The sequence below is a fragment of the Metopolophium dirhodum genome, chromosome 1 (genome assembly GCF_019925205.1).
Source record: "Metopolophium dirhodum isolate CAU chromosome 1, ASM1992520v1, whole genome shotgun sequence".
In the NCBI taxonomy this organism is placed as follows: domain Eukaryota; kingdom Metazoa; phylum Arthropoda; class Insecta; order Hemiptera; family Aphididae; genus Metopolophium; species Metopolophium dirhodum.
Genome location: NC_083560.1, coordinates 21304074 through 21376162, shown reverse-complemented (window position 1 = coordinate 21376162; position 72089 = coordinate 21304074). Strand labels below are relative to the sequence as shown.

The window sequence follows — 72089 nt, the reverse complement described above, 5'->3', positions numbered from 1 at the left end:
TATTTAACTCTCGACGAAGTGGATTATGGCGTCGGCTATCATAGATATTCAATGCATACTAGGTCCGAACTTTAAATATCTAATAAAAGAAATGTCAATTCTCGATGTAAACAACCGTGGTAGCCAACATTATATTTTCAAACACAATCAAACACCGTGTACGGCTAAAAGTAAAGCGGTGAATATGTGGTTGTATCGTAACTACTATCATCAGCTTTCATTGTGTTGCGGTGACGTGGAATATTCGCAAATCGAGATAATTTTAAAATCACTACATTTCAAGTGTATCTACGTCAAGGGTGCGGAAAAACGTAAGATTATACAAGATTTCATTCCAGAAGTCGATGTCATCGATTTGGGCGTGGATCACGACTGCCCTCGATTAAATCAGCTGGATCGACTTTATATGTCATCTACTGACGATAATTACGATGGTAATACTAATAATAATAGAGTTTTTGCATTACGCAGATGGCTTATAAATAATTCGTAGAATAATATATATTTTTTTTATATAATATTATATTGTTTAATTTTTCTAAATAATATTATATTTCAATGAATAAACACATACATATTATATTATACAGTCGTAGAGTTTTTTATTTGAACGAAAATGTTCACATCTACATACACATATAATATAGTGCCATACATATCTATCCGAAAATGTATTTTTTCTTGTATTAATCTTTACTGTCGTGAGGAAGATTTTGGTCGACTTTTTGAAATGCCGTATAAGGTTTTATATTTCTATCTTGGCAAAGAATATTTGGATTGTTTGAATTTAATAAAATGTGTTTTACTTCGCGAACTTCGGTCAATGGACAATTAGCGCGTTACAAGTCGTTTTCATTGTTTATTACCTCGGTTTCGGGTAACTTGATTGCTTCTAACATTTTCCTTTCCCTTAGTAAAGCACGAGAAGTATGAGGAGAACGAAAATCATGCGTAAAAGTAACTTGTGTCATTTCTAGGTCAGGATTATCATATTTTTTGTCATAACATCCTGGTGTCCAATGATCATTTTCAAAAAAAACTACTATAAATTTCCTATCTGGTTTATAAAACCCTAAACCTGCAGTTTTTTTAGAATTTTCGTAATTTGGGCATATGATTACTAAATTGAAATTATAAAAATCAGCTACTGCTGCTACGTCCTCACCGTCTAACCAAATTCGTTTTTCGTGTAAATTTAAATCAAGTAAATGGGAAATGGTTTCTGCTGTTACATAAATATTTTCGTGCGCCAGCATTACTGTCAACTCATATATTGCACAAAATCCGTCTCCCGGGACCTCAATCAACTTACTACTACATCCAAAAATTTCATGTAACGTTGGCTGAATTAATATTAAATTTCTCATTTTTTCAATTTTGTTGTCATTATCCGTATCCTTATTTAATGTAGTTTCATCAACTATTTTTTCAATTTTCAATTTAATATTATCTGACGTTCTACGTTTTTGATCGAATTCCAAAACAACTAAACCTTTATCACCTGTTAAAACTATCTGTTTATTAACAAAATTTATTTTGGCTTGATATAATTCTAAAAAGTCTGTACCTATTAAACTAGGTCCAACTAAGTTCCTAACTACCATGCATTTAATAGGGAATTTAATATTTTCGAACACAACAACTGTATTAATAATACCAAGTAGTTCCAAATCGGAACCGTTTGTCGTAATTAGCTTTACGCAATCGATTGCCTTTGGAGTGATTCCGACTGGTAAATTGTCAGCATTAATTATAGACGCAGTGGCCCCTGTGTCTATTACAAAATTATGTTCTATGTTTTCAATTTTGCCTACTACTTCAAGTCTTTGACCTGGTTCGAATGTTGCCGGAAGCGAGGTCGGATTACACGTCGTTATACATTTTTGTATCGTATTGTCATTATTTTTTTGCTGTTCAACAGTTACTGAATTTTTACTTGCGAATTTGTGATGAATGTTATGGTCACTCATGACTGCTACTTTTTTTTCATTGAATAAACTATCTATATTATAATCGTCTATGTCAGTGTTTTTATTAATATCAATTTCATTATGCATATCGTTAATTTTTAAGTTTTTTAATTGTTTTGGAATTGGAAATAAGGTTTCGTCATTTTATATTTTTTCGCTATTATTGTTTCCAACAATGTTGTACTAGAAATGGTATCGTTTGGATTATTTTGAAGATTGTAATATGGGCTAGGACTATTCACATGCATATTATTATTAAATTTCTTTTTCTGGTTAAAATTTCTATTACCATTGTTAATATTATTTAATTTAGATTTTAATAATTCATTTTCTTTCCTAAGAGTATCAATATCTACAGAACTTATATTTTGAAAATCTGTGTGCATCAATTTCGAATTTTCTATTTTCTTTAAATTAATTTCCAAGTTGTCTAAAGTGTCATTATTCATAATAGTTACGGTGTTATAATATTCTGGTGTTAGTGCCTCTAATATTATATCAATTTTCTCGGTTTCAGGAATGGTGCAATTTGTTTGACTGATTAAGTATAAAATATCTGCTAAGAACTCCGATATTGTTTCTGTCGATTTTAATTTTTTATTTCGTAATTTGTTTCTTAACATACGATTCCTAGCCGGCGATGCAAATTTTTCCTTAAATATAGGCCGATAAAGGTATCTTTCCAAATTTCGAATTTTCAAAAAAATCTCCTAAATTATTCTCATCGATTTGTCGTAATATGCCGATCAATTCTGTTGCATTTATTTCTGAATCGAAGTGTTCATTTAAAAATAAAATATTTAATTTTGTTACTTTAGCAATCTGATTATTAGTATTTCGTTTAATATAAAATTTGATATCCATTAAGAATTATTAGGCCAATAACTTCACATAAGATTCACATGACACCCAACAATAATATCACAACACAAGGGGTGTACCTTAGAATCGAAATTTTTCTCGAGAAAAAACAAAATATAATTTCCAAAAAAAAATCGGGACTCCAGGGACGGGCGCCTCCACCAACTGTAACGTCTCCTCTTCACCTGGGCTCTTACCCGTTTCGGTGTCGTTCTGTTTATATTAACGAGGTCTCGGAGACTTGGCCTCGGTGTGTGATATTATTACTAGGGATCTGCAGGGTTACCTTATGTGAAGCAAGTACTCAACGTAATGTATATATATATATATCTGTTATTGATGTATTATTATTATTTACTATAAGTTACAATATTGAAAGTATACTTATAAATTATAACTCCGGGCTACCGATCGGGCCATGGTGTGTCGTGGGTGCCGATGTCCAAATGTGGGTTGAGCTGGTCGTCCGCAGGTCCTCTTCAGGTCGTTGTCAGTCCTTGAGTTCCTCTATCGACCACCGACTATGACTCCTCATTCTTGACCATCCAACTATCAACCGCCGACCATAATATTCTATCGACTACCTCACTGTAGACTCTATCATAACTGACTCCCGCCAGGCGTCCAGGTCAGTTATTTACACGATGTGAGCTAAACATCACGTCAGCATAATATATATTTCATACATATATACACATTTGTCATTACTAACACTCAGCATATTAGCCGTGCTCAACGTAGGGAGTAATGACGATGACGATGACGATGACGATGACGATAATCGTTACAATACCAAAACAATTTGAAGGATTCAGATGTTTTTGTACAAAGTCAACAGATACACATTTTACATAATTGCAACCTATTAATGATTAAAAATTGATTAAAATTTAACAAATTACATTTTTGTACTGCATATTATCTCAATATCTGTACTATAATGTATATATTATACATTTTACTTTTTGCTAATAAGAATTTTAATAAAGTTAATAAATAATTAACGCTGCAAAATTGAAATTTAATCTTGTATGTTTTGTATTTTTTTCTTGCATTTTTGCATGCATATTTTACAATTCAAAATACATATAAATCCGGTCTTTATATATTATAATATGTTTTAAACATTTAAAACTGTTTTTAAGTTAATTTATCATTGGTCAATGTAACTAGAAATAGTATAATACATTCATATTAAGTAATGATTTTATATTAATAATTAATATAATGAGGTATGCTTTGTATTTCTACTATAATATCAGCAAAAAATAATAACATTGATCAAATTATATTTGTATATTCACATCACGATCATAATATTGTTAGAGATAGTATTTACTATCAAGTATACTATAAATGTAAATATTATTTATAAAAGTGCTCGTGCAGTATGGTATCTACCGCCACTATGTTGGTTTAATCCTGTATATAATATAATAATTGTTAACCACCAAAAAATATAGAAGAAATATAAGAAAAAAATATAAGAAGATAAAATTATATTAATAATATAATATGAAATCTGAATTCAATAATACAAATACAAATATTCCAATAGCATAATAATAAGAATACTTGACTTGAGTCGTTATGACAAACAATATTGACATATTTTATGTATTTAATGGTTATAAAAAACTATACCTAAATAGTAGATACCAACCTATTCGATAACGGTTTAACCTACAGTCTTGTGGAATGTAGCATACTATACACGAGTACCTTATTAAAATAGGATAAAATATTCGATTGACTACAATACGCACATTGTGTTATGTACGTAGGTACTTACTTATTTTGTTTTGTAGTTAACTTCAGTTAGTAGGTATTATACGAATCTGTAGATGCGGTATATTATATTCGGTGGTCTATAGAAATATGGAATCCAGTGTACCATAGCACGAATGCGGATTAAAGATACTTGAAATTAGTTATACTTATTAGTTCATGTAAAATATATTAAATGGCAGGACGCGAGAAGCAACAATTTGTGCGTTGTGTAGGCTGCTAACGTCTGACCGACCGGCGATCGTTGTTATCAATTATTTTTCTTATCAATCATCATAAACCGGGATCACAAACTATTTATTAGAGGTATTCAGTTATTCAAATTTTATTCTTCAGAACACAGAGACAACATTTAATAGATAAAATATTAACATAATAAATAGGTACGCTTTTTTTTTTCATTATTAAAAATATTAAATTACTATCTATACAACATGTGTACAATAAGTAATTTTGATTTAAGATATTATTTACATAGCCTAATTTCAATTTTGATACGTCTACTAAAACATACTGTTTAACACTGAATACTAAATTTTGTCACCCATTGCATACTGCATGTTTCCCTGACCTGACTAAAAAATCACGATACTAGATACTTGGATTTGGATTATCGAGATACTATAGATATTTGATACTTACATTTTAAGTATTTAGACACTCGATACATTTAAATAAAATTAGTCATAGGTTTTTAAAAATTTTATTTATACACAATTAGGTTACCTACCTAATAATAATTAGGTAATTATTAGTTAATATAGACCACAAAATGTAATGACTTGATAATAATAACAATCCACAAGACAGTTAATTATTATTCACGTACATTTAGTTATTTAGATAGACATAAACTACAGAAGCAATTAGTAATAACTTAATTATTAAACTAGTCTTATATAATATATTACATTGATAAAATCCGCAAATACTGATTATTATAATACTGTAATCAACAATTTTACTCATTACTATTATACTAATTAGTAATTACTTAGTAATTAATTATATTTATAAAATTCTACTAATAATAGGTACATGCTATAAATGTTTAATTATATAAATGTGTATTGTATAATAATACATAACGTCAAAACTTCGATACAAACGTCTAAGATACGTATATCTTAGATACAGTTGTATCATGTTGTATCTTGTTTCTCGATACAATTATAATATGAAGTATCGAGTATCTTGTATCGCAATACACAGTGTCAGCCTGGTACTTACCTAAAGGGCCCCGGATGCATTTATACAGAAGATCAATTAAAAATGTTATTTAAAAAAATAATAAAAAAGTGCTGATAAAGAAGTAGTTACAAAATCGGGAAAGTCGTTACTTCGACGTCTCCTCGACCGAATATTCGTGTTATCAATATGAAAAATGAAACGTTCACTAAACTGCAGAATAAACATTAGTACGAAATTCGATTAACTCTAAACGCTCCGTTAATTTCTACAGCAACACGGCTAAACATTGAAAAACAACAACTAAAAAATTATCGGTTCTTGCTATCATGTAAATATTTTAAAAATAGTCATTTTAATTGTTATATCCGTTTTAAATATAGTTAGGTTTTATAAATCATAGGTATTATTTAAAAAAAATTAATTGATCATTTAAATATATTGGTTCTACTACTTAAAATGACTTTGCCATTTAAGGGGTGAAAGTCTTGATGGCTCGTATATATGTATTACATTGACCAAATTGAAAAAAAAATCCATTTTTGTTGGCACTTTTTTAAGATAAAAAAAAGAACACAGAACATAAAGGCATAGTATGTAGTTTTCAAGAAGTAAGAAACATTGTTGAAAATTTACTTCCATTTTTGCTTCTTTGTTTTAGATTCTGAGCGAAGCGATGAATGTATTGATTTTACAATGATGTGTGTTTTTTTTTATTTTTTTATGTTTGTGTCTGTCATCACCTTTACGACAGTAAAAATGCTTGTATTTCCTTCAACAGTAACTTTTCTAATAGGAAAGTGAATCTAGTTGGTACTTTGAGGTTGTCAAAAGTAAAAATAGTTAACAAAAGTGTCATGAAATACAAAAGAAAAATTAAGAAAAAACGGGAATTTTTACGCAACATCTGTTTACGAGATTTATTTTACCTATAAATATTAAAAAATAAACAAGTGGATAATATTTTTATCAAAAGTCAAGACAGTTATATTTTATCAATAAATATTTGTGTGCATAAAAATGTACATAAAAAAACGCACTTCAACTATTGACTAAATTATATTATTATTTCAATTCTATGCAAGTACGTGTGTGAGATAAAACAATACAAACTATAAAATGTATTTCCGTGAACCATAATAGTCGAATCAACAAAATATTCGAAGTGTCTAGAAAATATTCGATTCTACTCGTTTATTTTCGAATAAATATCGCTGATAAAAAACACAGGCACAAATAAAACCAAACAATTGTGTATTGTTTGGTTTTATTCATTGTAAAATAAATACATTCATAGCACCGCTCAGAATCTAATGAAAAATGATGAAGCTAGAAATCAATTTTATTTTTGTCCCGTGTATTTAAAGAAGATTATACTAATTTTTATTAATCTTTAGTCCACAAATAAAAGTTTTTCAGTCTCTATACTTACTTTGAACAGCTCTGGATGATTGAATAACGAGTGGGGGGGGCATAGTGATAGAAAACATTACACAACAGCTGATTTATGTTGTATAATAGTTAATGAAGAATGAACTTTTACCTACTTTTTTTCAGGGACTAATACATTACTGAACTAGATAGTTTTTTTTAATTTATATAAAGATTGTCAGTTCAATATTTGTTTTTAAAAAATGCTTATTCTTTTTAATAATATAACAGTTTAAATTAAAAATATAAAAACCAAACAAATTTAATTAAATCCCAAATTATTAATAAAAAAATAATTTGAAATTTTTTTTTATAAACTTCAGCAATGTTGTTTTATAAACAATATAATTAGTATTCAATTATTTGTTGTACAGTATAAGTTTTTACAAGTCCAAATAATTAGTATTGATCATATCCTGTCGTATTTTACCTAAATCATTTAAAAGTGTTCTTAGTTTTTGTTCGTCTTGTTGCCGTTCTTCTAATTGGTTAGTTAATATGTTTTGAATACTGAAAAATATTGAAAAATACAATATAATATGGGAAAAATTTTTATTTTGTTATATAGCCTAACCTAACCTACGAGAAGCTCTGTAGAAACCTGCTGGCGTCATAGTGCTCCAAAATGTATGTGATTGCCTATTCAGCCCCTTTCTACTTATCACTTTTATGTACTCGTTAACTAATACAAATAATTTGGCGCCATATTTTACCTATATTGTATAATATTATACACCTAATTATTAATTTAACATATTATATCATAAATATAAAAATATTGTTCATACATATTTTAAAGGTTCTCATACCTAATTCTATTTCTTTTATTATTTTGTATTTGTACATTGTACATAATATTATGACTTGTAATGATGGTGTACACTATTGTAAATATTTAGTAGGTACCTACATTTTTTTATATTGTTTTAATAATATTTTGTATTAATCTTTATGTCACACATTTCTCACTGTACATATTTTTTAGTTAGGATAATCAATATTTTGTGAGAATTATATAATTATTTTTTCACAACTATCGATATCATTAAAATGTCTACAACTTAAGACCCGTATAACCGTGTAGAACTATATCAAATTATAGTAAAAACATTAAGCTAACCATCAAGTTTTACTCTATGAGATAAACCTTGTTTTAGTAATATAGTGTCCATAATCCATACAGCCATACACTTGATACAGGTAAATGGTAATGATGTATTGCACGTTTTATTATAAACTATGTATATATTTTTATATTTTAAATCTAATAACACTATAATATTAAGTACCTTAAGGCTAATAGACTATTGGACATAATTTAAAAACTAGAAAAAAGCTAAGTATTTGTTCTTTTGTACTAATAACTTATCAGTTAATAGTTATCAGTGTCTAAAAAAGAAAAATTAAGGGGCTTATATAGGCAACCTACTATAATATTTAGCGCTATAGTGTCCCCTAGCAAATCTAAGATCTTCCTGTATTCTAATCTATAGTATTTGTTATTATCAAGTCATTACATTTTGTGGTCTATATTAACTAATAATTACCTAATTATTATTAGGTAGGTAACCTAATTGTGTATAAATAAAATTTTTAAAAAACCTATGACTTATTTTATTTAAATGTATCGAGTGTCTAAATACTTAGGTATATCTAAATTATATAGGTATATCTATCTAAATTAAATTTGAATCAACAAGCTTAGAGTCATTACGGAAAAAAATACTAACATAACTCAGCTTAAGAAAAGTTCATATACTTTTTTGAATATTCAAATAGTGCAGAGGTTTTTGACAGGAGTATTCAAGAATGGCGATTAATATCTAATATGTCTACTGAGAGAGGGGACCCTGGTTTGAATGCTATTTTCCCAGCCTTGACACGTGGACACCAGTCACACAAATGTCTACAAAACGCCGAGCCCCTGTTATAGGAGTCTTAGACGGTGTAATGTATGCTATTGGTGGTGCCTGTCAGGAACTCGGAAGTTCAGTGTATCTTAAAAGTTTTGAGACCTATTCACCAATTACTAAAGTTTTGTGTCCTATCAAAGATATGCAATTATCCAGATTCAATTCAAGTAACTATAAATATAAATTTTTTAAGAACATCTTTCTAATGAACTTATTGAATTAAAATTGAATTTTCAATATAGGTGTTGTCACATTTAAGGGTTTGTTCTATGTTATTGGCGGATCTGATGAATTTTTGGATTCTGTAGAAATCTATGACCCTAAAAACCAATACCTGGATCTTGGAACCATGGCCGAAAAGTTTAGTGAATGTTTATGGGACAGTAATATTTGATAATATGTTATCACATTTGAGAACATATTAGCTTATACATGGTCTCCTTGTTGGTTGTTGTATAATAATATATTATATTCATATTAATTTATAATTCATGAACACGTGTTAAGTATTTTATACATTTTTGATTTTGTGAATTTCGCCACTGGACGTCGAAGTTTTAATATAAGTTTTAGCTTATTATAATTAATTTGTTCGTTTATTTGTGTACGACTGTGTTCGGTGTATACGACAGAATGTTTGAATAAAATGGTTTTAAATTATTTAAATTTTCTATTTTATTATCTCTAAATAAACTTCTAACTAAACGATCTACATATTTTCTTTAAATATTCTATTGAAAATACGGTTTCTTTATATGCAGAGTATCTAATAGTATAATACTATAGAATTGACAACAGTATTTTTTCCCTAAATAATTTACAGTAAAAGAGCGAAGGTTCTTATTGGAAAAACAGATAATTGTATCGACACAAGACTTAAGTAATACATAAAAATGTATGAATTTGAAATAATTTGGCTTAACCCAGTAGAAGCTTTAGTATATACAAATTACCATAATGTATCAGAGAATAATAAGCAAGTGTTGTCTACATAATATGTTATTAACGACCCATATATTTGCAAATTAATAAATTATGTTAATTTGTATTATATTATACTCTGTTATATTATAAAAACTGATACTTAATAGTGAGTATTGTGCGTTAATTATTATTAAAATTTGAAAATACTTGCGTGCGATCACCATTTGTTTTAAATAGTTTTAATGACTATTGATAATAATATTATGTCCGATAAAATAATTTTTAATTTTTTGTAATTTTTTTAATCAATAAATACAAAATACATCTCGCTAGTAATATAAACACGAAACGTGTTATTTACGACCATTTTGTATGTAGGACCAAGCTTGGAGTAGGTATATTATGTACAAATGTGCACGTAAATGTCATCAGTTTAATGCTATGCATAATTATAAATTATCATACTTAGTTATATGATTAAATATAATACATAAATATATACATATGTATAGTAAATATTTGTAGAGCTATCTTATGTATAGGTACTAAGTTGTTTTTAATAATTGATATGTAGGTAGGTACTAAACAAATATTATAAATAGTAAATACATATGATATAGGTTGTAATATAAAAAAAGGTGGTTAAGCGGGTGTCGCTCTGGTGTACAGTAGGTTACAAGTTGGTAACTTTAATGGATAGTATTTAATTTGAACTCAATGATATAAATATATATCATTGTATAAGAAAAACGATTCTGAGCGAAATCGGTCAGTCAGCCTATGATAGGTTAGGTTATATTCTTAATCGTTCTTGTCATTATTTTCTTAGCATATGATATGTGTCGTATACGCCAGGCAAAGGCTTAACGTATACAACAGGTATATTTCAGTCTCCGATTCCCAAACTGTCAAACGAGTTAGTAGTTATCGACACCAGCTGTATGAGCTTGTTTAAATTCTCCTTTTGGTAACCACGATAACGAGCACTGGATGTTCAAGGGTGAGATCCCTACCTAACCCAGACAATGGCTTACTCTTTCAAGACTGACCACGATAACGAGTACTTGGCGAGAAAGTATTTACTAAGTCTGCTTTGAATGAGGTCATTTAATTTGTGGGCAGTATGATATTATTACATTTATAATAAGGGTTTTTATTATGTATATACTATATACATAACATATTACTAAGAATATTTGATGATATTATTGTGAGACGTAGTAAGCCGCTAAATGAGAAATGAAATAAAAGTGTTGTAAAAATATGAACTTCAAACACTCATAAATATTTAATTTGCTTGTAAATATTTTTATTTTTAGTAAAGATAGACAAACCTATGGGTAAGCGTGTATTAAATTTTCAAATATTAGATTTAAAAAGAAATTTTTTTATGAATTCTTAACTCATAATAATTTGCTAAATTTTGTGATTTTTCAAGATATGAACTTTAAAATGGTCATAAAAAAAAAAATGTGGATAAGTGGAAGTCGCTCTGCTGTACAGTAGGTTACAAGTGGGTCACTGTTATGGATGGTGTTAAATTTGAATTCAACGATAAAATATCATTGTATAAGAAAAACGATTCTGAGCGAAAACGGTCAGTCAGCCTATGATTTTACTAAGTATATTTGATGATATTATTGTGAATAAAGTAATTTATATATAACCTCTTTACTCGGAGCCTTGTTTTAAATTTTCAATCTTTAGCCAAAAAAGTTAAACATTTTATACATTTTTAACCACAAAATAATTAATAAATTATAAATTTGATAAATGTTGTCAAAATTTAAATAAAAATAAAAACACACATCATTGTAGAATCAATACAAGAAACAATATCTTCGCTCAGAATCTAAAACTGTGACTAAGGATTTTTAATATTTTTTAAATTCTTTTATAACAATAAAGTAGGTGCCTTGTATTACATTTTCAAACTTTTTTACCCGACAAATAAATTAATTTTTATTGACGTTCATAGAAAAAAAAACTAATATAATTGGAAACTGAAAATGTTCAAAACAAGTTCAAAACAAATCTAAATATTTTGAAAATGTTATCGTGTATAGAAAATGCATATGCAAACAACCAATTTCATTTATATACGTTCGTTTGTTTTAGAGTTATACCAAAAACGAAAATCGATTTTGTCAAAACCCGATTTTGCTTAAAACTTCCCGTTATTCTTTAATTTTTATGTTGTTTTTCTAGGTGCTTTTGAATTTTAAATTTTGACTTCCCCAATGCACTAACTAGATTCCACTTTCCGATTTTAGTACCTACCTATATTATATTGATGTTATATATTAATATATTTTATTAAGATATGTCATTATATTTGCTGTTGTTAATTTATTGTTCATGCATTTTTAGGTACCTAAAGCGATTTACTGATTATATAGGTACCTACCTAATTTTCTAAGTTCAATTTACTAATAATTAGCTACTAATAATAGTACTTTTTTGAATTTATTATTATTTCATAATTATTAGTAATATACTTATGCTTTAATCGTTTTAGATTCTGAGCGGAGCAATGAATGTATTGTTTTTACAATGATGTGTGTTTTATTTTTTTTTTAATTTTTATTTTTTTTAAATGTTTCCTCTGTCATTACGGTTTGGGGCAGTAAAACGTCTTCGATTTTCTTTAACAGTATATTTTACGATGGAGAAGTGAATTTAGTTGGTGCATTTGGGAGGTTAAGTTTTAAGATTCCCAATCGTTTTCTAAAGCTTGGGAGAAACAACATACAATTTAAGGAAAAACAGGAATTTTTACACAGAATCAGTTTTTGACAAAATCGTTTTTTTTTTTCATTATTAAAAATATTTAATTACAATCTATACAACATGTGTACAATAAGTAATTTTGATTTAAGATATTATTTACATAGCCTAATTTCAATTTTGCTACGTCTACTAAAACATACTGTTTAACACTGAATACTAAATTTTGTCACCCATTGCATACTGCATGTTTCCCTGACCTGACTAAAAAATCACGATACTAGATACTTGGATTTGGATTATCGAGAAACTAGATATTCGATACTTACATTTTAAGTATTTAAACACTCGATACATTTAAATAAAATTAGGTAGTCATAGGTTTTTTAAATATTTTATTTATACACAATTAGGTTGGTATATTAGGTAACTATTAGTTAATATAGACCACAAAATGTAATGACTTGATAATAATAACAATCCACAAGGCAGTTAATTATTATTCACGTACATTTAGTTATTTAGATAGACATAAACTACAGAAGAAATTAGTAATAACTTCATTTTTAAACTAGTCTTATATAATATATTACATTGATAAAAACCGCAAATACTGATTATTATAATACTGTAATCAACAATTTTACTCATTACTATTATACTAATTAGTAATTACTTAGTATTTAATTATATTTACAAAATTAAACTAATAATTTTAGAACAAGGTACGTAAGTTATAAATTTTTAATTATAGAAATGTATATTGTATAATAACAGTCACTAGTCAGGGTTGGATTTGATTTATATTGTACATTTTGGAAGTATCTTCGATACAAACATCTAAGATACGTATATCTTAGATACAGCTGTATCTTGTTGTATCTTGTTTCTCGATACAATTATAATATGAAGTATCGAGTATCTTGTATCGCAATACACAGTGTCAGCCTGGTACCTAATGGGCCATTAAAAATTTTATTTAAAAAAACAATAAAAAAGTGCTGATAAACAAGTAGTTACAAAATTGGGAAAGTTGTTACTTCGACGTCTCCTCGACCGAATATTCGTGTTATCAATTTGAAAAAGGTGGGTAAGTGGATGTCGATCTGCTGTACAATAGGTTACAAGTGGGTCACTGTAATGGATGGTGTTAAATTTGAATTCAATGATATAATATCATTGTATAAGAAAAACGATTCTGAGCTAAAACGGTCAGTCTTACCAAGTATATTTGAGGATATTACTGTGAATAAAGTAATTTCTATATAACCTATTTACGTGGAGCCTTGTTTTAAATTTTCAATCCTTAGCCATAAAAGTTAAACATTTTCTACATTTTTAACTACAAAATAATTAATAAATTATAAATTTGATAAATGTTGTCAAAATTTGAACTTTAAATGCTTATAAAAAATGTATGTATTTTTAATATTTTTCAACTGCTATTAACGATATATCAGGAGCCTTATATTAATTTTTCACGCTTTTTACCCAACAAATAAAATTGTATTGATATTTATAGAAAAAAAAACTAAAAAATTGAAAACTGACAATGGCCGTAAACAGCTCAAAAAGAGTCAAAATATTTTGTAAATTTTATGGTGTATAGAAAATGCTAATATAAACATTCAGTCAAAATGTCATGTCCCTACGGTCATTTGTTTTAGAGTTACACCAAAAACCAAAATCGATTTTCTCGAAAACAGTTTTTGCGTAAAAATTCCCGTTTTTCCTTAATTTTTCTTTTGTTTTTCACGTCGCTTGTGAAAACTACTGGGAAATTTTTACTTTTGACCCCCCTAAGTACCAACTAGATTCACTCTCCTATCAGAAAAGTTACTATTGAAGAAAATCCAAGCACTTTTACTGTCCTAAAAGGTGATGACAGACACAAAAATAAAAAAAAAATAAAAAAAAAAAAAAAAAAAAACACACATCATTGTAGAATCAATACATTCATCGCTTCGCTCAGAATCTAAAATGAAACGTTCACTAAACTGCAGAATACACATTAGTACAAAATTCGATTAACTCAAAACGCTCCGTTTATTTCTACAGCAACACGGCTAAACATTGAAAAACAACAACTAAAAATTTATCGGTTCTTGCTATCATGTAAATATTTTAAAAATAGTCATTTTTATTGTTATAATCTGTTTTAAATAAAGTTAGTGTAGAGTTTTGGAAAGATTTGTAGCAATTAGTTATAGAACGAAAGAACACTACTAGATTTGTATGTCACACTCAGTGTTGAGTTTATCTAGATAAATTTATCTATATAAATTATCTAGATAAATATTCTTTTATCTTTTATCTTATCTAGATAAATAGAGACTATTAATTAACACAGTTATCTAAGATAAAAATCACCATTATCTAGATGAATTTATCTAGATAATTTAATTTATTAAACGGGTCTTATTTATTATAGGTAGAAAATTAAGTAATAAGTAGGTAGTATTTACTAATAACTAATAACTACCTAATAACCATCGACATTTTCGATACCATACTATTAAGTTATTCTAGGTATATTGCTACGACTGCTACGAGTTTTTGTTTGTATGGTTTCGTAGTATTTAATAATTAATATTATGTTATAACATAAATCATAATGCTGGTACCTATATTATGTAAACATATTGCAATAAAATATTTATAATTAAAATCTATACATCCATAATACCCAGAAATAAAATACACCAGTGGGCACTACGTCAGTCCAGAATAACATATAAAAATAACTCAAAATAACTTGATTGTACAAAAATTACGTATTAGTATTATTATCATTGGTTATAAAATGTACAATAATAGACATAGTATTTATTAATTATTATCAACGATGTTATAAACATAAATGGTAGGAGTATCTAGTATCTAGTAGACCTATTGGATCACGTCCCAACAATATCAACAAACAGCAAGTAGCTGAAATATTATTATAGTCGTACAACTACCTCGTGAATCGTGGGACATATTATAATATTTATTATGTTATATATTGGAAGTCGACTCACCGTAGTACCGTACGCGTGTTCTTATTAAAGTTTAATAATTGAATTTAGTGAATCTGTGATCAAGTATTTTTTACTATGCGGAGATTTTTAGTATTGACTGCTGATAAAAATGACGCAAGTCAGTTGAAAAAACAACGTCTTCGAGAGGAAGAAGAAGACGATCCTGGTAAAAATAAAAATATTCAAGAACAAGATCTACCGAAGCTATCTGAAGAACCTTTGATTAAATCATACTTATTAGATGGTCAATTTTTTACTGTTATTAAAGAAGATGGATTAAAATTGACTGCACAATGTAAAAATTGTCCCAAAATCATTCAAGGACAAAAATTGTCCACAGGAAACTTCTTAAGTCACTTAAAAGTAACTATATACCTAATAATTAAGTATAGTAATATACAGTGTACTATTATACTCGTATAGTTTTAATTTTGAATGCAATAACTGCAATAATTATTAGTATACCAAACAGAAATAAATATTTATGATTTTAAATTTTTAGTATAAACATAAAACATTGATTCCGAAAGTTGAAGAGGCTCGAAAACGTGCAAAGAAATCAATGGTAACAACTATAACGCATGCAGAATTACAGGGCAAACGATCTACTAAACTATCAAAACAACAGGTAAATTGTATAATTAATCTAGTTATTACTTATTATAAACTAAAATAATTGCCAAATTTTTATACATAATACAAGTATTTTTGCTTTTAATTATTAATTTTGGGAACATATTCAGAGAGTTGTTTTTTTATAGTACCTAGTACCTATACATGGTAAATAACTAATTTGTTTAGTAAAAACTTTACTGGACAGATAAATTATGTTAAAATAGTTGTGAAAGTTTATTTTCTTAATATGTAACTTGTGTTAAAATATAGTACATACATATATGTTAATATACAGTGTAAAGGGTTTGGCGTTTGGGGACATTTTTGCAATTAAAAATTAAAAATAATTCACATTTAGAAATTAAAAATTTATTTAACTAATGAATTTTGTAAACTTGATGACAATAACTTAGAAAGTGTTTGCCCAGCTATTTTTAAGACAAATACAGTTAAATATTTAGGTCTGAATATTGATGATTGTCTAAATGTATAAGTTATTATTAATTTAAGAAAAAATGTTTATGTATTTAACATCTTAAAAATATTTTGAATAATAATATGGTAGAGGTACTTATACTATGCTCTAATACAATCTATAGTTACATATGTAATTACTAATTAGTAATTACATTATGTGGTTCCACTTATCAAATACATATCAAATATCAATGAACTCGAGACCACTTTAAACTCCTTAGTAAAATATCTTTTCTAGAAGCCAAGACCATTCGTTACAAATACACTATAGAATATAATTGAAAATATTAAACATTACTTTGCATTATTTATTATAATATGTTTATAGGTACCTTATTATTTAAGCATAAATATACCATTATACTCCCAAATCATACCTATTGTACTCGTTATAAGCTCAATACTAATTTAACTAATCCTATATTAAGAACATGTTTAGCATAATCCGGACCTTATTATGTATTTGTACGTTTTTGGGTTAAATTTAAAATTAACCCTCAAAACCTTTATTATCTTCATTTAAAAAAAAAAATTGCTATTGTTTTTAATACATATAAGTAAAAATTAAAAATTAAATTGTATGTTGTTAATTTATATAACTTTCTATTATGTAATAAAAACACAATTTTTTAATTAAAAAGGTTCACATAAATTAGAAACCAATGAAAACAAATTGTAAAATTAAATAACTCAAGTATTATGTTTTATTTAATGATATTATGTGTTTTTAAATTAATTGTTCTACAATTTATTAATTTGTACTTATTTTAGGTGAAAGGTATTGTATTTGATTACATTATACAAGAAATGAGACCCCTCATTTGCTGTGAAAAGCCTGCTTTTCGAAGACTAGTCATGGAATTAGCTGGAATAACCGATTCATCATTACTTCCTAATCGAAGACAATTGGCTAATGATTTGAAATTAAGGTATTCAACATTTATAAATATGATGACCGATTTAATAGAAAAACAGAGTTACATTTGCATAACAACAGACATCTGGAGTGCAAATAATAAAAGTTATATGGGCATGACTTGTCACTATATTGAAGAAAATACATATAAACGTCATTCGTATGTTCTTGGTTGCCGAAGGATAATAGGGACTCATAATTTTCTAGCCATCGCCAAGGTCATAACTGAAGTAAACGATACATACTGTATAACCAACTCAAAAGTCACTCATATAATTACAGACAATGCTAGTAACTTCGGTAAATGTTTTCGCACCTTCTCAAGTTCAATTACTTCTTCAGATAATTCAACAGCAAATTATGACATTGGTAATTTAAATTCTGATGAATCTAGTAGTGATACTATAGTTGACAATTCAGACTCTGAATCTGAAAACGGAGACGAGAATATTGAAAGAATTGATGTTGGTTCAATTTTTTATAATCAAGAAGTCCAAGAGCAAGAACATGATAATAGCTATTGTTTACCTAAACATATTACTTGTGTAGCTCATTCGTTGAACTTAATTGCTACTTCTGATATTTCTAAAATTTCAGATGAAACCTATATCAGTTTATCTACAAAAACTTTTAACAAACTACAAACGTTCTGGAACTTATTAAGTAGAAGTACAATGGCATCTGATAAAGTAGTAGAACATTGCAACTGTAAATTTCCTATTCCTGTCGTGACAAGGTGGAACTCAAAATATGATGCTATTAAAAAAATTTTGGAACATAAGAAAAAAATAGTGACACTATTTGATATTTTAAAGTTGAATAAACTTAAAGGTAATGAATGGGTATTTTTAGAGGAGTATTGTTTATTGTTAGAGCCATTAGCAAATTCTCTTGATAAGCTACAAGGAGAAAAACATAATTATTTAGGGTATGTTGCGCCTACATTAATAGTATTAAGAAAACTATTAATTCAATCAACCAATTTAAAGCACTGCAGACCATTATGTTTATCATTAATAAGTTCATTAGAAAAAAGATTCAACTATGTATTTGATCTTAGTGATCCAAAAAGCAAGATATATATTATTGCATCTATAAGTCACCCTAAGTTTAAGTTATCTTGGGTTCCAGTAAGGTATACAAATTTGTGCAAAAATATTTTTTTAAACGAATGTGAAATAATAAGTGCCACTATTGAAAATAAATTATCTGGATCCACTGACAATGAAGATAGTGATAGTGATGGATTCTTCAATAGTTTATCTGAACGTTCTACAATAGACATTTATACACCAACACAGTCTCAAGACGATGCTTCAACTGAGGATACCATAAGAGTTTCAAATGCTGCTAGTGTTTAAGCGTTAACATTTTTAAATTCAAAGAAAAAAGATCTGGCGATTCTTGATCAATTTAAAGTTGTCAAGCAAGTTTTCTTAAAGTTTAATACAACGCTACCATCATCAGCTCCAGTTGAACGGCTATTTAGTGGGGCCATACAGGTTTTAACTCCAAGACGTAACCGATTAAAAGACAGCACATTTGAAATGCTCTTATGTTGCAGATCTCAAAAATGATCTTTTATTATTTTTCTTATATACATTTACAACTTTTTATATTTTTATTTTGCTACAAAATGCCAAGATGGCCGAATTTTTTTAAAATTTGTTAGTAGGTATAATTTTATATTTATTTCAGTTATTAATAAACAAGTTTTGTCAACTGGAACTTCTACACCATTATTTACATTAATCATATCAATATGAAATATGATTATTAATTACAATAAAATATGTATAAATTATTATGTTTTATATTTAATAAGAAATTAGTGCCAATATAAAAAATATAAAATATAAAAAAATTTATTTGATAATTTATCTAGATAAAATAATTTTTTTTCATCTTTATCTAGATAAATAAATAATTTAGTTATCTTTATCTTTATCTAGATAACATTATTATAATTTATCTTTATCTTTATCTAGATAAAATTATATTTATCTCAGCTCAACACTCTCACACTGACGAATTTTATTCTTTATTAACAAAAATAAAAAGACACTGGTTTTTGCCGATGATCGGGGTACGAAGTAAAAGTGCGCACGACGGGGGATTTGGAATCTACCGAACGGTATGACAGTCAGTGAAATGCCAGAATACTCCGACTATTGCCCCATGAACTGTGGCAGATATATGCGATCAGTGCAATGCCGGAATGCTCCGACTATTGCACTATTGACCGATATAAATACCGTCCGATAGATTCGGGTGTGGAGGTCTCTACCTGAAATGCGCAAGTCTGCCCGGGTGGGTCTTACTACTTAGTCTCTTTGCTACAGATCAGATAAAAGACTGGTGCATTGGCGTTGGTCGTGCGGCCTTTTATATGCTGTCTTTCAATGATTATTTCAGCCGGTCTCGTGTTCTGTGACGGACTAGCGAGGTACCGGTGCCGTGTTCTGTGACAGGAACCCGAAACCGCAAAAGTGCAATCGCCGATAGATGCATAAATAATAACTATACAATTAGAAAAGGGCGTACTAATACTAATGATATATTTAATTAGAGTCAAATATAAAAATAAGGTACGATAAGCGTGAGGTGGACGGGAGGGCAGTGGTGTGCGTTATCTTCGCCGCGACTCTGTGTGTGAACAGTTAGGTTTTATAAATCATAGGTATTATTTAAAAAAAATTAATTGATCATTTAAATATATTGGTTCTATTACTTATAATGACTTTAGCCATTTTAGGGGTGAAAGTCTTGATGGCTCGTATATATGTATTACATTGACCAGATTGTAAAAAATAAATCCATTTTTATTGGCACTTTTTTAAGATAAAAAAAAGAACACAGAACATAAAGGCATAGTATGTAGTTTTCAAGAAGTAAGAAACATTGTTGAAAATTTACTTCCATTTTTGCTTCTTTGTTTTTTGAACTGTAATGTTGTTAAAAATGTAGAAAAAAAAGTTTTTAATTGAAAATGTTGTTCTCTTCATTTTTAAAAATCTCAATAATTGTTTCTATCTACCCTTCAGTTGGTAATATAGAAATGTAATAGTACGAATATTCAATATATATTATACCTATACAAAATCAAACTATGACTAATTATTTAATATCTATTAGACATGGTAAGATATATCCTAACTTGTGACGGCAATATACATGCGTTTTACATTATTTATAAAGTAAATAGAATAGTGTATAAAATAATTATGTATCTAGTCTAAATACCTTTAAAATAAATTCATAGTATTTTGTGTAAATTAGTGTTAAGTGATGGATATAAGATATAATTTGTACCTACCCGCCTATCATATGATTTATTATAATATAAGCGATCGGGTACGGTTTCAGCATAAATACCCGCATGTATTTAACGATAATTGGAGACAAATATATGATTTATATGTTACGTTGATGGAAAATCAAAAAAATATAGTGTTCTTATATTTAATCTGAAAATCAATGCTTTATTCTTGACCGGGGTGTTATAGGTTTATGTATTTCGAGACAGGTATAGTGATGAAAATCAGTGAAAATTGTAATGATAGTATAGGTGTTATATTATTTAGCTAAAGAGTGTGGCTCTAAGAATACAATTTTTAAGATATTTAAACAAAAATAATAACTTTTAGCAAAGGTAAACTATGCATGAATCGGTTTTTAAAGGCAAAATATTAGTTATATATATTTTTTTTCAGTGAGATTATGATAATTATAATTGAACTTATGAAAAGTTTACATGTTTTAACATAATATAATGTATGAGCCATAAAACTTGATATACTATCATATTAGAATGTAGATTGAAGAGATGTAAGTCAGCCATTTAGAACTGAAATGTTCTGTTATAGTGTAGAGGTGTATTTAATATCTAATTCGGTATGATTGATGGATTGATTTGCAAACTAGTTATATGTTATTGTTAATATCTTAGAAATGATCTTGATATGGAAATGATATTTTTACCGGTTTTCACTAAAAAATCATGATTATTTCAAATATATTTCCAAGCTTGTGATGGTAATACACTTATATACGATATGTGATTTCATAATTATATATTTTATAAATAAATTCTACCTACGTATTTAACGAAAAAATGAGTAAATTATATATGAATAGGTACTATATTGCATTTAATTGTTGTTTATTGGATATCGTTGGATCAGTATGCACGACGATGTTGTGATATATTTTATGTATCTACTGTAAATGTATAATAATTAATATATATATTTAAGAATTTAGGTATGAAATAAATTATATATCGAAAATATTTGATGTAAATTATTATTTGAAATAATCGATCGAGTCTATGCATGCATGAATGTTGTTTAAGTAAATATATATGTAAATGTATGTATGTATGTATGTATGAATACTGTTTAAATATATAAGTATAACGGTACATGATTATTATGGTACAACTTACTTTCGTTAAATATTCCTTCGTCATTTTCTACTTTTAAAATCCATTCTAAAAAGTACGTACAACTTGTACAACGAGAACGAGTGTTGGAAATCTACTAAACGTTACTCGATCAATTATATTATATACTATAGTCTGACTCAGGTCTAGTTTGCATTATATCTTAACATTACACAAAAGAGTATATTATCTTAATGTTTAGTCGTTAGATATAATCGTATTAAATATCAAACATAACAAAAGTTATAAATTACGACTTTGAAATTACAAACTTATTTTGATACATCATACATGATAATATTATTATAATATTATTATGTTTGAAAATGTTTAGCACCACTTGTATGTTTATTACCTGGCAATTAGAACGTTACTAGTACTAAACCCTTTTCGTTTACGATAAATTTTAGGGTACGTCGGGAGGCAACTAGTATATAGTCGGGAGGCAATTCGTATAAAAACATTGACCTTTTTGATTTCGGGAGGCAACTAGTGTGCGCCCTACAGTTCGTACATTTAACGGGTAACGAAAATGACAAAGGTGACTTATTTCCGGGCAAAGCCGGAAGGAACAGCTATTATATTATAATATTATGATATTATAAATTCAGGGCTTGCATTTGAAAAAAAAATTCCGTTTTATATTATTTACATAATTAATACATTACACGATTTTTGTGTTTATCGTTATTTAGAACAAAAAACGTTATACAAGTTATGCGCTTATCGTTTTTTTTTTTAAAAAATTGTGTCAATACCCATTAAATTTAAAAATAATAACTAATGTGGGTAGGCAATGGACCAGGTACGGAATATAATATTATAATCAATTCTTAGATTGTTTGCATGAAACATGTTCTAAGAAACCAATAGACCTTTTCAATAAATATTATGTTTTGCGTTATGTTTTATTTTGTGGAGTATAATTATTTTTGACTATCGTTTTCCGTTATAATTACGTTTACAAATTTCATTTCATTTTTTGTCAAATATAACTTTTAAAAGCCCTGATTATAATGGTATAATATAATATACCTAACACCATTATAATATTATAATATAATAATAGTATTTTATATTTACAATAAATATAATTTATTTTGTATAGTATTATGCATAGGTACCCACGATTTTATTTCAGGGGGGGGGGGAGTTAAAAAAAAAATAATAAGTTATTTTAGCCATTCTTATTAATTAAGCAAAAATTAAATTCGTAATGACGTACAGAATATTATGCTATAGTGTGTATATTATATTGTAAAAATAAAAAAATATTTTTGCTATTCAATAGGTGAAATATGTATTATAAAGTAATAAATATTGTATTGTAATAAATATAAATATCGTATGAATAAAAAAAAAAATGTAGGTATAAAATAAAACATAGGTATAATAAAATTATGATTTATAATAATAATTTTCTTTTTGATTTTTCCATTATAATATTCAACCCGTCTTTTGGTGAAACTGATATTTCCCAATCAACGGATAAAATAAGAGTCCAGCCCTGTTAAACGGTAATTTCCAATTTGGTTTCGAATTAGTGTTTTTACCTCGTGAGTACACCAATATATTTTTTTTGTTTTTTTTGTACAATTGAAGTGCGATCAATTGTACATTTCTGGTAGTGTAACCGGTGTATTACAAGTTAAAATAACAGTTATAAGAGTTTTGGGTGCAGTAGAAACCCAGAACGCAATGTGTGCGTGTATATCGATTAACTAACAAATCGCGTTCGATTTTTTGTCTTACCGACAAGGCAACGTTTGTGCCGCGTCAGTACAATTTTGTTAACCTTGTGTCCACACACATACGCCAAGGTGAGCAACGTTTTGTTATATACTTACTTATTAATATTAGGATTGTAGATTAGTTTTTTAATAATTCAAATAGTTTTTTTATTAGTTTAATTTACTTTCGTCTTTCAAAAATTGTATTTAGTTTCATTCAAAAAAAAAAAAATATATTTTAATTTTAATTCTTAAATTATTCAAAAATTAAGTAGTTATTATTAAAGGTAAATATATTAATAAAAATCAACCTCCTTCATTACAAAATTTTTTTTTAATTCAATTAAATATTAATATGATATGAATGACGAAGAGCTTATAGCCTTAGGTTCGAAAATTACTAAATTAACAGATATTTATTCACATAAAAAATCAGAACTTCTTGACTAATGCAAATCTAAGCAATTAAAAAGCGTAGGAACCGTAGATAATCTAATGGCTAGATTATCAAAATATTATAAAGGGATCACAGAATTAGACGATATTGAAGAAACCTTAAGCGAATTACAAAAACACGAAGTTCAAGAAAATTCAATAATAGATAAAATCGTCATTAAAGATTTACTCATACAAAGTAACTTAAGCGATTCAAGTACGGAAACAAGTAATTGTACTAAAAATAAATCAATTACTAACGACATTAAAAATATAACTAACGATTTAGAAATTAACGCAAATAAATTAATAATTCAGGTAGACAATATTTTAGACACTAGTAATACTCTATATCAAAATAATTTAGAGCAAACCTCTAACAATAATTATAATAATTTAATAAACTTAAATCCTAACGAATCAACAAAAACAGAACACATATACGAAGATATCGAAAGTCCAATTAAAACTGAATCGAACTTAAATACCACCTTCTTTAGCAACTCACAATTTGTAATAGAAAACACACCTGAAAAACTAAATAATTTAGAAAATAAAAATCCAAAACACAAAATGGAAAAAATGATAGTTAAACCAGATAGTTTTTCCGGACAAGGAGACATCAAAACATTTATTTGACAGTACAAAAAAGCAGCACAAATAAACAATTGGGACGACAATGAAAAAATGAAATTCTTATCAATATTTCTGAAAGATACTGCCAATCATTTTTTACAAAACTTGGAAAACAAATGAAGAAACTGGTCATGGGAAAATCTAAAAAGCGAGTTCATAAAAGAATTTCAACCAATAGGATACTCTATAATACTGAAAGACAAATTAGAAAATAGGAAACAAAACGACTTAGAGTAAATTTCTAGTATTTATGTAGTCAAGTAGACAAGGATATGAGAGAGAAAGATATTTGTGTTTACATTCTTAAAGGTATAAGAGGAACCTATATTACACGCAATTTCACTTCACGACAACAGTTACTTAAAAAAGTTAAAAGAAAATTAAAAAAATATGAACTTATGCAATTTAGAATTAATTCAAGAAGCTCAGAACTTAGCGAATATACAGCAATTTTGAACAAACAAGCATAGGCGCAAATCACCCAAAAATATCAGGGGGGCTTAAGCACCAAATTTTTTTGAATTTGTTTTTGAATTTTTAATAAATTTAGTTGGAATGGAAATATTATGGTGGTAGCACTATAAGTTATAATCACAGGATTTGGGGTGCTAACATAAAATTCAGGATGCTAAGCACCCTTAGCACCCCTGCGATTTGCGCCAATGCAAACAAGTAATGCAATTAAATACCGAAACAAAAAACAGCAACCAAGAAATTAAAGGTTTAAATACAAAATTAGAAGGAATAGACAGTTATTACAAAAACCAAATTGATCAACCATGTTAAAACGCAAATAATAGAAAACAGCACAGTAGGGACAACAGCAGAGAAAGATACTCAACACCGGAAAAATTTAATGGAAGAGAAAACATAATATGCTACAAATGCAATGAAAAAGGACATTATTCAAACGATTGCAATTTTTCGAAAAACGAATAGCACCCGAGCTAAGAGAAAAATCGGATTATCTACCTCGGGGAACAAATAATATTAATTTAAAAATTGACACCTCTAAATTTAACAGAGATAAAAAAATTGAAAAAAATAATTTTTGTAGAAAATTGGTACAAATCAAAAAATTTGAATAAACTAATAACTAATGAAGTAAACGACGATGACGAAAAAGCTATAGAAAACATCGTAACAATAAGTAGTTTGACCCCACTAAACGAATTTCAAAAATTCCTACCCAGCAATAACGATGGAACCGACTTCTTATGCGATTACAATGAACAGACGGTAAATAATTTATCATTACGAAATGATATCGCAATCGGCCATTGCACAAGTCAATGCCTTACTATGTCGAAGGGGATCGCATTACAATTTAGAAATAAATTTAACAACGTTCAAAATTTAATAGACCAAAGAAAAAAAACGACCGAAATTGCTTATTTTAAAAATGGAAGACAATGGGTTCTATATCTCATAACAAACTATGAATATTACGATAAGCCAGCGTACAATAACATTTTTAAAACACTAGCTAACGCTAGGAAATTTTGTATAGAAAATAATATTACTACTTTAGCATTACCCAAAATCTGCACTGGACGAGACAAAAAGGATTGGAAAGTTATTTCTACTGTGATTAAGATTATTTTTCAAGACACGCAAATAAAAATTTTAATATGCATACTACCAAACAATGACGATGAAAAACAAAATAAATATTTTAAAAACAATGGTTCACAAACTAGAAATATCACGTTAGGAAAAAATTTCAATAACACAATTAACGATAAATTAAAGAATGAAATCTCGCAAATCGCGGGTTCATTCCTAAAAACGGAATCGTACCCGGAGACGGTGACTGTAGTGCCCACGCACTACGAATATGCCTTAAACAACATGGTATATATAGTAAGACAGTAGAATTATTAAATATACTCGGCATTCCTAATTGCAAATCTGGCTTCTATCTTAAAGATGACGATCTAGCGTTTATCTGTGACCAATTCAATTTCAATTATATTTAATACACGAAAATTCCGAAAATACAAATGCCATAATTTACTGGGAATTAAATAGAAAAAACATAGGGATATTCAATAAAAATTGCCATTGGACACCAGGAATCATAACAGAAACATATAACCCACGTCAATTCAATAACATAACAATAAACACAGTTTTTCCCGACTTTAATACTATAGAAGAAAATGTAGACCATTTATTTTCTTACACGAATGTTTCGATCGCTTAAAACTAGCGAAAACGGTCAGTCAGCCTATGATATTACCAATTATATTTGATGATATTATTGTGAATAAAGTAATTTATATATAACCTACTTACGTGGAGCCTTGTTTTAAATTTTCAATCCTTAGCCATAAAAGTTAAACATTTTATACATTTTTAACTACAAAATAATTAATAAATTATACATTTGATAAATGTTTTCGAAATTTGAACTTTAAATGCTTATAAAAAAAAATTGTGCCTATGTATTTTTAATATTTTTTAACTGCTATTGTTACAAAATATCAGGAGCCTTGCATTAAATTTTCACGCTTTTTTACCTAACAAATAAAATTTAATTGATATTTATAGAAAAAAAAACTAAAAAAGTTCAAACCTCAAAAAAATCAAATTATTTTCAAAATTGTATGGTGTATAGAAAATGCTATAATATAACCATTCAGTGAAATTTTCAAGTATCTACAGTCATTCGTTTTTTAATTACAATAAAATAAAAAAATTGTTACATGAGAAATCGAGTGAACATCAAATGTTGTAAAAATATAAATTTCAGACGCTCATAAAAATGTAATTTAAGTTTTTTAATTTAACTGCTATTAGAACGATATATTATCAGGAGCCTTATATTCAATTTTCACGCTTTTTTACCCAACAAAAAAATTTTTATTGATATTTATAGAAAAACAAACTAAAAAATTTAAAACCGACAATGTCCGTAAACAGCTCAAAAAAATCAAATTATTTTCAAATTTTATGGTGTATAGAAAATGCTAATATAAACATTCAGTGAAATTTTCAAGTATCTACAGTCATTCGTTTTTTAATTACAATAAAATAAGAAAATTGTTACATGAGAAATCGAGTGAACATCAAATGTTGTAAAAATATAAATTTCAGACACTCATAAAAATTTAATTTAAGTTTCTTATAGACATTTTTTTTTTGATAAAGGTAGACAAACTTATGAGTAATCTTATATTACATTTTCAAATCTTAGATTTAAAAAGAAAAATTTTTATGAATTCTCAACTCAAAATAATTTGCTAATTTTCGTGATTTTTCCGTATCTTGTCAAAATTTTAACTTTAAATGCTTATAACTAAAAACTGTGACTAAGGATTTTTAATTTTTTTCATCTGCCTTTGAAACAATAACTTAGGAGCCTTTTATTACATTTTCCAGCTTTTTTACTCAACAAATTGAAAACTGACAATGTCCGTAAACAGCTCAAAAAGAGTCAAAATATTTTCAAAATTTTATGGTGTATAGAAAATGCTAATATAAACATTCAGTCAAAATTGTATGTCCCTACGGTAATTTATTTTAGAGTTACACCAAAAACCAAAATCGATTTTCTCAAAAACAGATTTTGCGTAAAAATTCCTGTTTTTCCTTAATTTTTCTTTTGTTTTTCACGTCGCTTTTGAAAACTAATGGGAAATTTTTACTTTGACACCCCAAAGTACCAACTAGATTTACTTTCCTATCAGAAAAGTTCCTGTTGAAGAAAATCCAAGCACTTTTACTGTCCTAAAAAAACATTTTTAATATGATTAATTAATGTACAATTTGATAGATTTTTGGTCAACATTTGAAGTAAGAAGGTACATAAGTCAACGTGATTATTTATTTTTGATAAAATGATTATAACAAAATCGTTTTTGTCAAATACTAGTATTCCCGTTTTCCGAAAGTTGAATTATTATTATTATTGTTTGTGTATTGACATCGCAACGAGGCGTTATCATCCGGATGACAAGTGCGTATATTCGTCTACGTGTTCCTGCAATATTATTATTATTATTATTATTATTATTATTTCAATCGTCGCAAGTTCGGAACGAGGTCGATATGTATATAATAATTATTATCGGGATGACACATGCGTATTTCGGCTACGTGTTCCAGCTATAATAATATTATTATTATTATTATTATTATAATCAACGTACATGGAAAGTTTAAACGTCTCGAACTACGTCCATAGGCGTGCGCACGGGTAGGGTTGATTGGGCTTTAGCCCCAACTGAGATTTTTTTTTTACGTGAATGGATTGGTACCTTATGAAAATATGACTAAAAGGAGGTATAGCCCTTTTAGTTTTTAAACGTTTGTGTTTACCCGAGAGACTATACAGGGTGATTCATTTAAAATTGAACACTCATTATTTCAAAAAGTGTAATTGTTTTTGAAAATATTTTTTTACATAGTTTCAAGTCGTTTACAAAACAACTTTGTTATTAAAAAATTATATTCTTAAATATTTTTTATCCTTCTAATTTTTGATTTTTTAATTTTTTTTAATGACAACATAGTTTTAATTTCGTATTCCAAAGCAGAATATTTTTCTAAGTATTTCGATACATACAAATTTAATTTAATGGGAGTAGCTTATGCGTTATAAGTATTTTTAATTGAAATGAGAGGAGTTGAGTGGTTAGCCCGCGAAATTTATGTCCACTTCTCCGCTCATCTAAACTTTAAATATTTTCATCTCATAAACTAATAGCCGTAAAATCGATTTACCACGAATAATTTTATAACAATAAATAAATATTAATGTTAATTGACAATTTTTAATATTATATATTATATTTTAAACGTTTTTGAATAAATTGTTTTATTAGATTATATTTGGTTAAAATTTTAAATCAATATTGATGAATTGTGTGTGTGTGAAATAATGGAAAGTGATTGTTTACATTTTCCAGTCACCAAAAAAAGGGTCACTTAAAAGTTTGTAGTGAAAATGTCTAGATATTTTTTTTTCTTGTGTGACCATGACCAGAGGGTGGTTGATCAGATTGAATTTAAATATACCAGACTCAGAGGTCTGCGTACGCCGATGACTACATTCGAATGTCAAATAAACAAACTCTAATAACAATAATACAAATCGTGTGAAATGTGCTGAATAGTAGCATTATTCTTTACATAATGGTATGAATATTGTATATCGTATAAGTCATAGGCGCAACTATGGTTAAAATTCTGGGGATTCTCCAGCCCGACTGACAAAACTATTTAATTAAAATAACCCATAGACGGCGTATTTAAATCAATAAGGAAAATTGTTGGGGAGGCAAAATCATAATCAGGGGGACTATAGGTAATCATTCCATCGAACTGTCGCCTAATCATTATATTATTATAATAATATAGTAAACGGATAGATAGAAAGTTGAAAAATTTAAATAATTATTAAATATAAATATAAGAATAATATAAGTCACTAGGTTAAAATAGTTTTTTTTTGCTAATTTGTTTGAAATTCATTAATTTATAAATGCATCACGGCGAGGCGTGGGAGGCCTGAGCTAAGACGGTCAGACAGCGTATGATATTACCAAGTATATTTGATGATATTATTGTGAATAAAGTAATTTATATATAACCTATTTACGTGGAGCCTTATTTTAAATTTTCAATCCTTAGCCATAAAAGTTTAACATTTTATACATTTTTAACTACAAAATAATTAATAAATTATAAATTTGATAAATGTTGTCGAAATTTGAACTTTAAATGCTTATAAAAAAAAATTGTGCCTATGTATTTTTAATATTTTTCAACTGCTATTAGAACGATATATTATCAGGAGCCTTATATTCAATGTTCACGCTTTTTTGCCCAACAAAAAAATTTTTATTGATATTTATAGAAAAACAAACTAAAAAATTTAAAACCGACAATGTCCGTAAACAGCTCAAAAAAATCAAATTATTTCAAATTTTATGGTGTATAGAAAATGCTAAAATAAACAATCAGTCAAAATTTTATGTCCCTACGGTCATTTATTTTAGAGTTACACCAAAAACCAAAATCGATTTTCTCAAAAACAGATTTTGCGTAAAAATTCCCGTTTTTTCTTAATTTTTCTTTTGTTTTTCTCGTCGCTTTTGAAAACTACTGGGAAATTTTTACTTTTTACTTTAAAGAATTATAAATAATATTCACAATTTAAATTTTATTTAATGACCTAATATTAAATAGAAAAGTACACAAGTGAGTAGTGGACTTTGACATTTTTCTTCATATTTAACAACTAATTGATCAATATTATTGTCAAGATCATCAATTCTGGACAACTAAAATGGAAATAAATTTACATAAGTATTCAATAGATATTATATAAACTATATCAAAAAAAAATCTTACCATAGTAACAAATTCGCAAATTAAAAATGCTCCAATCGTTATTTCTTCATGATTGTCTTGAATGTTTATGTTGATGACATGAACTAGCTTATTGCCAAAACTTTGATTAGTTTCAAAATCTAAACATATAAATATGATTTTAATTTTTATAATAATGATACAATTGCCAATTTAAACATACACTCAAGTACTTGATCATATACTCTATCTTCACACGTAATGACTACAGTGAATTGTTCATTGCATTGTTGAAATCTTTCTGGGTGCTGTTTTATTCGCTATATTTCTATCCAGAATATTTAACAAACCATTTAAGGTATAACTAAATACAAAATTGTGTTAAGAAAATAATGACAAGAACAATTAAGAATATAACTTAACCTATCATAGGCTGACTGACCGATTTCGCTCAGAATCGTTTTTCTTATACAATGATATATATTTATATCATTGAATTCAAATTTAACACCATCCATAGCAGTGACCCACTTGTAACCTACTGTACAGCAGAGCGTCATCCACTTGCCCCCCTTTTAGATTCTGAGCGGAGTGATGAATGTATTGATTTTACAATGATGTGTGTTTTTTTTTTTTTTAAATTTAATTTTTTTATTTTTGTGTCTGAGGACACCTTTTAGCAACGCTGGGCAAGTTAATTTTTTTTTTTAACTCAGTTAAGTTAAGTTAATATGCACCAATAACATAAAGTTAAAAGTTAAAAGTTAATTTAACTTTAGGTTAACTCAGTTCAGTTTAAAGTTAATACACACTTTTTGTTAACTTCTTGTTAAGTTAAAAAAATGTTAATTTGTTTATACAACGCTTGCGAACTTAATTTTTTTCCAGCCCAAAACTAAATTATAGCATATAGTGTTAATACCTCATACAGTATTTCCATATAAGTTAGAATCAAATGATATACATATTTAACAATTTACGATACATATTTTTTGACATGAAAACAAAATAGACTGAAATAGTGAAATATTATAAAATTAAAAACAAAATAAATTAACTTAACTTACTTCTAAAAATGAAAAATTAACTCGTTAATTTCACGTTAATTAAGAAAGAAATTTAGTAAGTTAACAGTTAAGCTAATGAAAAGCCAAAAGTAACTTGTTAAGTTAAAAAGTTAAAATTAAATTAATTTTTTAACTTAACTTTAACTTTTTCCAAGTTCTTATATTATTATAATAATATAGTAAACGGATAGACGGAAAGTTGAATAATTTAAATAATAATTAAATATAAATATAAGAATAATATAAGTCACTAGGTTAAAATAGTTTTTTTTTGCTAATTCGTTTGAAATTCGTTAATTTATAAATGCATCTCGGCGAGGCGTGGGAGGCCTAAGCGAAAACGGTCAGTTAGCCTATGATTTTACCAAGTATATTTGATGATATTATTGTGAATAAAGTAATTTATATATAACCTATTTACGTGGAGCCTTGTTTTATATTTTCAATCCTTAGCCATAAAAGTTAAAAATTTATAAATTTTTAATCACAAAATAATTAATAAATTATAAATTTGATAAATGTTGTCAAAATTTGAACTTTAAATGCTTATAAAAAAAAATTGACCGAAGTTCGCGAAGTAAAACACATTTTATTAAATTCAAACAATCCAAATATTCCTTGCCAAGATAGAAATAGAAAACCTTATACGGCATTTCAAAAAGTCGACCAAAATCTATCTCACGACAGTAAAGATTAATACAAGAAAAAATACATTTTCGGATAGATATGAGCTAGGGTCCCCACACAATATTAAATGTAATTAAAAATATTAAAATATAAAGACAATTTGCAAGTGATCTCACAATATGTTATTTATCACGTTGCAAATAATATTACTGTCGAGAGACCACCATAATATATTTCACAACTACTTAATTTCCTAATATTGTTAAGCAATATTCACAAAGCTAAGTTGTTTGTAAAAAAAAAAAAAAATGTGTGTGTTCATCACTTTATTTCCTAACGATAGATTTTAATATAATATTTTAGTGTAGGTATATAACGTAATTTTTAACAGTTTGGCATTTTAGCTAAATAAATATAGGTCAATGAGTGAACAACATATTAAATATTAATTCAGCACAATTTCATTTATGGGCATATATTATAATATTATAGTATGGATATATATATAGCGTATACATTAGCGAATGATATTATAACACACCTAGAGCGTGACTACGACAGTCAATGAACAATATGTCATAACTATCGTTTTTAAAATTGTAATTTAATATTTAACATTAATAATATTTAATCGGCAATCTTTATACTATATTATAATTAATCATTTCGTTTTAATTTTTATAATTTAATAAATTGTAAAATGTTCGCAATAGTTACAATTGTACTAGCATTAAGCGTGATAATACCAGATACGTTGCAAACAGAAGAGACGATTATCGACAACTACCAAGGACATGGATCGGGTATTTATTATGAACCAAAATATAATAAATAATAAATTGATATATTGTATGAGATTATATTAGGCTTAAATCATAGCTTATATATACATACATTGATTATAGGTATATACGAGAAAAAATAAATCTTTTTAACTGTTATTATTGTTATTATTATTCGTCAAGTGTAGTGAGAATTATAATATATATAATATATATATATATATATATAACAATAAGTGAATTGAAGACAATTAAAGGTGAAGACTTTTTGTTAGTGAATAATAATGAAACAAATATATTAGGTTTCTCGACAGTTCGTAATTTACAAGCTTTGTGCAGTTTGAACACGATATTTGTAGACGGTACTTTCCAAAGTTGCCCGAAATTATTTTATCAACTCTTCACGATTCATGGTGTGTTAAATAATAATTATATCCCATTTGTTTATTTTTTACTGCCATCAAAGTCAACTAATTGTTATACCGATGCATTTCCGCATTTAGTTGAAGAATGTAGAAACAATGACATGCAATTCAATCCATTTCGAATGTATGTCGATTTTGAAAAGGCTATACATACTGCTGCAAATGTTGTCTGGCCTTCTATTCAAGTAAAGTGGTGTAGATTGCACCTAGGACAAAGTTGGCACAGAAAGATTCAACAGTTGGGGCTTAGTACCGATTATAAAAAAAAAAGAACAGAAATAAGTAATTTTTTAAAACTCTTTTTTGGACTTCCTTTCTTAAATCCACAAGATGTTGAAAACTGTTTTACTGAAGACATTATGCCAATACAACCACAAGATGCTCGAGTATTAGAATTCACAGACTATATATTAGATTCATATATAAAAAATTACGCTGACTTTCCACCAGAAATATGGTCAGAATATTTATCATCGACATTACGCACGACTAACAATTGCGAATCTTTCCATAGAAAATTAAATAGTTCGTTTAATTCTTCTCATCCTAATATTTTTAATTTTATAGATATTTTAAAAAATATACAAATTGATACTTATATAGCGTTACGAAGTTAGGGCTCAAAAAATAGAGTAACAATTGAAAAAGAAGGATATATTAAAAAAAAAATGGAAGAATTAGAAACTAAAAAAATAAATTACTCAAATTGAATTTGTGAGGCAATTGTCATTCAAATTTTTACCTACTTCTATATAGACTTAAATAAGTTATACTAAATAAGTTAATAATTATTAACTGATAAAGGACAAAGTTGGCACAGAAAAATTCAACAGCTTAGTATCGATACAAATATACAATTTTAAATAATAATAAATAAATATAATAATTAATATTAATAAATAATAATAATGTAAATAATTAATTACCAATATTTTTAACCATACCAACATTTTACACAATTTACAATTTACACATACACAAAAAATACCCGAGACGCAATTTACATATACCCAAAAAATACTCGGGACACAATTTACATCAATAAGGTACATTGGGATGCAACTTACAGTCACCCGGAAATATATATATTTTTTTTTTTTTTAGTGAAAATTGATAAAAATATCTTAATTTTTGCCAAATCATTATATTAGGTATATTAATGTCGATAAAATCTTATACAAATATAATTTCTATGTCAAGGACATGTCTAAAATATCGAGAATCTTAATAATTACATATAACTATAGTCTGCAGATCATTCCATCAATCATATCGCATTAGATATATATAAAGTTGTATGACTCATACATTATATTGTGTTAAAACATGTAAACATTTCATAAGTTCGATAAAAATGTGTTCAATTATCATAATCTCACTGAAAAAATAGGTATATATAACTAATACATTAGGTACCTTTAAAAACCGATATTTTCATAGATACTTTTGCTAAAAGTTATTATTATTTTTAATTAATCATCATAAAAACTGTATTCATAGAGCCTCACTCGTCAGCTATATAATATAGTATACCTATACTCTCATTACAAACTTCACTGATTTTCATCAGTATACCTGTCTCGAAATACACAAATCTATAACACGTCGGTCAAGACCACTATATTTTTATGATTTTCCATCAATGTAACATAGAAATCATATTTATGTCTCCAATTATCGCTAAATACACGAGGGTATTCATGCTGAGACCATACCCAATCATCTATTTACTTCACAAATAATGTAAAACACATGTATACTACCATCACAAGTTAGGATATATCTTGCCATCTCTAGTAGATATTAAATAATTAGTCATATATATATTCATAATATTTTATTTCTATATTCGATCGTAAATATCAACATACTGATCATAAATATAAGCATATTTATACTCCAACTCATATAGGCACTATTTAGATCTGAATAAAACGATACGTAAATATTAAAAATCTCGCAAAAATGTATAATTTCAACAGTCGACAATGCTGATATAAATATAGCTTTTATTGTATTCGACTTTACTCTAAATAATTGTTAGGTACACATATTTGTATCTGTATATATAAAAAGACTTGTCCTGGACGATTCATCATCGCCTAGCCGGAACTGCTGAAGCTATGGATATGAAATTTTCAGTAAATGTACTTATTACTATGTATAGGCGCACTAAGAAAGGATTTTTCGAAATTCGCATTTTAAAGGGTAAAAAGAGCATAAAATAGTTAATTTTAACGGCGGGTGAGGGGTTCGCGGTGCGGCAGCCGTCGACGCGCGGTGGCTAGACGTGGCCGCCCAAATTTCCCCTTCCATGTCACCGCCGCCGACACCGCCAACCGCCGCGCCGCCGACGAGCAGACGATAGAGCAATAGACCGACGAGCAGATAATATATAGATATGTCTCGGATATTCAAAACTTTATCGATAACACATTATAATATTATTAATTTCGATTTTAAATTAACATGGTGGCATGACGTGTCATTTATGATTCTATTATAACGCTTGCCGCAATAATCGACGACACACACAGGCTTTCCCAACAGGAGTAGAAGTGGGGGTAGGCATGCTGTACTCTATGGCATGCTGTCCTACGCTCGCACCACTGACCAACATACGCGTAGCGTTTATATTTCATTTGTATAACGACACTCACGGCTTGCGAACTGTTTTACTTATTATTGTAGTATTCGGCACATACTGTGAAGTTGTGATACGTCTTTAGCGTTTTTTTATTTTCAGGTGTTTTACTTATTATTTTTGAATAATAACGCGTCTTCGTATACGCACACTTACCTGCATACTTCATGAACGGTTTTTTCTACATATTGAAAATTGAAATGTATTAAAATAACATGAAGTCGTGAGATCTTAGATATCTTTCTGTTGTAAATTATTTTTGATATCATTGCCGTATTCGGCACACGCTGTAAAGTCGTGAAATATCCTATGCGTTTACGTATAGTTACACAAGGTGTTTTACTTATTATTTTTGAATAATAAGCGTCTTTGTATACGTACAGGTTAGGTGTACTTTACCGGCACTACAACACATTCCAGGCGCCTCTTCTTTGAATTTAAGAGCATCGCAGTATACGCATTTATGACTCATAGTACCCAAAGATACAGTTTCATCCGTCTCATAAGCTATTTCCGATTCATATTTCAGGCCGGAAAAAGTTTTTATTTTCCATGGAAGGATTCGCCTTTCTGATCGTCCTCCTGAATTATTTTGTTCATATCTATGAACTTGCACTATTTACTTCTGGATTTTTTTTTTATACTTGGCTGCTGCTACTTTATGAACTTCTTTATTTTTAAGCTGATATTTAGTAGCCGATTGTATAAGCTGTTTTTTTCTGATATTATTTGTAAATCTCTTCCGTCGTTTTTTAGTATGCTTCTGAGAGCTGGGTATGTTATCAAACTCATCAGATACAGAGTTAGTCAATTCATCTTCATATGGTAAATAAACATCAAAATGCCCATTAGATAGGTTTTGCATAGAACTAAAACGAAATCTCTTTACGGGGTTCCTTTCTGAACCAAATTTTTGGTCACCGTTTGACGGAAATTTCCGTATCACCGCCGCGTCACCGACCAGCTTGAACCGAAAATAAACCGAACGACGAGCAGATATATAGATATTATGTCTCGGATACTCAACACTTTATCGATAACACATTATATTATTAATTTCGATTTTAAAATAACACGGTGGCATGTGTCATTTATGATTCTATTATAACGCTTGCTGTAATCGACGAGACGACGACGCACACAGACTTTTCCAACAGAAATAGTAGTGGGGGTAGGCATGCTGAGAGTTGTTAGTATAGATACAAATTAATGGTTGTGTGTAGATTAGACCTCTGGGAAGAAGATAGACTAATTTAAAAAGTGTTAAATTTGTTTTTTTTTTTATTCGTTGGATTTTGGTACGGTTGCGTTAGGCTTTTGTATTAATTGATTATATTAATCCTCCGTGGGTGGAATTAAGAAAAAATGACAAACTTTAGAGTTAAATCATACACTTACGTACAAACAGCACGGGGTTCGCGATCTACCGCAGGTAGATTGCCTACCTGATAAAATACTGCTGCGAATCAGAATTTTTATTCCGGGCAACAGAAAAGTTAGGATAAATTGTGAACACCATACACCATACACCGAATATTAAATAACGAATTGAACAAAGTTTGAGTCTTATAGAATTGGTACATTTAACGGGCAACGAAGTGCCAGCGGGATCAGCTAGTAATAATATATATTTTCAATGAAAATATATACAAACTTCATATTCGTATTAAAAAATCATATTAGATGCATCCACACGAGAAAAACATTATATTTCTGTAGTCTCGCATAAACATCAGCATATTAATCGTAAATATAAACATATTTATACCTCAAATATAAACTATTTTCATACTAAATCCATATACAAATATCGTAATTTTAATAAAAACACATATAGTTATTATTATTATCATTATAAACCGTTATACATAATATATTCACTATTTACATTTTTCTATGTTAAATTTTAAACGACGAATCTGAATGCCGAAATAAATGTATCTGTATACATAAGACTTATTTTGTTGGTGAAATGTTTCTTTTTGTTAATATTTTGAATTTTGTAAACTATGTATTAAAATTTAACAATCTAGTAAAAGTAAGTATCTAAATGAACTATCCTATCGGTATATGAGTGTATGTGTGTTGGGCTAGAGAAAAATATTGAAAAAATATAGTCACAATTTTTTTTTATAAGCATTTAAAGTTCAAATTTTAACAAAATTTATCAAATTTAAAATGTAATAATTATTTTGTAGTTAGAAATTTATATAATGTTCAACTTTTGTAGCTAAGGATTAAAATTTTAAAACAAGGTTCCACGTAAATAGGTTATATATAAATGACTTTATTCACAATAATAACATCAAATATACTTGGTAATATCATAGGCTGACATACTGTACAGCAGAGCGACATCCACTTTCCCACCTTTTTAAATATAAATCTATTCAAAAAATATAAAATTATACTGTTCAATAGGATCGGAGTAATTGTTTTTTCGATAAAAAAAAGTATAGTATACATTATAATTTATGATATAAATCGTATTTGCACAATATGGCATAATATACTATATTGCCATACGGTACGTAAGTTTTTATGAATCTCTTTGTGACAAAACCGTATTAAAACTATAATTGATATCTAGATACTAGATTGTACGAAGAAATGAAAATCAGTAGATACGTTTATCACGGTGTTCGCATATCTCGTTATTCGTTATTACTTATTTATTAACCTAGTATTGTATGCCAGTATTTTTAAAAATTAAGTTGTTTTATATCACAACAGTTTAAAAATGTCCAAAACATGCAACAAGTGTCCTCTGTCCATCATATTAATCAATATATGTACCGATATATAACCTGTATTGAAATTAGTAAACCCGTGTATAAACTATTTTCATCATGTTTATATACCTACTTATTTTTTAGTTTTTTATTACTACTATAAAGCCGAAGATTAAAAATGATTTGAAAAAAGGTACCTACCTACAATATAATATAAACATTCAGTGAAATTATCAAGTACCTACAGTTATTCGTTTTTTAAATTACAACAAAATAAGAAAATCGGTACACGAGAAATCGAGTGAATACCAAATGTTGTAAAAATATGAATGTCAAACGCTCATAAAAATTCATTTTACTTTCTTGTAGACATTTTTTTTTGATAAAGGTAGAGAAACTTATAAATAATCTTGTATTATATTTTCTAATCTTAGATTGAAAAAGAAAAATTTTTATGAATTCTCAACTCAAAATAGTTTGCTAATTTTCGTGATTTTTCCGTATTTTGTCAAGATTTGAACTTTAAATGCTTATAAATAAAAACTGTGACAAAGAATTTTTAATATTTTTCAAATGTCATTGTAACAATATAGTAGGAGTCTTGTATGAAATTTTCAAGCTTTTTTACCCAACAAATAAAATTTTATTGATATTTATAGAAAAAAAAACTAAAAAAAATGGAAACTGAAAATGTCCGTAAACAGCTAAAAATAAGTCAAAATATTTGGAAAATATTATGGTGTATAGAAAATTCTAATAGAAACATTCAGTCAAAATTTCATGTATGTATCTACAGACATTTGTTTCAGAGTTACACCAAAAACCAAAATCGATTTTCTAGAAAACAGATGTTGCGTAAGAATTCCCGTTTTTCCTTAATTTTTCTTTTGTTTTACATGTCACATTTTTTAACTATTTTTACTTTTGACCCCCCAAAGTACCAACTAGATTCACTTTCCTACCACAAAAGTTACTGTTGAAGAAAGTCCGAACATTTTTACTGTCCTAAAAGGTGATGACCGACACTAAAAAAAAACACACATCATTGTAAAACAATACGTTCATCGCTTCGCTCAGAATCTAATAAAATTATAATTATAAATTTATCTATTACTTTTTTACTTTTTGGGAAGCTAACATTTTAATTATATCATCTGTATTAATTACGTCCAAAACATCACTTTCTGAACATAAAACCATAAAACTATTTAAATTTTCTTGAGAACTGCTCGTTCAATACTTGTTTTTTCACGAGCTAATTTGGAAAAAGCTCTTTCAGCCGAACAATTTGCAATAGGTATTGTACAATCTGCCAGGGGCCTACTATTGTTTGATATCTGTTGTGGGCCCGGGGCCATGGCCCTCCTGCCCCCGCTTAATCTGGGCTTGGCCTCCTTGTAGCACAATTAATAAATCCTATATATTTTCTAATTGTATATAATTACATTATTATGTATATTTTTATTCAACATTTAAATTATTATTATTATATTTATTTACATAATTACCTAGTATTACACTTTAATTGTTTAATAATTTTTAAAATGTAAAATATATTTTAAAAATGGTTCTAGTTTTTGAAAACACTGCGAAATTATCCATCGGTTACCTAGGTTACAAAATATGATCTATGGCAAATGACAATCGTCAGAGACGAACAACGATTCCATTACTAACTTATTATTTCGTTCCATTTTGGTCGTTGAGCTATTTTCACAAATGTAATATTAATTAATCTCAATACTTCCGGATTGAACATTTGGGTCGGAGATGAAGACGCGCACGCTGCATTTCCCCAGGTGGCGCTCCGACAAATTGCACAATAATATTATACGCTCTTAAAGGGTACGTTTTATTTCGCCGGATGAATAAAATTGATGATTTACGCAATGGCGTAGTTGCGCGGGGGGGGGGGGGGGGGGTTATAAATTGTTTACTTAGAAATTATCCGAGTAGTTACACTTTTATTTTATGAAAACCAATTATAAAATCGGTAAATGTAATACACTAATACACTAATTACTAATACTAATTTAAAATAAAAATGACGTTTAGTTTAACCAATAACTCGTATCATAAATATATTTTAAACCCCCCCCCCCCCCCCAGAAAAAAACTATATCTACGCCACTGGATTTACGTAAGTTTTTTCCTCCTACTCTTTTGACGCGATAGACCTAAAATAAATAACATATTTAGTGGCGGGCCAGCCGGTAGCCGCCTGCAAACGCAGAGTAATTTTCAATAAATCCCGTTGTTTATAGGTGTACAAAATTATTGTGATACTATGGAAAATACCTTAAGGGCGCACAGTGGGATGAAACACGAATTTAGTGTGCCAAAAGTACTATTTTTTAAACTAAAAAATTATTGGTTTTTTTTTATATACCATAACTCACTACCTGATGCTATTAAATAATACAACAACTTACATATCACTACCGATATATATATATATTCTAATTCATAAATGTGTATGGGAAATACACATGCCTTACCAGTCACCGTCACTACCAACAAAACCCATCCGACTCTAGTAAAATGTTTTGTTTCACGCTTACGTATGAGAAAACCCATACGCGTATGCACATTCATATCACTAAAGTGACCCACACATATTATATTTTATCACCACATACCTACTTATAACAGTCATACCTATCACTTGTATAATATTTTTATTTTATTGTGTGTATACACACAGGCATATCACCTCCGCCATATATCATTGCAAGTATAAGTTATAATATCGGAAAAGATCTCGAAATACACAATAATTGACGTTACATTTGTAGTACTATGTTAACATCTTTATCAACTAAACATTTATAAATTGTCATATTATTAGCCATTTTCCATACAGGTTCATGGTACAATAAGCATAAATAGGTGGGAACATACATACATTCTTATTCTTGTATCTTTATATACACAATACTATTAGGCTAACCTATCCTGAAAAATATTATAAATACATACTTATATTTTTAATCAATCATACATACGTTGGAATAGAAGAAACTATTATTGACCCATCACTTGGTTCTACAGTTACATAATGAACATGTGAAACATAGTATGATATGCAAACCCACATTAAATCATATACATATTCAACATTACAAACACCTAAACATATTATATAGATTACATACAACCTAACCTTTAAAATAGGTATATAAAACATTCATATATATTATATACACATCAATAAGTCACCTACCTATAGGCATATACATATATTACTTACATCCACACATACATACATTTACATATATATTTACTTAAACAATATTCATGCAACATCGTCGTGCATACTGATTCAATGATAACCAATAAACAGCAATTAAATGCAATATAGTACCTATTCATATATAATTTAATCATTTTTTCGTTAAATACGTAGGTAGAATTTATTTATAAAATATATAATTATGAAATCACATGTTTATTAGTGTATTACCATTACAAGCTTGGAAATATATTTGAAAAAATCATGATATTTTAGTGAAAATCGGTAAAAATATCATTTCCATATCAAGTTCATTTCTAAGATATTAATAATAACATATAACTAGTTTTAAAATCAATCCATCAATCATATCGAATTAGATATTAAATACAACTCTACACTATAACAGAACATTTCAGTTCTAAATGGCTGACTTACATCTCTCCAATCTACATTCTAATATGATATTATATCAAGTTATATGGCTCATACATTAGATTATGTTAAAACATGTAAACTATTCATAAGTTCAATTATAATTATCATAATCTCACTGAAAAAAAATATATATCACTAATATTTTGCCTCTAAAAACCAGTACATGCACCTTTGCTAAAAGTTATTATTTTTAATTAAATATCTTAAAAACTGTTTTCTTAGAGCCACACTCATCAGCTAAATAATATAACACCTATACTATCATTACAATTTTCACTGATTTTCATCACTATACCTGTCTCGAAATACACAAACCTATAACACCCCGGTCAAGAATAAAGCATTGATTTTCAGAATAAATATAAGAACACTATATTTTTTTGATTTTCCATCAACGTAACATATAAATCATATATTTGTCTCCAATTATTGTTAAATACATGGGGGTATTTATACTGAAACCGTACCCGCTATAAATATTACAATTTAACATAGAAAACTGTAAATATCGAATATATTATGTATATCGTTTATGATGATAATTATATGTGTGTTTATGTGTTTTTATTAAAATTACGATATTTGTATATGCATTTAGTATGAAAATAGTTGATATTTAAAGAAATGCATGATATGGATATAACTAATATGATTTTTATTTAAAAATCTGTTAATTTATGTGAATATTAATATGAAGTTTGTATTTTCAGAGAAAATATGATACTATTATAGAAATGTGTGTATCAATTATTTATATTAAAATCGAATACAATAAAACCTATATTTATATCGGCTTTGTAAACTGTTGAAATTACATATTTTTGTGATATTTTTAATAATTACTTATCGTTATCTTATTTTTCTTATTTAATTTTAAAATAAGAATGTATTTTTTTTGATTATATGAATGATTACATAAGTTATGCCTTCAATAGTGGGTGAAGACCTACTCAATGGTAAATTAAAGTATGAAATAAAGTTTGCGCACGCCTATGGTAATAATAATATTAATTTATATTATGTAGCTTTCAAATGTTATAGATAATGTTATAGATAAATGTTTTTAGACTAGATACATAATTTTTTTATACACTATTCTATTTACTTTATAAATAATGTAAAACGCATGTATATTGCCATCACAAGTTAGTATATATCTTACCATGTCTAGTAGATATTAAATAATTAGTCATAGTTTGATTTTGTATTGGTATAATATATATTGAATATTCGTTCTATTACATTTCTATTTTACTTACTGAAGGGTAGATTGAAACAATTATTGAGATTTTTAAAATTACCGATAATTTTTTAGTTGTTGTTTTTCAATGTTTAGCCGCGTTGCTGTAGAAATAAACGGAGCGTTTAGAGTTAATCGAATTTCGTACTAATGTGTATTCTGCAGTTTAGTGAACGTTTCATTTTTCATATTGATAACACGAATATTCGGTCGAGGAGACGTCGAAGTAACGACTTTCCCGATTTTGTAACTACTTGTTTATCAGCACTTTTTTATTATTTTTTTAAATAACATTTTTAATGGATCTTCTGTATAAATGCATCCGGGGCCCTTTAGGTAAGTACCAGGCTTACACTGTGTATTGCGATACAAGATACTCGATACTTCATATTATAATTGTATCGAGAAACAAGATACAAGATACAGCTGTATCTAAGATATACGTATCTTAGATGTTTGTATCGAAGATACTTCCAAAATGTACAATATAAATCAAATCCAACCCTGACTAGTGACTGTTATTATACAATGCACATTTATATAATTAAACATTTATAACATGGGTACCTACTAAAATTATTAGTAGAATTTTATAAATATAATTAAATACTAAGTAATTACTAATTAGTATAATAGTAATGAGTAATATTGTTGATTATAGTATAATAATAATCAGTATTTGCGGTTTTTATCAATGTAATATATTATATAAGACTAGTTTAATAATTAACTGTTTTGTGGATTGTTATTATTATCAAGTCATTACATTTTGTGGTCTATATTAACTAATAATTACCTAATATACCAACCTAATTGTGTATAAATAAAATTTTTTAAAAACCTATGACTAATTTTATTTAAATGTATTGAGTGTCAAAGTACTTAAAATGTAAGTATCGAATAATATCTAGTATCTCGATAATCCAAATCCAAGTATCTAGTATCGTGATTTTTTATTCAGGTCAGGGAAACATGCAGTATGCAATGGGTGACAAAATGTAGTATTCAGTGTTAAACAGTATGTTTTAGTAGACGTAGCAAAATTGAAATTAGGCTATGTAAATAATATCTTAAATCAAAATTACTTATTGTACACATGTTGTATAGATAATAATTAAATATTTTTGATAATGAAAAAAAAAACGTACCTATTTATTATGTTAATATTTTATCTATTGAAAGTTGTCTGTGTTCTGAAAAATAAAATTTGAACAAATATAACTCGATACCTCTAACAAATACTAAAGATTAGAATACGGGAAGCTCTTAGATTTGCTGGGGGACACTGTAACGCTCCATATTATAGTAGGTTGCCTATATAAGCCCCTTAATTTTTCTTTTTTAGACACTGATAACTATTAACTGATAATTTATTAGTACAAAAGAACAAATACTTAGCTTTTTTCTAATTTTTAAATTATGTCCAATAGTCCACTAGCCTTAAGGTACTTAATATTATAGTGTTATTAGATTTAAAATATAAAAATATATAGTTTTGTTATGTAGTTATGTAAATAAATATAATAATAATAATTTAAATGTTGAATAAAAATATACATAATCATGTAATTATATATAATTAGAGAATATATAGGATTTATTAATTGTGCTACAAGGAGGCCAAGCCCAGATTAAGTGGTGTCAGGAGGGCCATGGCCCCAGGCCCACAATAGATATCAAACAATAGTAGGCCCCTAGCGGATTGTACCATTACTATAGCAAATTGTTCGGCTGAAAGAGCTTTTTCCAAATTAGCTCGTGTACAAACAAATATTGAACGAGCAGTTCTCAAGAAAATTTAAATAGTTTTATGGTTTTGTGTTCAGAGAGTGATGTTTTAGACGTAATTAATACAGATGATATAATTAAAATGTTAGTTTCCCAAAAAGTAAAAAAGTAATAGATAAATTTATAATTATAATTTTTTTAGATTCTGAGCGAAGCGATGAACGTATTGTTTTACAATGATGTGTGTTTTTTTTTAGTGTCTGTCATCACCTTTTAGGACAGTAAAAATGTTCATGGTTTCTTCAACAGTAACTTTTTTGATAGGAAAGTGAATCTAGTTGGTACTTAGGGGGGACAAAAGTAAAAATAGTTAACAAAAGAGATATGAAAAACAAAAGAAAAATTAAGAAAAAAACGGGAATTTTTACGCAAAATCTGTTTTCTTTTAAAGTTCAAATCTTGACAAAATACGGAAAAATCACGAAAATTAGCAAACTTTTTTGAGTTGAGAATTGATGAAATTTTTCTTTTTCAATCTAAGATTTGAAAATGTAATACAAGATGATTCATAAGTTTGTCTAAATTTATCAAAAAAAATTGTCTACAAGAAAGTAAAATTAATTTTTATGAGCGTTTGGAATTCATATTTTACAACATTTGATATTCACTCGAGTGTCTAAGTACTTAAAATGTAAGTATCGAATATCTAGTATCTCGATAATCCAAATCCAAGTATCTAGTATCGTGATTTTTTAGTCAGGTCAGGGAAACATGCAGTTAGCAATGGGTGACAAAATTTAGTATTCAGTGTTAAACAGTATGTTTTAGTAGACGTAGCAAAATTGAAATTAGGCTATGTAAATAATATCTTAAATCAAAATTACTTATTGTACACATGTTGTATAGATAGTAATTAAATATTTTTAATAATGAAAAATAAAACGTACCTATTAATTATGTCAATATTTTATCTATTGAAAGTTGTCTGTGTTCTGAAAAATAAAATTTGAACAAATATAACTCGATATCTCTAATAAATACCAAAGATTAGAATACGGGAAGCTCTTAGATTTGCTAGGGGACACTGTAATACTCCATTTTATAGTAGGTTGCCTATATAAGCCCCTTAATTTTTCTTTTTTAGACACTGATAACTATTATAACTGATAAGTTATTAGTACAAAAGAACAAATACTTATCTTTTTTTTATTTTAAAATTATGTCCAATAGTCCATTAGCCTTAAGGTACTTAATATTATAGTGTTATTAGTGTTAAAATATAAAAATATATATATGGTTTATAATAAAACGTGCAATACATCATTACCATTTACCTGTATCAAGTGTATGGCTGTATGGATTATGGACACTGGATTACTAAAACAAGGTTTATTTCATAGAGTAATACTTGATGGTTAACTTATTGTTTTTACAATAATTTGATGCAGTTCTACAGAGTTATACGGGTCTTAAGTTGTAGACATTTTAATGATATCGATAGTTGTGAAAAAATAATTCTCACAAAATATTGATTATACTAACTAAAAAATATGTACTGTGAGATATGTGTGACATAAAGATTAATACAAAATATTATTAAAACAATATAAAAAAATGTAGGTACCTACTAAATATTTACAATAGTGTATACCATCATTACAAGTCATAATATTATGTACAATGTACAAATACAAAATAATAAAAGAAATAGAACTTAGGTATGAGAACATTATAAAATATGTATGAACAATATTTTTATATTTATGATATTATAATATGTTTAATTAATAATCAGGTGTATAATATAATACAATATAGGTAAAATATGGCGCCAAATTATTTGTATTAGTTAACGAGTACATAAAAGTGATAAGGAGAAAGGGGCTGAATAGGCAATCACATACATTTTGTAGCACTATGACGCCAACAGGTTTCTACAGAGCTTCTCGTAGGTTAGGTTAGGCTATATAACAAAATAAAAATTTTTCCCATATTATATTGTATTTTTCAATATTTTTCAGTATTCAAAACATATTAACTAACCAATTAGAAGAACGGCAACAAGACGAACAAAAACTAAGAACACTTTTAAATGATTTAGGTAAAATACGACAGGATATGATCAACACTAATTATTTGGACTTGTAAAAACTTATACTGTACAACAAATAATTGAATACTAATTATATTGTTTATAAAAAAAACATTGCTGAAGCTTATAAAAAAAAATTTTTTAATTATTTTTTTATTAATAATTTGGGTTGGTTTTAATTAAATTTGTTTGGTTTTTATATTTTTAATTTAAACTGTTATATTATTAAAAAGAATATGCATTTTTTAAAAACAAATATTGAACTGACAATCTTTATATAAATTAAAAAAAAACTATCTAGTTCAGTAATGTATTAGTCCTTGAAAAAAAGTAGGTAAAAGTTCATTCTTCATTAACTATTATACAACATAAATCAGCTGTTGTGTAATGTTTTCTATCACTATGCCCCCCCCCCCCCCACTCATTATTCAATCATCCAGAGCTGTTCAAAGTAAGTATAGAGACTGAAAAACTTTTATTTGTGGACTAAAGATTAATAAAAATTAGTATAATCTTCTTTAAATACACGGGACAAAAATTAAATTGATTTCTAGCTTCATCATTTTTCATTAGACTCTGAGCGATGCTATGAATGTATTTATTTTACAATGAATAAAACCAAACAATACAAAATTGTTTGGTTTTATTTGTGCCTGTGTATTTTATCAGCGATATTTATTCGAAAATAAACGACTAGAATCGAATATTTTGTTGATACATGCTTATATTATAATAATTATAAATTGTGTTGCACTGGTATCGTTAATTATAATATATTTATATATTATTATGTTTATAATATTGTATTGCTAAATTTTGATTAAGATGATAACAAATTACCTATTCAATGTTACTCAAATTGATGGTTTATTACCAATTTGCATGAATTAATACATTCAAATATTCAATTATTACAAGCATATAACTGAGGTAAACTGAGATAGTGGCTGAGAAGAACAACTGAAATGTTAAAAAGGTGGATAAGTTGTAATGATGATCAGCATAATGTCATTGCAATGGATATCGGATGTGTTATAACTTATAGGTATTTGAATTTAATGATAAATAATATTGTGTACAAAAAACGATTCAGACCAGTGTCGGCCTGGGATCTAAAGGGCCGGGAGAGGTAAATTATTCAAAGGGCCTCTCAAAAATTCCAAAACTCAAAAAAATATTTAAAAAAAAATGTATAGATATTTATTACATAATATGGATCGATATATATATAGTAATGTAATATCGATAAAACATCACAGTACGTATTTCAACATAATTATAGATTCTAAAATTATCATATAATTTTATTATTACCACGGACTAGATATTATGATTTTAGTATTATTAAAATAATAAAATGTATAATATTATATTATTATTATAAAATTATGTAATGGAACCAAAAGCATACCACTAGGCTATATAAGGTAGGTAAATTTTGGTAAATTTCATTTATTTCTTGAAAAATACGTGTCGGGGTCTCGGAGGTGATCGCCCCCTAGCTGCCTGGGCCAGGCCGACACTGATTCTGACCGGAGACGTTGTGTCAGCCGAGCGTACTTGCTTGTATAAATAATCAAATTTAATAGTTAAAATTAAAATTAATAAAAATCGAAAATATCTCATTGTTATAAATAGCATAACATTCCACTGAGCTTTTTATTTTTGATAGGGGTAGTAAAACTTGTTGGGAACTTTCTATTGAAATTTCTAAAGTTAGCTATGAACAGAAAAACAATTATGAATTTCTACCTGAAAAATAAATTACAAAATTTTAAAATTTTTCTCGTGACTATAAATAGCTCATAAAGATTAAAGAGTAAACATTTTTTGAAAATATTACCATACCTAAAAAATGGTCATTTAACTCATTTTAACATTTGTTGAAAATTTTAAGTGTCTATGGTTATTACTTATTACTTAAGTTATTAGTTTTTGTATTAGGTACAACAAAATATCACAAATTGATAGATAAAAAACTCGTTAATTTACTGATGAATATCATAGAAATGTTAAATTCAAGCGCTCATAAAAAGTTAATGTTACTTTCCGGGAAACTTTTTTTTTTTGTTTAAAGTAAGACCATTCAAGGGAGTCTTCTATCAAAATGTCTAATGTTAGCTATGAAAGGAATAACTTTTATGAATTGAAATTAACTGAAAAATAGTTTGAAAATGTTCGAAATGTTTATGAATTTTGTCAATTTTTAGTTTTTATCGAGAATAATAGAAAATCAATTTACAAAATTTCGAAAAATTTCAAAATATTTCGAAAATGTTACCATTTATATTAAATGATAATATAAATATTTGGTGAAAATTTCAAGTGTACAGTTATTGGATATTGAGTTACACCAAAAAAATTAAATCGAAATTTTCAAAAATGGGTTTTGTGTAATAATATTATCTCTTCTTTTAAAACTTTCTTAAATTACTTGGAATTTTTACCTCCCAGAAGAACCAACTAGATTTACTTTTCTATTCAAAAATATGCTAATCTTGAAAACCTGAGAATTTTTAGTACCAAAAATGTTGCTAACAGACAAAAAAAAAAGAAATTGTAAAACCAATACCACTCCGCTCAGGTCTCAGAATCTAAAAAATAAAAGAGTACCTACTTGGGTAAGCATGATATAATAAAACATTAAATATTTGATAAAGTATAACAAATAACCATTGTATACCTAAATATATTTGCCAGTTCTGAATTTTGTTTTGTTTATATACTGTAGGTGGTCAAATCTTATAGCTCAACTGACGAGAAACAAATATCCCATATGATATTCATTATGAGGACAACCGTATACACCACTCATATTAATTGAGAATATTATTCTTCTTGAATAATTTTAAAATTTGTTATTAATATCCTTTTTTTATGTTTCAAATTCAATTATTATAATTTATCCTGATTATAATTAAATATTATTATATTTTACTGAATTATATTATTAGCATAAACTATAAATTGTATGCACCTACTTTTTTCTTTATATTACTGTTTTTTTTTTTTTTTATATTGAATAATTTTATGATATAATAAACCTATTATAGGTACTTAGTGAACGTGGAATGAGTCTTAGATTTTTTTTTAAATATACTTACAAGTTACAACTGAACAAAATGTACAATACAATGCATTTGTAAAGTAATAGTTAGTATTTCTGTACAATCTGTTGTTTTTGTTTCAAATAATATATACTAATAATAATTAAACAATTTGAATCATGATATTGAATAAACTCACCAAAGTACCAACTACCTATATATTTTAAATAGTAGGTAAATAGGAAGTGGGAACCTGTTACCAATTTTCTTTTATTGATATATTTATACCTATTTATTTCACAAAATTTTTATAATTTATAAAAAATGGTGATATAAACATATTTTGGTGGGAAAGGGTACTTGACATGTTTCGGGAGACAAGGATCATTTGCGATTTATCTTTAAACTAAATTTTACTTAGAAATGTCTAATATAGAAATATTGCACGTAAAAACAATCAATGAATAATATTATCTACTTTTTCTGTAGAATTAACCTATTATAGTATCTATTATCTACCTAGTTATTAGGTAGGTAAGTAAATGTTAGGATACTGGATATTACATAGGTAACAATTTAAAAAAAAACTTTAATGATTATTAAATCCATTTATAATATTAAGTTAGACAATTATAGCATTTATAAACACATTTTGGTCATGATTTAAAAATTTCTAATTTCTATTATTTTGTTTTTTATAATAATACTGAAATATATCCTGGGCATTATGGTTAATCAAAGTTTACCACGCCACTACGCTAATGTGTCTATATGTTGAGCTAGAGAGGCTAAAGCATTTTTAATTTTAATCTCAACTTTGTAGTTAGGTACTATTTACCTATTAGTATTAAGTTATTATAAGCATCTTGTATCAATTAAAATTGTACCGATATAATAATATGTAAGACCCAAACACTGGAATTGGTAAAAATAAAAATATACCAAAATTGGTTTTTTTTTTTTACTTTGAGGTCGTTTAAATTTTCAAATAATCTAATCATCACTAGGGCTCGGATTTTGTAGCAAAATAAATCCTTAAAAAAGCATTTTAAGTAGCCAAAAAAAGCATTTATTTTTTTTTTTTTTTTGGGTTAACCCACGGCAACATAGGCCATTGGGTGTGGGGGAGGGCACTGTAGATTTTTATATTGGGTAGGTTGGTACACGTGTGTGTTGTGTTTTGGCAGAATTTCTAATGGGGCACCCGTAGGTTTCTGCCGTGCCCAGGGTGGGGGGATGGCGGCACTTGTTCTCCGAACACCGTGACTTGCACGGAGAAAAATGCCGCCCGGTGGTAGAGGATCGAACTCGGACCGGCTGTGCCGAATCCGTCGCGTTAGACCGCTCGGCCACCTTTTAGCAAGCGGCAATACAGCGGCCAGCTTTTTTCATATACGGCGCGGCATCCGAAACAAATAATAAAATGTCCTCATGATTAACATTATTTACGTATTATAATACGTAGGTATAATTCAGATAATTTTCCCTTTCCTTGAGTCGTAAATACAATTATAGATAATTGTAGATAAAACTATTTCGCCACAATAACGACAGTTATTTTATCAGTCATATATTTATTACTGGTTTTTTCACTGGTTTTATAATTTCTGGTAATACTAATATAGTCCAAGACGTATAATATACATAGAAATAAGCTAAGTTTTCAAGAAAAATATATAAAAATCAAGAAAAAATAACCAAATAGGGGAAAAGCAATAAAAAGCAGATTTTATGGAAAAAAGCAAAAAAAAGCAAAAAAAAGTTTACTTCATTAAAATCAGAACGATTCAAAACGTATTTATATACAAGAATTATCTTTCAATCACACTTCCCTCAAAAGAAGCATATTTTGCTACAAAATCCGAGCCCTAATCATCACCAATGTGAAAATATCTGAAAAGCATGAATTGAGGCATAGGCGAAATTGACTAAATTTGTTTAAGTTGTCCCCCCAAGCAATAGGCGGAGCTAGGTGGGGGCTAAGCCCCAAAGTTTTAGATTAGCCCTCCCAAATGTATACCGAAGTTACGTACCTACAGTTTCATAGTTTTATATCACTGTTCATAAATATATTAGGTACTTAAAGGACATTCATCACAACACTAATTTTTTATTTTAAGTTTAATATGTAATCAAAATATTGAGTCGAGATAAAAAGAGTTGATAATGCCACGTCCCACGAATAATGATTAACAGCGTTAACACTAAAGTAATTTATGGTTCATAGGTAACTTATTATTTTTTTCTATAAAAGCCACCAGTCGTATGTTATACAGTCTTAATTAGCGTCAACTCAGTTGTAAGTAAACAGTAAAGTGTCTTTTGGTTTGATTTTGTTTGATTTATTCAAGATTTACCAGTATGGCAGGTAAGTCAAAATAATTATTTAAACATTTTTGAACTTGATCAGTGGTAACATAGTATTAAAATTAAGTTTCAAATATCTTTAATGTTTAGTTTAATTATTAAGAGCTAATAAAAATAATTTATCATTGATGATTACATTTCTATATTTAAATTTATATAATATACATAAAAATAAATATGTTAACTTTTTCAGTTACAATTCAACGTTTTAGTGACAAAAAATAAAATTATTTGTAAATTTAAAACAAATGTTAAACTAGTATTTGCTTAATAATTTTTAATATAAAAATGTATGTACACAATTCATCAGATGAACATGGTGAAAGATTCAGGTCGAGATCTCGGTCACCTCATAGAATGGTCGATATTCTTCTTAGCAATGAAGGAGCTCCATCGAGGAGAGTACCAGGGCTCAGAGGTCACTTGGTATATGCCGATGATGTTGGATACACATATGTGCAAAATTATCAATCCACTAATCGACGGTAGGTATTGAATACTTATGAAAATATAATGCATTAATATTGAGTACACTGGTTGATAGACCTTAATATGATTAATATACCTTAAAAAAAAACCTTATAGACAGCTTCCATGTTTGCGTTACGAACGGGGATGCACTGCTACTGCATCAATGTCCGTGAAAATAGTCCGATTTTAATGTATCAACCACACAATCATCATGTGGGGCATAATATACAGATTGGGGCATTCTACGATGCAATGAGACGGCGTGCTTTAACAGAGGGGACACCTGCACGGACAATTCTAGAAGAAGAGGCGAGGAGGTAAACAAATTCACAAAATTATTTAAATACTTCATTTAGAGTTATGTCAAAATGTACTAATACCTGAATAACAATTTTTTAGATTTCCAAATGCAGCTATAGAGGTGTCTCGTGAGCAAGCACTACGGGCAATGCGCTATGTGCGACAAAGTGTGAATCCACCAACACCAGATAATCTCAGGTTATTATTGTGTCACCAACATGGCAAAGTCGTCTACATTATTCTGTAGACAATAATGCACCATTCTTCCATGGAAACTTGGAGTTCATAGTCAATGAAGAATTGATTTTCAGAGGATTGATGTTTTTAAATTTGGCATTTTTACTACGCATTGCTCCATACCTGCGTGAAGCAAGAGTCTTGGCAATTGATGGCACATTTAGTGTCATTCCGCGAGTTCCTGCTGATGCCGAGCAGTTGATCACAATCCACGCTGTCTTGGACAATGTGGTAAGAGATCTGTTAACATTAGATAATCAATTTACTCACATATTTGGTATATTTAAATTTTATTTTCTTCAATTTACATTTGTAATTTAAGTCAGTTCCTGTGGTATATGCTTTACTAAATCGCAGAACAGAAAACGTCTACATAGGACTATGGTAATATGTGCGAAATGCAATACAAATAGTGATTCCAGAATGCCAATTGATCGGGTGCTAGTTCCATTTTTGCCAGGTAATAATCAAATTGTGCATTAATGTTTTTATTATTGTATAGTATTTTTCTGGATTCTTTAATCTAGATATGAAACAATCACAAGATTGGCAACACGTATGGGCGTACTGAACTGTATTGTTCAGTTAGTGGACTATGTCAGACAATACCGGTTGACAACAGTACTTCCATACGGGTTTTCCGTTTACGGTGTAAACATACGTACTAATTTTGTGGAAAGTTTTCACAGCATGCCTAAGTCCACCATAGGCATACATCCCCCAGTCTGGTCTTTTTACGGTAATTGATTTTTAATAAAAATATATATTGACAATAGCTGGAATTTTGATTCGTTTTTATAATTTTTTGCAGATTGATTACGATCGGTTGAAAGTAGAGTACGGAGGGAAACGTTACAAACAGTCAATAGCCAGCAAGTAAGACAATTAACTATATATGGCTTACATTTTTGAAATTAATTTTAATTTTAATAAATCAAACTTTAAAGCTATGAAGATCTATTGTGTCTAGCAGAGACACAAATAACTGCATTTTGGCTGATGCTCTACGAAACAATGGCATATTTAAGAAGAGTATCTAATAGGCCCTTTAGCTAATAGTAGGTACCATATAAATTCAATTGGGTGTATAAACTAAATGACAATAAAATGAAATTATAGAAATCCTTTTCGAAGATTTCATTCCTGGACAGCTACCAATAGTTGGACTTCAGCCTCTGCCACCTGTATTGCCGCCATTCCACATTCGTGGAGCTGGTAGACCTAGGAGGGGTCGTGGTTGTCAACGGGTAGCAGCAGTTCCAGAAAATCATGGAATGGTCTGGCATCCAAATGTGCGCCAACAACCAGGTGGTGGTAACCTTGGATTAATTGAAGATCATCATCTTCTCGGTAATATACAACTATACATTTAAGTTAAAAATACATTATATACTCTAGTTACTATACTTTAAATATAAATATTATAGGGAATACAGACAATATTGAGGCGCCAATCCAGATTCAAGGTAAGCATATAGAAATAAATTATGATAAAAAATATATTGTCTTAACGAAATATGACTTTTTTGTTTGTATGATTAGAAAATAATGAAGACCGAAATGAGCCCTTTGATCTTCCAGAAAACGAAAGTATGCCTTAGAGTATTTCTATAAATACAATTTTGTAGTGTCACCCTTGGGTGGTTCTCCACCCAAGTACTAATGTTTTGTAATTTATTCATCTACACTCATATGCTTATTGTAACTGTATTACAGATTGTATATTATTCTAACAAATTTAAAAATAATAAATAAAATAAATAATTTATGAATAAATATTCACTTATTCTACAATTTAATTTGTATTAAAGTTGAACAGCCAGATATCGATAATACATTAGCGGAGGAAGAGGTCTATGAAATAGTTGAGCTTGGCATGGATGATGCTTTTGTTGACGGTAGATTGATTTTAAATGTTATAATACTGAAACATAAGCTTAATAACTTTCCATTTTGTTTCAGAACAAAATACTCAACCAGCTCACCAGGCAGTTGATTTAGATATCACTACATTCGAAGGCAATTTATTATTATTATTATAATAATTTTCATTTAAGAGGAAGTTACACTGACATTTGTTATCTCCGTCTTAGAAGTGCGTAACATACCTAATTTTACTCTCAGAAAATCATGTTTAGCTCCACTAGTTTAAAAATTAGAGTGAATTTACCTCAAAAAATGTAAAGGTAAGATTATTTTGTAGAGTATCTCATAGGCTTTTTATTATATTTTAATTTTATAGCGAGTTATAAAAATGTATTTTTTATAATATTAATATTTATTTTTAATTTTAAAATTGTAAATTTTATGTTACATATTGAAATACTCATAACTTGCTTTAAAGTTAAAATATAATACAAAGCCTACGAGATGCCATATAATAAACTTAGCCTTAAATTTTAGAAGAGGGCAATTTAATCTAAATTTAAAACTAACGGAGCTAAATGTGTTTTACCTAGCTTACAATTTGCTATGATACACAATTGTAAGGCGGAGACAACAAATGTCCTTGTAACGTCCTCTTGAACAGAATTGAAAAATAAAAACTCACTTATACTTTTTATTCTAAAGGTGGCCCTTTAGACAGATGTTTTATTTGCCTTGAAAGTTGGAGCCAAGTAAATTCGGCCAACATTTTGGTGCTTTGCGGTCACGGATGGTGCTGTGATGAGTATGCGATTCGATTAGATAAATGCGGAGTTTGCAAAGTAGAATTTCCCACAACACAGCCTATCCATATAATGCATGTTAACCTAGGAGATGGTAAATATTAATAATGTGATACAGTAAATTGAAGATTTTTTCTTTTATAATTAAAATATACAAATTTTATTAAAAGGTAAATGGATGCCAAATACTTTATTACTCGATCCAACTGGAAGTCAGTGCCTTGGATGTATGCGCCATTTACAATATGTACCAGACCAGGCGCAATACATACTGTTGGACTGTGGCCATGGATGGTATTGCGTGAGCTGCATCTCAACACCTCCTGCCACATGTGACGTCTGTGGTGATATGGTCGAAGGTAGCTTAAGAATATTTTTAAATTGAAAATGATAATGTGTACAAAAGAAGGGTGTCCAAATCGTTGGTACCATTATAGCTGTTTAGGAATAAAACGTAAGCATTCAACAAAAACTTGGAAATGTGCACTGTGTCAGTAAACATTATTATTATTATTATTATATCATTATTTTTTGTAAGTATAAGTCACATTATTTTGTCATAACTAATTATTTAAATATAAAATAAGTTAGTTCTAATTTTTATGTCTAATTATGAAATTACACAATATATTATAATATTACTGTTTATGCCTTTATTTCAAGTTAAAGGTACAACTGAATTGCACATATTTGTCAAAATACAACAAACGTTTACAATAGAATCCAAAAGACATGTTCTATCATCTTGGTTTTTCAGGGTAGTTATTTGAACAGGACCATTGAGAATTTTAAATTTAGAACGAGCGAAACCAATTACTCGTTCTACATGTATACGTACAGAAGCAATTTTTCTGGTTTCTTCTATTGTACAAGGATGTAATTGAGGTAGACCCTTTGTAAACCCTGGAGTTTTCAAAGTTGCACAGTGAAATCCTACACTTTCACTTATTGTAAATTCTCGATCAGCTAATACAACATCACCTGGAAGTAATTTATTTAACAAGTTACTATTTTCAGTTATATATTTATCACTGGTTCGTCCACCCCAACCTTCAGATATAAAAGAAATACTTCCTTGAGGTGTTATTGCAATTAAATACTTAACAGTGTTTTTATTTTTATATGAAGACCAGGACTGTGCCCTAGCTTTTAGGTTAGATGGTTTCTCTATTGTAATTTCAAAACAGTCTAAAATTACAGCAACAAAATTCCCAAACACATTGAAAAATGATTGGGGCATAGTACTTCTTAAAGCTTCCCTATTTGGCCAATAGATTAGTCTTTTAAACATGTGCTCTAATAGTATGATGACTTTTCGGAATATCATAGATGCAGTTGCACATGTAATATTGAACCTAAAACCCAGGCCTTTAAAAGGCAAATTTAATCTCAGTTTCATTAAACATAATAATAATTTCTGAAACTCGGTTAGTCTCTGATTTGATGCTGTTAGCCCTGGTTTAATTGACTCTAAATTAATTTAAATACATCCATTGTTAACCCAGCATAATAAGTAAACATTGTGGGCCTATCTAAAAAAGAGTTCTCTGAAAAATTAAAAAAATTTACATCCCTTTGTAATTGGTCACACTTATCTTTCAAAAGTTCTAATTCCGAATCATTATCCATCGTGAGTTCAGTATTGCATGAAATTCCTGTTTCATCATTAATATCTTCATTATGCCGATCATTGAGGTTGTTATTCGGTGATTCTTCGAATAATTTTGTTGGCCTTAATAATGTTCTTTTTTCGGCCCGTTTATACCTCTGTAGATTTGGTGTTGTAGCTTTACCTAGTGAAAAATCATTTTAATAAGTAAAATATTTTATAGTTAATAGTTATTAAAATTATATACCACACAACAGTATTTTTAAAGAACATTTGCTAAAATAAGAATATTTTATACATTTATTATGTTCATATATATAATATAATATTGAATTTAAATGGTACCTAATTAATATTTTATTTTAATTTTATAATCTGAATGTTAGCAATGCTAGGCACATAATAAAAGTTTTTAATAAAAATCATTTCATATCAATTATAAATTACCTACAATTGTATATAACTCAGTGCTTTAACACCTACTAATACTTTGGGTTGCCTTCTAATTCTAAAATTGTTTTAATAATAATTAATGCTCATACCATTTTGGTGCAAGGGACATTGAATTGATATATATCATTAGTGGTCATAATACATATAAAATACCTACCTCTGTTTTTAATGTATCCCATTTTTAAGGTAGGAGTCCAATCAGAGTTTTTTGTATCGCCATAGTGAGCTGGTTTACCTACACAACACAATACATTTATTTATTGTTATTACATATTATTATTATTATCTTTTTCATAAATGAATATCACAAACCCATTTTAAAATTAAGTGAACAAATTCGCACAATCTAGTTGTTTATCTGTTACATCAGACCGATGTAGAGCATTAACCCCACGACTTGCGTTGCGCCAACAAAAGTGCATTAATATCAGATGCAGCATTTTTCCAAACTTTGGGAAAACGATAAAACGAAAGGTTTTTATTGGTCGTCTTGTTACAACACTCAAACACTGCACACAACGTAGGCATTTTTAAAATTTAAATAAATTTAATCAAAACGTAACGGAATACTGTCTGTAGGTAAATGTCGAATTCTGGACCACCAAATAATGATAAGGCCTAATTGATAACAGTACACTAAACTAATCAATACCGTTATGGTTTATGCAAGGTGTATTGATAGGTTAGGTATCAATACACCTTGGGTTTATGTTTGAAGTAATTGATATCGGAGCAGTGTATAATAGTCGACAATAACAATTTTTTTCGGAGTAATACAATGTCGTATTAGTATAATCATTGATTATTAGTATTAGTATTTATTATTAGTATTTATAATCAATGGTATAATATAGTCGTAGCATTGGTGTTATCCCACCTACAACTCTACTACAATAATATAGAAACCCAATTCATCATCAGATGTCGTTAGTACTGATTAAAGGAGTAATGTAACATTGTCGTGACGTGTACGAGATTAAAATCAATAATGGCGGTCCCTTGAGTTGGCTTTGTGCAACACTACGACGGCTGACGAGACGCCACTGGCCGGTTACTCAGTGACGCACCGACGCGAGTTCGAGTCTTTTTTGTTTGGCATTCGCACACCAGCTGGTTTATCCGTTGCCGAATATTGTTCGCCTCGTTTGTCACTCATTGACGCCGCCATTAAACCACCGTTCGTGTAGTCCGCTTTGGTTGAATAATAATAAATAGCCATTGCCCGACTGCTGGTAAATCGGTAAAGCTAAAGGGAGTGCACGTCGTCGCTTCGTTTACAACGCACAAATTGTCTGTCTACTACCAACGTAAGTTGTCATTCTTGAATGCTTCGGATATTTACCATTCCCAAATAATAATTTATTGTTAATCGTTAGTTTTTTTTTTTTTATTCACCTCGGCTTGATTCATAATGTTGGACGTTATAATAATTGTTCAGTCTATTGTTTAATAATAACAAAATTAACTATTATAAACATTATTTTCATCCGATGGTATAAAGGTATCTACAGTATATTAGTATTGGACTCGGAGTATACCTATTGGCGTTTATATTATATTATTGATAGGTAGGTATACTTGATATTGTGGCGTACACCCACTTACAAGATAGGATGATGGGTTAGGTTAGATTAGGTGTCAAATGTATGTTCAGGTAAATAATAAACGAAATCTACATTTTGACTTAAGTTCTATATAAAAAAAAATATAATAGAATAGAATACATTAATTTTGTAAAACAACATTCTGGTTTATCGGTCATAATAATATAGAATGAAATAATTATTAAAATGAAGGAAAATGTTATGCATACGATCTGGCTGGAGAGCTTCTTATAGATAATATTAAATATACTATAAGTATCTAAGAGTTTTTAATACATTGTTATACATTATAAATTTGTACATAAACAAAATTCATAATAAAATAGATTGAAACACGACCAATAGTAGATACGCCTATGTATAATAATAATAATTTAACAATTTAAAAGAGTACTTAGGTACTTTTTCATTGTACCAATAGTTAGAACTCTTACAATAGACTTTTTTGTACCCTCACTTTTAAGTCCTGCCATACTATTATTATTTTATTGTATACCTATGCAGCAATATTTAGGTAACACCAAATCTAAAATAAGTTAAATATAATAAACAAATTTCAATTTATTCAAACTGTTATTTTAGTAGTCTGATGACGAAATTCAAATAAATGAAATAATAATATAAGTATATCTATGTTATTCATCAACAATTATTAATCTAAGCAATTTATAAATAACTTAATTATGTAATCAGAGGCAGTTAATGTACTCGTTTGCGATTTTTTCTAGTTCATATCATAGTTCATAAAAATTCTAAAGTAAAAATATTTGTTTAAATACGTATTAGTAAGTATAATAATAAGATCAACGCAATGCCCAAAATTGCATTATCCATAACTTACTTAGGTAGGAACTAATGAAATTCATTATTTTCCTTCAAGTAATTTTCTCATTCAATTAAATGTATTAAGATAAGAAAATTACGAAATTTAGTTGAAACTTGTACCCATATATGGTAGGGGGCCCAGGTCTTATAATATTTAAAAGGGCCTATCGGGATGTTCCCGATATCTTGTTGGAACAGTACATGCCTTTGGGTGGTTGAAAACTCAAATGTAAACTAGATCCACAAATGTTGCTAACCGAACTTGAACTTTTTAATGATTATTTGTTTAATAATATTTCTAATATTCCATTAGTTGTAGAAGGTTATAGATGTAACTTTGTATTCTCTAAGTCCCGAAATAATCTAAGTCCAAAAAAGTTATTCTAAAAAAAGTCTAGCGTCGAGATGCTCGTACTGACCATGTGAAATCACGCCTGAAGATGGGCCTATTCTGGTCTTTAGTCTTTACTATATAATGTGAATGGTGAAACTTCTACTCAACTTGTTCCTTGTGACTCGTGACACCGTTCCCACATTTCTTGTAGTCAATCCCCAAATTAGTTAGTCTTAGCTATATTCATAGTATCTGTGTGAGTGAGTGCTCATGGGTCTGCAGATGTGCTTGTGGCTGTCCAATCTTATGATCGATCAGGGGTTTCACTAACTGCATAGTTTTTTCATAGCTATATTGCTAAGATTCTATTGGACCCACAGACTTTCCACAATATACTTTTTATTACCATCTCATAATTCTGTGCGTTGGGCCTTCTGCCCCATGTAGCCTGTGCTAATTGTTGCAAACATTAAATAATAGTTATTGCTTTCCCAGTGTCTCGTCGCAACGCTGGGATCATCCCAACAATATTGTGTGTGAAGTAATATAGTATATTATAGTTATATAAAGGGGCAGAGTAGGGTGCGCAGCAATATTTTATGTACTAGGTATGTACCTATAAGTAGGTAAGTCTTATTTTTCTAGTTATTTATCTTAAATTATCATCTCAATTACCGTCAATTACCTATACAAAAATATGTAATGATCAAATGTAAAGCTACAGTATGTAGGTACCTAATCATTTTATATGAATTCACACATAAAAAATAAAACATTAATAAGGTATTTGCTTATTGAGGTATATAGCTAAATAGCCCAAAGTCTAATCATACAAGATGTAGTGTTTACCAATAATTTACAATATTATTTAGGTACCTACATATTAGCCTAATTTCTTTAAACTATAAAAATAAAGACTTAGGTTCCTATGGTAAAACAAAAAAACTCATGTCCTTATTTTCAAGCTGCATTATAAAACGTATAGCATTGTATAATTTTAAATTACAAATAAACATTAGGTATAAATTGAACTTTTTAAATGATTATTTGTTTAATAATATTTCTAATATTCCATTAGTTATAAAAGGTTATAGATGTAACTTTGAAAAATAACACTACCAAAATGAAAATTTTTTTCTAGATACTATGAATCTTTGAATTTTTTGTGATGAAAAATTGAAAGGTTAATGTACAGATCTCTAGTAACATTATACCACATACTAATGTACTATACCTAGAAAAGATATGTGAGATTCTGGGAGAAGAATGTGTGATTATTGTTAACTCAACTGATCACATGAGCATGAAGTGTACATCAAATTTAATACGTATCGATAAGTTGGAATAGGAAGTGCATCTTATTAAAAATAAAATATCTTCTTTAAAAGGCATGTGATTATTGCATTTAATTTCGGTACAACAAAAGAATAAAATAAAATATAGATGCTTTTGTTCTTCATTGTATGACAGACGATTACTTTTTCGTAAACACATTAGTAATAAACATATGAAAAGCTAACTACATTAATTTTTATGTAGTGTAAGTGAAAATTTGATGACTACAAAGTTATGTATCTTTACTAATTCGTTTTCTTTTTAGGAACAATTCAAAACTTCACATAACAACCTCCTTAAAAAATAAGAAAATGGAGTTTCCCATGCACATGGACGATAATCAACTGGAAAACGATAAAGTTACTTTAGATGTGTGTATAATGTTGAATTATAATGTCCCAGCTCAAAAATCTGCAGATACTGAACAAGTGGAAGAAACTGATAACTCCTCGAAAGCAAATACTGCAGCTTTTAATATATTAAGTCCGGTAAGCATAATAAAAAATGTATTTTTGATATTGATTTAATATGCAATCGATGGATAGTTTTGTTGCACTTTTTTTTTTATCACATTCCGCTATAATCACAAATAAGCTTACATTTCTATGTAACTATACTGTAACTACATAAAATAGAAAAAAGAAAGCTAAACTAAAGAGGATATTATAATAAACATAATAATATTATGTTCATACTTCGTTTCACCACACACAATTTACATTATATCTTGTAAAAATGAATTATACGTTATTGTAATAACAGGATCAAAGACAGGTTATATTAGCTGCAACGGAAATGGTAGCAATATTATTTTTATTTTTATTAAATAAAATAACATATTTAAATTAAAATGATTTATCTATCTCCTTTAAGCAAGCTTGTGATGGAAGTATAGATTAATTATTGTTCTTTTACAGTGTAAATATACATTAATCACAGATTAAGATATACCTTCATTTTTGCTGTTAATGTATAAAATATAAATTAGTTTCTATAACTAGAGATTGTTGAGCATTATAATTCTTTATTAAATATCCTTTTATAAATTACAAACCTTGTTAATAAATAATATTGAATTTAATTTAGGTACCACAAAATGAGGGAAAACAATTTAGCTGCTTAGTATGTTCTTCACTATATGACTGCCAATTACTTTGTCGTAAACACATTCGAGAAAAACATATGAAGAATGTAACTACTATAGTTTTAAGAAGGGTAAGTGAAAAATTTGAAGTTTACAAAGTTATATATCTTTATTAATCCATCTTTTTTTTAGGAAAGAACAGAAGAATATTCTTGTCCAGATACTGCCAACAACTCAAAACTTCACATAACGAGCCCTCAAAAATATAAGAAAGTTGAGTCTCCTATGTACATAGACAATAATCAACTGGGTAACGAAAAAAGAAATGAAGTTGCGGATATGATGATGAATTACAATGTCCCTGCTCAAAAATCAGCAGATACTGAACAAGTGGAAGAAACTGATAACTCCTCAAAAGCAAATACTGCAGCTTTTAATATATTTAGTCCGGTAAGCATAATAAAAAATGTGGTTTTGATATTGATTTAATATGCAATCGATGGATATTTTTGTTGCACGTGTATATTTTTATTTTATTTTATTTTATCACATTCTACGTTAGACACAAATAAGCTTACATTAATATGTAACTTTACTGTATCTATATAAAAAAGAAAAAATAAACCTAAACTAAAGAGTATATTATAATAAACATAGTAATATTATGTTCATACTTCGTTTCACCTCACACAATTTACATTATATCTTGTAATATTGAATCATATATTACTGCAATAACAGTATCAAAGACAAGTTATATTAGCTGCAAATTAAATGGTAGTAATATTATTTTTTATTTTTATTAAACCCAATAACATAGTTAAATACATATAACATATTTAAATTTAAATGATTTATCTATCTCCTTTTAGCGAGCTTGTGAATGGAAGTATAGATTAATTATTGTTCTTTTACAGTATAAATATCTATTAATCACAAATTAAGACATACCTCCATTTTTGCTGTTTATGTATAAAATATAAATTAGTTTCTATAACTAGAGATTGTTGATCATTACAATTTTTTATTAAATATCCTTTTATAAATTACAAACCTTGTTAATAAATAATATTGAATTTAATTTAGGTACCACAAAAGGGGGGAAAACAATATCTTTGCTTAGTATGTTCTTCATCGTATGACTGCCGATTACTTTGTCGGGAACACATTAGAGAAAAACATGTCAAGAATCTAACTGCAATAATTTTAAGAAGGGTAAGTGAAAAACTTGAAGACTACAAAGTTATATATCTTTATTATTCCATTTTATTTTTAGGAAAAAACAAAAAAATATTCTTGCCCAGATACTGCCGACAACTTAAATCTTCATGTAACGACTCCCCAAAAAAATAAGAATGTGGAGTCTCCTATGCACATAGACGATAATCAACTGGATAATAAAAAAGATACCGTAGATGCCGGTATGATGTTGAATTACAATGTCCCTGCTCACAATTCTGCAGATACTGAACAAGTGGAAGAAACTGATAACTCCTCAAATGCAAATAGTGCAGTTTTTAATACATTAAGTCGGGTAAGCATAATAAAAAAGTGTTTTTGATATTGATTTAATATGCAATCGATAGATATTTTTGTTGCACTTTTTTTTTATATCACATTCCGCTATAATCACAAATAAGCTTACATTATCACGTAACTATACTGTAACAACATAAAAAAGAAAATAGAAAGCTAAAATAAAGAGTATATTATAATAAACATTATAATATTATGTTCATACTTCGTTTCACCACACTCACTTTTAAAATTGAATTATATGTTATTGCAATAACAGTATCAAAGACAGGTTTTCTTAGCTACAAATGAAATGGTAGCAATATTATTTTTTTTTTATTAAATCATATACATTTTTTAATTTAAATGATTTATCTATTTCCTTTATAAAGCTTGTGTATGGAAGTATAGATTATTTATTGTTTTTTAACAGTATAAATATATATTAATCACAGATTAAGGCATATCTTAATTTGTGCTGTTAATGTATAAAATATAAATTAGTTTCTATTATTAGAGAATGTTGAGCATTAAATATCCTTTTATAAATTACAAACCTTGTTAATTAATAATATTGAATTTAATTTAGGTACTACAAATGAAGAAACATGGCATTAAGAGCCTAGTAGTTTCTGACAACGGATCAGTCATATTAATAAATCTTAAAGAACTTGAGGAAGAAAATAAGAAGCTAACACCATAAATTTCAACGAGGGTGAGTGAAAAATTGAATGATGCGACAAACTTTTATATCGTTTTTGTCCATTTTATTTTTAGGAAAGAGAAATAATATATTCTTGTCTGTATACTGCCAACATCTCAAGACTTCCCAAAAAAAATGTTTAATTTATATAATTTATTTAGTAATAGAAATAACTCCCCTATTTATTTTTATGAAAGTTGTATTAAAATTTAAAAAGGTTTCTTAGTAGATTAAGTGATGGTGAATTTGTAAGAATCAATAATAACTGTTTAATTTTATTTTGTTAACTCTCATTTATATATATAATATATATATTTTATTCTAAATGATTAAGTTTATATTAAAGACTAATATTTAATCGATGATTATGATTAAAATTATTCTTATTATTTGTATGACAAGTTTACGGCCTGTAAGTTTAATTTTATCTTAACCGATATGTATGGTAACTTTAAATCAAATTTACATACACAATCTCGCACGCACCTTTATTATTAGCGGTCGATCATATAATATTATGTCAAAATATCATATCTTAATTGATATTTGCTTATAATCGCATGTTATAATTTATGTTTGGGTTCATTGGCCAGTCAAGCGATATACGTCGATGCATTGAGCGATATTTTCCGTTAAATTATTATAGTAGGCACGAATCGCCGTTATTGTTTTTTTTATATTCTTGTAATAATTGTTCTTAATAGGCGCAAATCGCCACTATTGTTTTTATTATCATTGTAATTGTGGCACACGAAGATCATCGTGTGTTACCGTGATCACTATATTCCAGCTCTAATAATAGCATTCCTTGTATTTCGTCGCCGTTATACGTCATAATATTGTCATACCTTTGAATTTCAATCGCAAGGCGTTGTAGAGTATTTTTATTATTGTGAAACATTTTATAGGCTTTAGGAATTGCTGCTAGCCAGTATGCGCTCCACAATTTATACTGTGAATTGATTTATTTATTATTATAATAGATTTATTTATATTTTATTAATTGTGTCAGACGACAAACCATTATTACTTTTATCTGTTAGGCCAAAGGGGCCACATATTTTATACTGTGTATTATTTAAAAAATTATTATATTATAGCAACTTAATACCAAAAATTTGTGTTAATATTTTATTCAAATGTAAAGGCATACACACACCACCACATACTAGCACTTAGTGGTTTTGCTTGGCGAACCCGTTGATGGTGTTAAATTTGAATTCAATGATATAATATCATTGTATAAGAAATAAAAATTCTGAGTGAAGACAGTCAGTCAGCCAACGATATTACTAAGTATATTAGATGATATTGTGTATAAAGTAATTTATATATAAACTATTTACATGAAACCTTGTATTAAATTTTCTACTATTAGCTATTACATAGTATAAATAGTAAAATATTACAGAGCCTAAAATTAAGATATTTTGCTACTGCACATACCTAATTTCACACAATATACTTTTAAATAATGAACATAGACCTAGTACTTAGTAGTGCGCATGCCACATATATTACTTCATTGCGTATAATTATTGTTTTTGCTATTCATTAATAATTAGTTATAATACAATCTAAGACAATCTTCTATAAAATTCCTTGATACCTATAGTCTATAGCAGCGGTTCTTAACCTGTGGTCCTCGGCCCCCTGGGGGTCCGCGATACTCATGTCGGGGGTCCGAGGCAGCCTTAACACATAACATACGTCTATAAGTGACATGAATGCATTATTACAATATTGTTGGATTATTTTTATTTATTTTTTCATATATATATAATAATATGTAGATTCTACACCAAATAATTGTATTGTTAATATTTATTAAGTAAAATCAGTTTTTCTTGTTCATACCAAATGTATATGCGTACAGCACTATAGTCTCGAAGTCTTATAATATTTACTGCCACTAAGTGCAGCTGATAGATCGTAGTCAACTATAGTAAGTTGTATACATATTACATTTTTATAAAAAATTACATGTAATAAAATAATTATAAATGTGTATGTTTTGCTATGTCTACTTATGTAATTTGTTATATAAAATAATGATTATAATTTTGGTTATGATAACATGAGATGTTTTGTAAAAAAAAAGGTATTTGAAAAAAAATTTGGTAAGGGGGTCCGCGATCTACAAAAGGTTAAGAACCGCTGGTCTATAGGTATGCCCAGGGCTGGGCAGTATTTAAGATACGTATCTTAGATACAATTGTATCTTGTATCAAGATACATAATTTGAATGTATCTTGTATCGGGTATTTAAATACTTTATTGACTTTTTATGATTAAGATACTAGATACCTACATTCAAAAAATATTTTTCATATTAAAAAAAAATAAAACAGAATTATCTCAGGAGCAATAAATTCCACATCAAATTTTCGACTACATATGAAAGTAAGTACCCAAGTGAACCCGATATGAACGTGGAGAATTAGTTTTCAACTTTTATAAAACGTGTATTCTTAAATTATATGATAACTTAAAAACTTGGTGTTGTCCGGAATCACCTCACATGTCCGAAGTCTCCCCCCATTTTACTGTACCTACTTGGGAAAATGGTTAATCGTCGACGATACAGATATAATAATATAATATAATATATCTGTGTTCGACGACGACAGATGGCGCCGCAGGGTCTAAAATCGTGTGTAGTACGAAATACTAAGTGTGGAACACGAAATTAAAAAGTGTTTAATGGCCTGTAATAACTAGTGACTTTTTTTTACAGTTTTTCATCATCAATTAAAAAATTATTTGATGTTACATTGAAAAATATATACACAAGAATTTTATAAATTATAATTAGAAGTCTTTTTTACAAGATTTACTTAGGTACAGATAAAATATTTAAAATATTACAAAATAAAAATAAAAATATTTCGTTTGACCGGTACGTTAAATAATACAAATAATAGTTAATTAATGTAGGTAATTTGGTGTTGTTGACACTGTATCATTCGTCTTTTCTATTCTTGAAAAGTAATTTTGTAATTTTTTGTAGTAAGTATATACGCATGATGGTGTTAAGTGTAATACTAATTTCATATATGATGTTTTGTATTTAATAAAGAATAAATAATTAGCTCTAATAAATAGTGCTTTCTAATTTAATAAATAATAAAGTAATAAACACAAAAGGCCTTAAGGTGGTTTCACACGAAGCGAATGTTCGCTCGGCGAACGTGATTTTAAATCGCAGCGGTTTTTAATCGCTCATTTTATTTTGGTTTCACACTAGCGATTAATCGCTAGATGCGAATGGCCTGCGAACATTATTTCCCGCCAATTTTCGAATCAAACAATTGAGCTCTTATTTTACAAATGAGTCGTTCAGACATCGTGGTTGCGTGTAGTGTTCATTTGCAGTCGTTCTGTACGTATTTTTACAAAATATATTATTTTATCAGTTTGGTCATTACATTTTTTTACAAAAATGGAAACATTTAACACTATTGAACGCGTTAGTATAATTTATGCATTACATAAAAGAAGTCAATTACAAAAGAAAAAAATTAACAGAAAAAGAGTGCATTGGGTACACCCATTAAATATGAAAAGAATTGAAGAAGGACAATTTCAAGTCACATTTTTGACACTTCGGCAATATCCTAAAGAATTTTTTAAGTACTTTCGTATGTCAATAACGTCATTTGATACACTAGTAAGTTAATAAAAATAATAATATTAAGTCATTCTATACAATATTTTATAAATAGTAACTAAATTACTAAACTCAATGGATTTAGTTTTTTTTAATTTAGTTCAATGTATTTTACAATCTAGATTTTGCTGGTTGGAAAATATATACAAAAACAAAATACAAATATGCGTATTTCTATAACTCCTGAAGAAAGGTTAACGGTGACGATAAGGTAAAATAATATATTTATAATAATTGTATACTGATTCGTAACTCATAAGTAGGGTTCTGTAAAATAGGCCTAATAAAAGTTTACACATACTAGTGACTTGAAATTAGTCACTTTATTTTTTGTTTCTATGTACACGATAAGTAGTCGAAATAACTCTTCGATTTTCCATTTCAGTATCTTATTCGATGGGAAAGTGAATCCAATTTTTAACATAATATTCGATATTGATTTTATAATGATGTCCTTTTTTCTCGGTGTGAAAGTGAATATTGTTGGTGCATTCGGGAGTTCAAAATTTAAAAGCGCCAGAAAAAACAAAACAAAAAAGGTGGGCAAGTGGGTGTCGCTCTGTTGTACAGTAGGTTACAAGTGAGTCACTGTTATGGATTGTGTTAAATTTGAATCCAATGATATAATATCATTGTATAAGAATAACGATTATGAGCGAAGACATTAGTCAGCTGATATTAGGAAAAAAAGTCCCTGGAAAAAAATTCTCGGAAAAAAAGTCAAATTAATTTTGAATTAAATTCAGTCTTTTATCATATAGGTATTTATATAGCCATATATGTGCATAGCCCATAGGTAATACATGTTATATTTATTTAAAATAATTAACAACAACTAAATTAAATAGGTACCTTTCTAGGATTAAAAATTATTCTCACATATTAATATATTATGTGCATTGTACCTAGACGAAAGAACATAAAAAAAATTATTATTGTATACATAGTTATTTTGGCATTTTGCACAAACAAAAAAAAATATACTTTAATGTACCTATAGGTACTATAGTATATTTAGTATTTATATTGTACCTTAATAATTGTTTTTGTTTTGTTTTTTCGGCCTATTTGTAATTTTGATATTTCTGTATATCGTTGTTTCATTCTGTCATTTTATATATATATATATTATACTGTACTTGAGAATTCGGGCGTTTACTCAATAAATAAATAAACAAATAAATATACAACAAATATATAACGACAAATACAAAATTTAAAAAAATTAAATTAACATATAACATTAGAAAATATATAATTAAAATAATAAGAGCTCTTCTATCTAGATATTATCTAGATACTGCAACGGAAGACTTTTTTCCATGGAATTTTTTCCCGTGGGACTTTTTTACCGGGTACTTTTTTTCCGTTTACCCAGTCAGCCTACCTATGATATTACTTAGTATATTTGATGATATTATTGTAAAAGAAGTTATTATTATATTATAACCTATTTACGTTAAACC

General features: G+C 28.0%; 3 protein-coding genes and 3 pseudogenes across 3 annotated transcripts; 3 read left to right on the top strand and 3 right to left on the bottom strand.

The window, feature by feature from the left end:
- Positions 1-31248: 31248 nt before the first annotated feature.
- LOC132934056 (RNA polymerase II subunit A C-terminal domain phosphatase SSU72-like) lies at positions 31249-37803 on the bottom strand (annotated as a pseudogene).
- Positions 37804-53808: 16005 nt separating this feature from the next.
- Positions 53809-57876, top strand: LOC132934045 (uncharacterized; annotated as a pseudogene).
- A 171-nt stretch (positions 57877-58047) lies between these two features.
- On the bottom strand, positions 58048-59023 carry LOC132935026 (uncharacterized). The gene has a single exon (XM_061001462.1). It carries the CDS (start codon positions 58888-58890, stop codon positions 58150-58152), a length of 741 nt encoding a protein of 246 aa, XP_060857445.1. The 5' UTR covers positions 58891-59023; the 3' UTR covers positions 58048-58149.
- LOC132935028 (52 kDa repressor of the inhibitor of the protein kinase-like) lies at positions 58962-60149 on the bottom strand (annotated as a pseudogene).
- A 348-nt stretch (positions 60150-60497) lies between these two features.
- LOC132934958 (uncharacterized) lies at positions 60498-67181 on the top strand. Its single transcript, XM_061001400.1, has 8 exons — positions 60498-60861; positions 63917-64139; positions 64738-64866; positions 64928-65185; positions 65822-65950; positions 66012-66269; positions 66840-66965; positions 67028-67181. Exons 2-7 carry the CDS (start codon positions 63963-63965, stop codon positions 66951-66953), a joined length of 1065 nt encoding a protein of 354 aa, XP_060857383.1. The 5' UTR covers positions 60498-60861; positions 63917-63962; the 3' UTR covers positions 66954-66965; positions 67028-67181.
- A 3214-nt stretch (positions 67182-70395) lies between these two features.
- Positions 70396-70838, top strand: LOC132934962 (uncharacterized). The gene is made up of 2 exons (XM_061001404.1): positions 70396-70623; positions 70746-70838. Exons 1-2 carry the CDS (start codon positions 70396-70398, stop codon positions 70836-70838), a joined length of 321 nt encoding a protein of 106 aa, XP_060857387.1.
- Positions 70839-72089: the final 1251 nt, after the last annotated feature.

Coding starts and splice junctions, on each gene's coding strand:
- LOC132935026 (XM_061001462.1), bottom strand. CDS start 58,890: ATGAAACTGAGATTAAATTTGCCTTTTAAAGGCCTGGGTTTTAGGTTC.
- LOC132934958 (XM_061001400.1), top strand. CDS start 63,963: ATGGAGTTTCCCATGCACATGGACGATAATCAACTGGAAAACGATAAA. Junction 65,186..65,821: donor CTTTTAATATATTTAGTCCG/GTAAGCATAATA, acceptor AATTTAATTTAG/GTACCACAAAAGGGGGGAAA. Junction 65,951..66,011: donor CTGCAATAATTTTAAGAAGG/GTAAGTGAAAAA, acceptor TTTTATTTTTAG/GAAAAAACAAAAAAATATTC.
- LOC132934962 (XM_061001404.1), top strand. CDS start 70,396: ATGGAAACATTTAACACTATTGAACGCGTTAGTATAATTTATGCATTA. Junction 70,624..70,745: donor TAACGTCATTTGATACACTA/GTAAGTTAATAA, acceptor TTTACAATCTAG/ATTTTGCTGGTTGGAAAATA.